This window comes from Macaca fascicularis, chromosome 5 (assembly GCF_037993035.2).
Source record: "Macaca fascicularis isolate 582-1 chromosome 5, T2T-MFA8v1.1".
NCBI lineage: Eukaryota > Metazoa > Chordata > Mammalia > Primates > Cercopithecidae > Macaca > Macaca fascicularis.
Window position 1 is genome coordinate 63,866,785 of NC_088379.1, and position 60,948 is coordinate 63,927,732.

At 35.0% G+C, this 60,948-nt stretch overlaps 1 protein-coding gene and 1 pseudogene across 1 annotated transcript; one reads left to right on the forward strand and one right to left on the reverse strand.

Moving 5' to 3' along the window:
• Positions 1-32,084: 32,084 nt before the first annotated feature.
• On the reverse strand, positions 32,085-34,895 carry HTN1 (histatin 1). Its single transcript, XM_005595983.5, is given in 4 exon segments — positions 32,085-32,156; positions 33,174-33,203; positions 33,281-33,301; positions 34,830-34,895. Coding segments are annotated over 4 exon segments (174 nt in total). The 5' UTR covers positions 34,881-34,895.
• Positions 34,896-43,491: 8,596 nt separating this feature from the next.
• Positions 43,492-44,211, forward strand: LOC102119485 (large ribosomal subunit protein mL43 pseudogene; annotated as a pseudogene).
• Positions 44,212-60,948: the final 16,737 nt, after the last annotated feature.

The following is a 60,948-nucleotide window of genomic DNA, read 5'->3' on the forward strand; positions in this document are numbered from 1 at the left end:
ATACAAGCAGTGGTAAACCGGAATGTGAGAACAATGAGAGGAGGATTTTGCCTGCTGTATTCAGAGTATGCCTTGAGTCTAAGATAGTCTTCTCCAATACATGTTTGTCTAATAAATGAATAAACACACTATTATAATAATTTAGGCATTGCATTGATAAACTTCATTTTACTCATCATGATTCATTAGAAAAAATATATCTCCAGGCCAACTACTATGTTTTTGGTAATGCATATATAACATTTCTGTTATGAAAATATTGATTTAAATTTAAATGAGTCAATTTTAAGAAAAAAATTGCATATCAATCTAAATAGGAGATTAATTTTTTAAGAACAATAATGAAAATTGGGGAATTTTTTGGAATGAAGACCACTAAGTGACAAGTTCTTCACTCCTCATGAGATCTTAGAATTAAGTATATTAGTTGATTTATGCAAAAAAAATATATTTTTCAGCTGAATTATTCACAGAATTTTAAAAAGAGAAGATAACTTTGGTCTCATTCTTTATAAATAGCTTTGGTTTTCAAATATGATTCCTTGGGAAATCCAGGTTAATTTCAATTTGGGTTAAAGTATCACAATATTTTTTGTTTCCTATTTTGCTATAGATGTGCTATCAATATATACCTTACAGGAAGAAGAACAAATGTCCTCCTGAAAAGAAAGGAAAACGAAGAGGGAATATATAATTCGCTGAAATGAGTATAACATAATTTCACATAAATGGATAGCAAAGGAAACACAACATTGTGAGCAAAAGAATGCAGATAACCATTAAGAATAAATTATTTCAAAGATATCTGTTTTAATAATATAACAACTAAATCTTTTACTAAGACCTTTTTCATATTGCTCCACTGCATTTTGGCAAATCAATGAAAACATCACCATTTTAACAATCATAGCTAAAAGCCTCATTTTTGGTGAGAAAATGACCTATGTTTGATGGAAAAAGAGATGTTATCAAAGATTAATACATTAAAATAATTACATTTTACCTCATTGGGGAAAATGGCCATATTCTTGATCTGCTTACATTTCTACAAACTAAATAAATTTCTTTTATAACCTTCATCAAATAAAAAAGTTAAAATATATTTAATTTAAGGAGTTAGGACTTACTTCCTGGGAGATGATGACAGATTACTTAGAAAAGGAAAAAACAATAATCACTTGCCTAAATTATATTTGTACTAGCTATAAGGTATCAGTTTACACTCAACATCCAGTGGTAAATAACATATTTATATTTTTCTGAAGTATAGGATGAAGTTGACAAAAGTTTTACTCCCCACACAACTAATTTATCATATTTTAAATAACTAACTTATTTTGATATTGTGTTTTGAGTTATTAATAACTGTAACAAAATTTTCCAAAATATGAACCACAAAGAAGAAAAGAAGTTTTTCTATTTCTTCTACATAATTTTAAATTTTCTTCTGTTTTTTAAAGGGGTTAAGCACATTGCAGGAAAAAAAAAGGAAAACCCTCAGGCAACACTAAAAATGTCTTTTATGCACCCCTGCCCAGAAAAATCATTTGGGAATTAACATTTAATATGGACCCAGAAAAATCATTTGGGAATTAACATTTAATATGGACCCAGATGAATATGATTCCTTATTTCAGAAATGTAGAATGATTTTCTGTCACTCTTCTCCCAAGATGCAGAATTTTCACCATAGTTTCTGAGCTAATATCTTTATCATTGGGAACTATTTAAAGGAAAAAATGCACAAATTTAATCTGGATAATTTGAACGCGTAGATTTTTGGTCTTATCACATATAAAGACTTAGTTTAGGGCATATCATGTGTTTACTAAGTGGAAGAATTAAAATGTCTTACCTCTCTGGAGGAGTGATGCTCCATATGCTATATAAAAAACAAAAAGTCATACAAGTTTCACTTTTATCACTTATTTGAAATGTAAATCTGTCTTTCCATTTTGTTTCTTTTGTTTCTTGGTGGCAAGGGAATTTTAGTCACCTGATTCTAGGAACCTTTAGCTGTATAAATTTTCTTTGCAAAATTCTCTTGGTTTCCTATAATGTTAATGAACAAATCATTGTATACCTCAAGTGAATTCTTGTCATGGTTTAATATATTTCTTTTAGGAAGTAGGTAGGTTCTTAGTTTTTGAGTATTAACTGTTACACAGTTTGAAATATAATTCTATTCGTAAATGTGCCACCAAATCTTAAAGTGTTAAGCCTCTGGTGTAATATTTTATTTTACTTCACTTATAGTGTTAGAATTAAAAATATTGGGCGAGTGCTTCTGTCAAGTGGCATAAATAGTTGAAGATTAATTTTTAAAGTATGAAAACCTGTCATACAAGCTCAATTTTGTACTTATGTTCTCAACAGATTGTGACAAAGTTAGCTTTTAATATCTGTGGTCTGTCACTTGCTAGTGAAGCCACCATATTAGTTGAACAAAATTGTTTTATTTAAATAAAAGATCGAAGGCAGTTATTGACTAGAGAGAACAGGTGCAAAGTCAGAGTAGATCATAAGAACAATCAAGCTTGGTGGGTGTGAGATTGCCAAAGTATTACTATTATTTTTTTATTTACCTAACTAGAATTTTTATCTAGCTTTGCCCATGAATTGGCTCTAAATTTAAGAAATAGCAAAAACTTGTCAAGATTTATGTGAGAGATATGAAGACATAGATGAAGCAAAGAACTCTGATCACCCTAAATAAATGGTGTGCTTATGAGGAGTAAGATGCTGAGTATGGGAAAGGTATGGATGGTGCCAGCTGCAGGGTAAGGAAAAAAAACTGAGTTACTTCTCAGGAAGTGAATAGAGTAAATGTGTGTGTGCGTGCTTGCGTGCGTGCGTGTGTGTGTGTTTTCAAAGTACTTCACTCAGAGTAATATTGCCATCCTTATCATTTTTTGATGTGAATATTAGTATATATTCTCTCAAGAAAAATATAATGCTTTGAGAAGTTGAGGAATTGTTTTGCATTAGGTTATTTTGCAAGTAATTTACAAAGTCACCCTGGTTTCCTGTCTAATCTTCCTAGATTCTGAACTAATGTAATCAAGAATGGAGAAACTCTATGACTCATTTGAGAGATGGTTTTGGAGTCTACATTTTATCTGTGGCTTTTCTGCACTTTCAAAGAGATTTGCCACGGGAATGAAAACAGCTGCCTGGTGAATGCAAACAGACGGAGACGGAAGTAAAGGCCGTTTAACCTGTAAGTAAAAAATCTCCACAGAACTATAAGAATACATCAAAGTGTGTCCACTTTCATATCTTATATAAGGGAGGTCCAATGCTGTTTTTGATTATAGGTTTAAAAGTTCACACACTTAATTTTCTTGTTGCCTACCTCTGCCTTCATTTGTATAAAATATTTACCCTTATATTTAAATTAGAATAGATACTTATAAATGTTTCATTATACTTACATGCTTTGCAAGAGCAATGGCCAAAAGGCAAGTAAAGATAAAGAACTTCATGTTTATTGAGTCCTATGAAACAGGTATGTAGCAAATCAATAATAATTCAACTCTCTAAAATCACACATTTCCTCATTAACTCTGTTTTAATTTATCATCACAGATAACTGGGAAATAGAAATGATTGATAAAAGTAGATTCATTTGAGAAACATGGGTATGAATATGACAAGCTTTTTACTTTGATACATTTTTAAGATAACATTTATTAATAGAACATAATATAAAATAATGGTTTCTAAAATATAAAACATATTTTCAGGAATAGAAAATTAGTAGGAATATTGGTCCTATGTAGAATTGGTTAATTTATTTATTAATTTGCTCATTCAATAAATAATTGCTACCACATGCCAGGCACTATTCTAGACATGAAGATATGTTGATACACACAGCAGGGGTAATCTACCAGGCCATATTATTTACAATTCTTCAAACTTGTGGAGAACAATCACTAGAAATGCAAAATAGAACAGAGACTCATTTGCAGCTTTTTTCTAGGTGTGCCGAAAATACAGTATGGCAAGAAGTAGCAGGTAGAAATAATACTGTGGGTGCATCTGACTTCCTACTTGTCCTAGCTTGACCTGGGACTGGCTACTGAAGCTTAGCAAGTCACTGAACATCTCTGCCCCTCCTTTCAGACATTTTAAGTAGTGAAAGACTTTACATGATTGCTTTGACATAAATCAATTTCTAATAGTATGATACATATAAATCCATGGATTTTCCAACCACATATCAACTCAACTTTTCCTGTGATTAAACAAAGAACTGAAAAATAAAGTTACGTTACTCAGTATCTTGCTCATTATATCTTACAAATATTGAATTAATTATTTTTAAAAACAATTTTTTCACACAGTTTTAAATATGCCAGTGAGCCGTAAATATGCAAATCTAAAGAATGTGCACACATAGGTATTATTTTATGTCATATACAGAGATTTGCATTATCTGCTTGTTATTAATTTCCTTTTTTTTTTTAAATTTATTTATTATTATTATACTTTAAGTTGTAGGGTACATGTGCATAACGTGCAGGTTTGTTACATATGTATACTTGTGCCATGTTGCTGTGCTGCACCCATCAACTCGTCATTTACATCAGGTATAACTCCCAATGCAATCCCTCCCCCCTCCCCCCTCCCCATGATAGGCCCCGGTGTGTGATATTCCCCTTCCTGAGTCCAAGTGATCTCATTGTTCAGTTCCCACCTATGAGTGAGAACATGCGGTGTTTGGTTTTCTGTTCTTGTGATAGTTTGCTAAGAATGATGGTTTCCAGCTGCATCCATGTCCCTACAAAGGACACAAACTCATCCTTTTTTATGGCTGCATAGTATTCCATGGTGTATATGTGCCACATTTTCTTAATCCAATCTGTCACTGATGGACATTTGGGTTGATTCCAAGTCTTTGCTATTGTGAATAGTGCCGCAATGAACATATGTGTGCATGTGTCTTTATAGCAGCATGATTTATAATCCTTTGGGTATATACCCAGTAATGGGATGGCTGGGTCATATGGCATTTCTAGTTCTAGATCCTTGAGGAATCGCCATACTGTTTTCCATAATGGTTGAACTAGTTTACAATCCCACCAACAGTGTAAAAGTGTTCCTATTTCTCCACATCCTCTCCAGTACCTGTTGTTTCCTGACTTTTTAATGATCGCCATTCTAACTGGTGTGAGATGGTATCTCATTGTGGTTTTGATTTGCATTTCTCTGATGGCCAGTGATGATGAGCATTTTTTCATGTGTCTGTTGGCTGTATGAATGTCTTCTTTTGAGAAATGTCTGTTCATATCCTTTGCCCACTTTTTGATGGGGTTGTTTGTTTTTTTCTTGTAAATTTGTTTGAGTTCTTTGTAGGTTCTGGATATTAGCCCTTTGTCAGATGAGTAGATTGCAAAAATGTTCTCCCATTCTGTAGGTTGCCTGTTCACTCTGATGGTAGTTTCTTTTGCTGTGCAGAAGCTCTTTAGTTTAATGAGATCCCATTTGTCAATTTTGGCTTTTGCTCCCGTTGCTTTTGGTGTTTTAGACATGAAGTCTTTGCCCATGCCTATGTCCTGAATGGTACTACCTAGGTTTTCCTCTAGGATTTTTATGGTATTAGGTCTAACATTTAAGTCTCTAATCCATCTTGAATTAATTTTCGTATAAGGAGTAAGGAAAGGATCCAGTTTCAGCTTTCTACTTATGGCTAGCCAATTTTCCCAGCACCATTTATTAAATAGGGAATCCTTTCCCCATTACTTGTTTCTCTCAGGTTTGTCAAAGATCAGATGGCTGTAGATGTGTGGTATTATTTCTGATGACTCTGTTCTGTTCCATTGGTCTATATCTCTGTTTTGGTACCAGTACCATGCTGTTTTGGTTACTGTAGCCTTGTAGTATAGTTTGAAGTCAGGTAGCGTGATGCCTCCAGCTTTGTTCTTTTGACTTAGGATTGTCTTGGAGATGCGGGCTCTTTTTTGGTTCCATATGAACTTTAAAGCAGTTTTTTCCAATTCTGTGAAGAAAGTCATTGGTAGCTTGATGGGGATGGCATTGAATCTATAAATTACCTTGGGCAGTATGGCCATTTTCACGATATTGATTCTTCCTATCCATGAGCATGGTATGTTCTTCCATTTGTTTGTGTCCTCTTTTATTTCACTGAGCAGTGGTTTGTAGTTCTGCTTGAAGAGGTCCTTTACATCCCTTGTAAGTTGGATTCCTAGGTATTTGATTCTCTTTGAAGCAATTGTGAATGGAAGTTCATTCCTGATTTGGCTCTCTGTTTGTCTCAAATTGACGCAATTAAAAATGATAAAGGGGATATCACCACCGACCCCACAGAAATACAAACTACCATCAGAGAATACTATAAACACCTCTACGCAAATAAACTGGAAAATCTAGAAGAAATGGATAATTTCCAGGACACTTACACTCTTCCAAGACTAAACCAGGAAGAAGTTGAATCCCTGAATAGACCAATAGCAGGCTCTGAAATTGAGGCAACAATTAATAGCCTACCAACCAAAAAAAGTCCAGGACCAGATGGATTCACAGCTGAATTCTACCAGAGGTACAAGGAGGAGTTGGTACCATTCCTTCTGAAACTATTCCAATCAATAGAAAAAGAGGGAATCCTCCCTAACTCATTTTATGAGGCCAACATCATCCTGATACCAAAGCCTGGCAGAGACACAACAAAAAAAGAGAATTTTAGACCAATATCCCTGATGAACATCGATGCAAAAATCCTCAATAAAATACTGGCAAACCGGATTCAGCAACACATCAAAAAGCTTATCCACCATGATCAAGTGGGCTTCATCCCTGGGATGCAAAGCTGGTTCAACATTCGCAAATCAATAAACATAATCCAGCATATAAACAGAACCAAAGACAAGAACCACATGATTATCTCAATAGATGCAGAAAAGGCTTTTGACAAAATTCAACGGCCCTTCATGCTAAAAGCGCTCAATAAATTCGGTATTGATGGAACGTACCTCAAAATAATAAGAGCTATTTATGACAAACCCACAGCCAATATCATACTGAATGGGCAAAAACTGGAAAAATTCCCTTTGAAAACTGGCACAAGACAGGGATGCCCTCTCTCACCACTCCTATTCAACATAGTGTTGGAAGTTCTGGCTAGGGCAATCAGGCAAGAGAAAGAAATCAAGGGTATTCAGTTAGGAAAAGAAGAAGTCAAATTGTCCCTGTTTGCAGATGACATGATTGTATATTTAGAAAACCCCATTGTCTCAGCCCAAAATCTCCTTAAGCTGATAAGCAACTTCAGCAAAGTCTCAGGATACAAAATTAATGTGTAAAAATCACAAGCATTTTTATACACCAGTAAAAAATAACTTTTTAAAAATTTATGTAATAAAAGATAACGTTAAATTTTTATTTAATTTTAGTAGTTATGACTTACTTCTTGGGAGATGCTGGTAGATTCCTTAGGAAAAGAAAAGATAAGACATCTTAATTATATATCAATTCAAATACTACTTTCCACCATGCAATTTCCCACTTTTTCACAAAAGAACAAAACTAGGCAAATCATTAGGTGATATTCAGGGTATCTCTAGGCATATGTTATGCACCATTAGTAGAAATATATTTGAAGGCTGGCGCGGTGGCTCACGTCTGTAATCCCAGCACTTTGGGAGGCCGAGACGGGCGGATCACGAGGTCAGGAGATGGAGACCATCCTGGCTAACACGGTGAAACCCCGTCTCTATTAAAAAATACAAAAAAACTAGCCGGGCGAGGTGGGGGCGCCTCTAGTCCCAGCTACTCGGAAGGCTGAGGCAGGAGAATGGCGGGAACCCGGGAGGTGGAGCTTGCAGTGAGCTGAGATCCGGCCGCTGCACTCCAGCACGGGCGGCAGAGCGAGACTCCGTCTCAAAAAAAAAAAAAAGAAAAAGAAAACATATAATAAATTCCTCTTATCCAGTTTACAAATTTGAGAATGGACACCATGAATCCTGAAGGAATATTGTTATTCAGTGACCGCTAGCAAAAGAAATGGTATTGAACATTTTTTTCTAGAGCCTGGTCCTGTAGAAATCTAATCTTGCTAACTTTGAATGTTACAGTTGTAGTCATCATCCACAAATTATTCTTATCATTGCTGCACTTTTTATTTCCTCTCATTCTGTAACTCTAATTTTATGCATAAAGAATAATAATTTGGAATAAAGGCAGTCTTGTATAGAATTTAATATCTGGAACTGGATGCCAAGACGTTGTCTACATGAGAAACTGCCTTGTCTCACTAGATAAATGATGCTCTTTTTTCTGTATAATAACAAATATTAAAAAATTCAATTTTATGACCTAATTAAATAATCAAGTGAAATATCTGTCCCTTTCTGGAAAAAGTTTAGTTAAAATCAGTCTTTTTCTATTAAATTCTTGTAGTTTCCTACAGTAGCAACACACAAATAATTCTGTACCTATAAAAAATTACTAACTTAATTATTATATTTAAGAGTTGGCACAACTATTGGATTGTAGTTATTAAAGATGCCACATTTTAAGATGTAGAATACTATATGTGGAAATGCGCTAAAGAATACTGCAGTGTTTCCATATAGCTATATATTCCTCAGATAAGGAAACGTGTATTTAGTTTTATGATAAATGCTGAAAATTATAGTGTTGAGCAGATGTCCTCTATCAAAGAGAAGTTTTGAACATTAAAGCATTTTCTTTACATAAAAAATCGACTTTAAAATCAAAATGTGGCAAAATGTTAGTGTATTAGCCATCCACTGGTAACTATAATTTACTTTTAGCTAAGCAAAAATATTTTAGTAAGAGGAATGACTGAGGCCAATTAAAAAACAAAAAGATAAGAGACAGATGGTTAAGTCCAGTGGAGTCTAAGGGAGAATAAACTATTGTTTCCATGTGAAAAATGGATCAAGGAAGTATCTTTCTTCTTTTTCCCTAAGTTAGATATATATAGTGTATGCAATTCAGCACCTTACCTTTACTATCTAATTGACTTTAAAGTCAAGGAGACTGCAAAATCTACCATGGCATATACCTAAGATACAGAGATAAGTGAAGTAACAAAGACTTTGAGCACCATCGATAAATGGTGATCTTCTGAGGGCATGTACATTTGGGGAGTAAGGTGGATTGAAACTGGTAACTCTTGTTAGTAGTGCTTTTTAATAGTATTTTGGCTAATGATTTGTGGTTTATTTGTCTTCTAGAAAATATTATTTAAATTTATTTGAATTTCTACATTCAAAATGATTGGAACATTTTCCCTCTGGTTAATTTAATGTCTTCTTTCAAAAGAAAGTAAGAAAGAAGCAAACAATGCAAAGCTCACTGGAATAGGACTATTAGGATAGGTTATTGTCTTAATTTGATTCCCTGGGTTCATAACCATCTGAGATTGGTAAGAAGCCTGAAGATACTGGGGAAAGCTTAACTCTGGGTAATACTGGTTGATTTTGTTCTGTAAAGGAAGAAAATGATCAATATTTATATTAGTATTGAATCTTCTTCATGGCTCAGAGCATATCTGAGCAAAATTAAAACTTTTTAACATAATATATAAATTATGTCAGATTGACCAAGGAAAAACATTTTCAGTATAAAATTCAATATCTAGTGCTTACATTCAGAAAGTGAACTTTAGAATTAAAGAAATCATGTGGCTATTTTAGTATTTCTGTTGAAGTGAAGCTTTTTGCTGAGTGTAAAAAGCAAAAGAATGTGTGTGAAGGGAAGTGGAGGCTTATCAAGAAATTTGTCTGAGTTTTTCATTCATTTTTCCACATCCAGTTGAAGAAGCTTTGCAGTTGAAGTAGGGACATCTCAGTTTACATTCCCTTTCCCCTGGGCTGGTTGCTTTACTTCTCATAAGCATCACGTACCTTGAAGTTTTATATCGATTGAAATATGAAGAGTGGTTTTTATAGTACCTGTCACATATGTGCATCTGAAAAATTTTCTATTATGTTTCTACTTTGATTTTGCTGTGAATACTTAACCAAAAATTCCTGTAGAAATTAAAGGTGGAATCACTTAAAATGGTATCTTCACTCTTGGAGAATTTCCAGTTCATGCAGACGATAATTAAATAGGTATGTAAAACGTGTTTTTTGTATTGCTTGGGGATAAGTGTTAAATGGACACATGATTACAACAAACAAGGGAAGAATACAATTAAATTTATTTAGGCAAAGTATAAAAAAGATTATTAGGGCAATTAGAATTTTCTAAAAATAAAATAGTTTTATTTTAGAGATCTTGCTTTAACATGCCCAAGATTTAAAATGGATTTTTTGTCTGTGTATACATTTAATAAAAATTGCTACTTTTGGTACATCTTAGAAAATTTTCAAGCAATTGATTATATAACTTACCTGTATTATCTAGCATCATCCTCATAAAAACCTGTAGGATTAGTATTACTAAATTCATTTTCAGTTGAGAAAAATATAAGGTCAAGAGGTTAAATAATAACTTGGAGAGCTGAAGTTGGAAGGGAAATCACTTGACTCTGAAGCCTATCCTCTTTCTTTGCACTGCACATTTCTCTAGTCCACAGAGGATGAGTTATGTGATTTCCTATGGCTTAGAATGAGAGTAGAGAAAAGCTTATAAATTCCTGTTGCTACTTCATAGAGATGAGTGATGAATTTTGTGTTTGTTAAACTATGGTGATATCTGCATTAGATCACTTTAATTCCTTTCTTTTCTTTCTTGTTTGAGAGTTGAGGTCTTGCTGTGTTGCTTAGGCTGGTCTTGAATTCCTGGCCTAAAATAATCCTCCTTCTTCAGCCTCCCAAAGTGCTAAGATTACAGGTATGAACCACCATGAATAGCCTAATAATTTATTATTATGTTTGCAATTCTTCCAAATTTAGTTGGATTGCTCATTTTTCTTAAAGGATAACTCCAGATATATTTGTTAACATAGTATTTATGTATCACAGTAACTACAACAGGAAAAAGTAACTTTATCATAAACGTGGTGTTAAACATTTCAATGTGGTGCTAAATATTTCATTGAGAAGAAATGATGTGATCATTTGGAAGAAGAAATAATTGTAAAATATATTCCTTTACTTGAAATAATACATTGTGTGAAAAATTTACCAGCTGCTTTAAGTCGATCTTTTCTTCCTTAGTCAGTTCATTGTTCTATTAAAACCCAAAGGACATATTAGAGAAATACAAAATGAAAATGTTACTAATTATATTAATTTTTTTGCAGATTCCTAAAGGAGCAAAATGATAAATAGCTTTACTTCAATGACATAGTAATAATTGTCTCTACATAATTTTAGGAGAAAGTTAGGGGTGAGTAATTATTCAGGGTCCAACCCACTAGCACTAAGATACTCTCATTTATTAAGAATTACATATGTTACATTATTTATCACCAGGACTTTTTCTGTCAACATAATAAAAGGACTAAAATATGTTTTATTTTGAATGCTTTATTAATTTAACATTTTTCAGTCAATTTCATATGACTACAGAGTACAGGCAGGTGACAAAAAATATGCAAAATAGACCTGGTGAGGTGTAGTAAACTAAACCCTACATGCTCGTTGTTGAAATGACAGACATGGCTTAAGGCTCTCAGATTGAGATCAACACTTAAAATTAAGGAAAGACTAAGGCAAGCTTCCTAAGGCACTGATTATAAAGAACTTAGGCTTTGTCCAAGGTCATGGGGCACTGGACAGTAATCCACGATGACACTGCCTGCTCTTCTAGGGTACTCTTACAACCAGGGTCTCCACCACAGAATGTTTCACGGGTTGGTGACCTACACAAACCCTAACCCAAATCTTCATTCACTCTTTTTTAAATTTATTTATTTATTTATTTATTTTTTATTATTATTATACTTTAAGTTGTAGGGTACATGTGCATAACGTGCAGGTTTGTTACATATGTATATTTGTGCCATGTGGGTGTGCTGCACCCATCAAATCGTCAGCACCCATCAACTCGTCATTTACATCAGGTATAACTCCCAATGCAATCCTTCCCCCCTCCCCCCTCCCCATGATAGGCCCTGGTGTGTGATGTTCCCCTTCCCGAGTCCAGGTGATCTCATTGATCAGTTCCCACCTATGAGTGAGAACATGCAGTGTTTGGTTTTCTTTTCTTGTGATAGTTTGCTAAGAATGATGGTTTCCAGCTGCATCCATGTCCCTACAAAGGACACAAACTCATCCTTTTTTATGGCTGCATAGTATTCCATGGTGTATTATGTGCCACATTTTCTTAATCCAGTCTGTCACTGATGGACATTTGGGTTGATTCCAAGTCTTTGCTATTGTGAATAGTGCCGCAATAAACATACGTGTGCATGTGTCTTTATAGCAGCATGATTTATAATCCTTTGGATATATACCCAGTAATGAGATGGCTGGGTCATATGGTACATCTGGTTCTAGATCCTTGAGGAATCGCCATACTGTTTTCCATAATGGTTGAACTAGTTTACAATCCCACCAACAGTGTAAAAGTGTTCCTATTTCTCCACATCCTCTCCAGCACCTGTTGTTTCCTGACTTTTTAATGATCGCCATTCTAACTGGTGTGAGATGGTATCTCATTGTGGTTTTGATTTGCATTTCTCTGATGGCCAGTGATGATGAGCATTTTTTCATGTGTCTGTTGGCTGTATGAATGTCTTCTTTTGAGAAATGTCTGTTCATATTCTTTGCCCACTTTTTGATGGGGTTGTTCGTTTTTTTCTTGTAAATTTGTTTGAGTTCTTTGTAGGTTCTGGATATTAGCCCTTTGTCAGATGAGTAGATTGCAAAAATTTTCTCCCATTCTGTAGGTTGCCTGTTCACTCTGATGGCAGTTTCTTTTGCTGTTCAGAAGCTCTTTAGTTTAATTAGATCCCATTTGTCAATTTTGGCTTTTGCTGCCGTTGCTTTTGGTGTTTTAGACATGAAGTCTTTGCCCATGCCTATGTCCTGAATGGTACTACCTAGGTTTTCCTCTAGGGTTTTTATGGTATTAGGTCTAACATTTAAGTCTCTAATCCATCTTGAATTAATTTTTGTATAAGGAGTAAGGAAAGGATCCAGTTTCAGCTTTCTACTTATGGTTAGCCAATTTTCCCAGCACCATTTATTAAATAGGGAATCCCTTCCCCATTTCTTGTTTCTCTCAGGTTTGTCAAAGATCAGATGGCTGTAGATGTGTGGTATTATTTCTGAGGGCTCTGTTCTGTTCCATTGGTCTAGATCTCTGTTTTGGTACCAGTACCATGCTGTTTTGGTTACTGTAGCCTTGTAGTATAGTTTGAAGTCAGGTAGCATGATGCCTCCAGCTTTGTTCTTTTGACTTAGGATTGTCTTGGAGATGCGGGCTCTTTTTTGGTTCCATATGAACTTTAAAGCAGTTTTTTCCAATTCTGTGAAGAAACTCATTGGTAGCTCGATCAATCTTTTTTAAAGTGGTTCTCAAAGTATACGTGTATCAATATCCCCTAGAGGCCCTGCTAAAATACAGATTGCTTAGCTCCAAACCAGAATTTTTGATTTAGTACGTCAGCTGTGAGGCCTATGATTTTGTGTTTCTGTTTTCCAGGTGTGATAGTGCTACTTATCTGGGAGCTACCGTTTGAGAGCTGCTGTGCTAGACAATATTGAGAGGGTTTCCAAAGAGAAATGATGGTGAAGGAAACTGGCAAGCTCTTAATTTGCACAGGAATGCAATTTCCTGTAGAGCCATGTATGCATTTGCAGAGAGAATAGGGCAGAATAAATAATTCTTCTTCTCAAGATAGTCAATTTCAGCCACTCAAAATAATTTTGAGTCATGTATGTGATTTTTCCATTTCTCCCTTTGAGTGTTTAGATGTAAATTATCAAACTATTGTATGATACTATTAGAAAGCTGCTATTTCTTTGATTTTAAAAGAAACCATATCTTATCTCAGTAGATGAACTGCTAGAAGTTTGCTTGATAAATTGAAATGAAAATATAAATAAAATATTTTGGTAATAAGAATAAATTGAATGCTTGAATAGCAGTAGTTACCTTAGATATATTCCACATTAATTACCTAATCATTGTACTAAACACCAAAAGAAGGATCGAAATAGGTTTCATAAGTTCTTTATTTATTTTTATTTTTTATTTTTTTTTTTTGAGACGGAGTCTCGCTCTGCCGTTCAGGCTGGAGTGCAGTGGCCGGATCTCAGCTCACTGCAAGCTCCGCCTCCCGGGTTGACGCCATTCTCCTGCCTCAGCCTCCTGAGTAGCTGGGACTACAGGCGCCCGCCACCACGCCCGGCTAGTTTTTTGTATTTTTTAGTAGAGATGGGGTTTCACCGTGTTAGTCAGGATGGTCTCGATTTCCTGACCTCGTGATCCGCCCGTCTCGGCCTCCCAAAGTGCTGGGATTACAGGCTTGAGCCACCGCGCCCGGCCAGGTTTCATAAGTTCTTATTATGAATCACCTTTGGAAAACAAATGGGAGGGATTCACATTATCTGTTATTTAAATGGAAGTATCTCCATTATGAGAATAAGGGCAAATTTAAGGGAATAAAAAGAATGGATGCAGGCTGAAATTATAATTTTTAAAAATTATGAAATTAATTTCTGGATTATTAAAAGAGAAATATTCCAGATGTTTTACAGACTATTATTAGTATTTAACATTAGGTATACATATTGTCAAATATAATTTAGATGAATAAAAATATCTCACCATTGTATCTATTTTATTTGCAGTTTCCTAGTTAAAAAAGAATTAGACATATTATTCCTGTAGCATTGTTTACAAGGTATATTCTACTGAGTGTAAAGAGAAAACCCACCTACCACAAAGAGAAGCATTCGTTTTCATTTTATGGATTTGAATGAATTATATCGAAAGTGTTCATTTCATAATAAACGTGCTAACAGTGGTAAATTCAAATGTAAGCACCATGAAGGAGGGATTTTGCTTGTTGTATTTACTTACTGTGGTGTTTCAGAGCCTTGAATATTGTTTTGGATACATTTCTTCCTCAATAATATTTGTTAAATGAATGATTGAATACACAAAATTAATTTAGTCCATAGTTGGATAATTATTTTTAACTTTAAGTAACTGTAAACATTTTAATGTATATTTGAAATACATAATTAGGACTTAAACCTGTGATTTGCAGAGAGATTATAAAAGTTTTCATTAAAAATAAATGTATTTAATTTTAAAAGAGAAAATTTTGAGGTAAATATTAAAAATTAACTGAAGGAATTAAAAATCACAAAATTACTGGGTCTCTATTCTTTGTTGGAAATAACTCTGGAAGTGTTTAGTGGATTCCTTGATTCTTGCACAAATTAATATGCTTCAATCGAATTATTTATTGAATTAGGACAAGTGCATGCTTTTGTCCTATTTTTCAAATTTCTCTTATAACAAGTATACTTTTAATGTATGCTAATTTCAACTTTACTAAAGATTAGATTTGAAATCAAGGTCTTATACTTGCTAGAATTTGGAGCAAATGTCCTTCCAAAAACAAAATTGGAATTGATTGAAATCCTGATTCAAGAGAGACCTAATTTTCCATAATTCTTATATAGATTTTTTAGCATAAAATAATCCTTTAGAAATACATTAAATGGTCATCCAAAAAGTCAAGAATTAGTGAGGTGAAGAGTAGATGATTGATCATAAATAACTCCATTCAAAGAGATGACACTTTGAAAAGTTGGTTCACAAATGGGCCACAAATACGTTTTCATGTGATCCTTTCACCTAATTTCATAGCAGTTAAGACAATAAAAACATCACTCACTTTACACTTGGAGATGAAAAAATAATACTCACACGGAAAATAATTTACAATTGATAAAAATACACCCCGTTAATCAAACACAACATTAACAAATGAATTTTACCTGACTGATTTGGAAGACCATATTATTGTTTGGCTTAAACTTCTGAAAAAAATAAATAATATTCATTTTATAGCTATATAAAAATGATAAATTATTTTAAAATATTTAATGTAAGGAGTTATGACTTACTTCTTGGTAGATGCTGGCAGATTCCTTAGAAAAATAAATTAATATATTTGATTACTTATTTTTGAAATATTTTATTCATACTACCCAAATTAGTATCAATCTGTACCCATTACACAGTAGCTCAAGATAAAATACTTGGTATTTTCCTGAATTACAGAGTGAATTTGACCAAAAATTTTACTCTCCTCAGATAATTAACTTATTATTATATGCTAGTTAAATAATTTAATTTGAACTCTTAATATAGTTGTGGGATAAGCTGGATATAATATTTTTGCAAATGCTAACAGCAAACAGCAAAGGAATAATTTTATTTGTCTGCTGCACGGTTTTCTTTCCTTTGTTTTTCTCTCTTTGATTTCTAAATGAAATATATAGTAGCATAACAGGGCAATTATTTGGCCAACCTTAAAGAGCTTTGGACATCTTGTATGCAGCCATGAGCAAGAAGGCATTTAGAAATAAGCACTTAATATAGATGTAGGTGTACCTGAGCCCCTTTCTCCCTAATAATATGTAATGGACTCCTGTCAGTATGTTCACAAGATTTTGAGTCCTCACTATTACTTCCATACTAATATCACCATTATTGGATAATTACCAGAGAATCAAGTGGAAAAGTGCACAGATCTAATCTTGTTACATTTGGATGCATGCATTTTGGTTTATTCTCCCCATACGTTCAAGCAAAAATTACACTTCAAATTTTCCATAATTCTATAACTCTGCTGTTACTGATCACAAAAATGAAACTAACCAGGACATTTATGCTATTATGTGGCAGGAATTGTTTTCATAATAAAGTGCCTTGTCTCCCTGGAAGAGGAGGAGTGCCTTATCTCCTATATAAGTCACAAAAAACAAACACAAATTTAATTTAAAATACCAATGTGAATCTTTGTTTCTACTGTTTAATGGCAATAAAATATTATAACACTGCTTCTTGGAAATTTAATGAAATGAGGCCTCCTTTAACAAATTATCTCTGTTTCTAATATTGTCAATAAACAATGAAAACATTACTCTCAATTTCCCTGGAAAGCTCTGAAACAAATGTCCCTTGATTTTTAGCTGAGTATCTTTGTCTATTAAATGGAACAATTGAGGCCAACTATCTAATTTTTAAAAGTGGAGGAAAGAGAGTGGTTACATCTGGTAACCGCCAGTAGAGCATAAGATAGAAGAAATTATTGATCCTGCATATTATTGATTATTAAAGCATTGTGTTTTTTTTCCCCTTTTTAAACCAACTTGTTCATATTTAAAATGAAATTCTCACTTTAGATTTACTCAGTTGGCTACACATTTAAGAAGGCACAAATGCCTGCGTGTATATATCTCTTACATATGGGGATGTGTATTATAAAAGAGTACACTGAACTCTGTAAAAGTAAATGGTGACTTTATGGGAAGAGTGACATGTTGGAGCGGGAATGAGATGGGCATGTGAGTATTTTTTTCCTGAGAATGAGGGTGCTAATAATGTTAAAAGATTAAAATTACCGGTAGTACAAAGTGTATATATATATGTATATATATGTATCTATATCCATGTATGCAAAGCACTTTTATATGTATTGTCTATTACATACTTACAGTCTTGTGACATGAATATCATTATTATATCCTCACTGGGTTATTTGGCAAATAATTTACAAAGTTGCCACTGAAAGTCTAGAGCTACCTACTCCATCCTCTGTAACATGTCCTTGTGTATATTTTATCATCATGGCTTCTTAATTACTTTTATCAAGAGAGTTGAAATTCTGTTACTTCATTGCAGCTACTTTTGGAATCCCCAATTATAGTAGTGAGGCTTTCTTACACTTCTAGAAATGTGCTGCAGAGTGGAAATAATCCCTCCAGGAATTTTCAACATATTATAGAGGAAAATTCCTGCTTTTTTTCCTGTACATATAGACTATCCAATACTATAGTGAAGTCACTTTGTAGAAAGATTATTTGCCTGAACACTCTGTTTAAGGTAGAGTCAATAATGCCATTGATCATGGATTAAAAGGTCACATATTTAGTCTCTGTTTATTACTATTAATGACTGAATCTTCTGCATATAGTAAAAAGTTCATTCTTCTTATATATTTAAATAAGAATGGATATCACTATATGTCCCAGTATGCTTACATGCTGTGCCAGAGCAACAGCCAAAAGGCAGGTAAAGATGAAGAACTTCATAGTTGTTTGGTCCTGCAAAAACATGTATCGAAAATTAATCACATAATTTATAATTCCAAAACTTATACATTCTTTTATTTATTTATCTATGATTATTTTTATACCACATGATTGAGAAAAGATCATGAAGACTGAAAGCATTTGCTTTTGAGAAGCTCACAAATATAAATATGAATATAATAGTTTATTTTGAAAGAGACTTTTTTTTTCAACAGGACTAATTTAAAGGCATGTTTGGTAAAATGTGGAAGATTCATTCAAATATCATTGGTTCTTGGGGTTAATCTCCAATGATAGGCATTTTGTGAAGAATGATTATCAGAAAAAAAAAAAAAAAAAAACCAGGAACTCCTTTTTTTTTTTTTTTTTTTTTTTTTTTTTTTTGAGACGGAGCCTTGCTCTGTCGCCCAGGCTGGAGTGCAGTGGCCGGATCTCAGCTCACTGCAAGCTCCACCTCCCGGGTTTACGCCATTCTCCTGCCTCAGCCTCCGGAGTAGCTGGGACTACAGGCGCCCGCCACCTCGTCCGGCTAGTTTTTTGTGGTATTTTTTAGTAGAGACGGGGTTTCACCGTATTAGCCAGGCTGGTCTCGATCTCCTGACCTCGTGATCCGCCCATCTCGGCCTCCCAAAGTGCTGGGATTACAGGCTTGAGCCACCGCGCCCGGCCGGAACTCCTTTTAAAATCAGATTTCAGGGAGTCAACATGCAGCCTGACTCCCCAGTAGGAAATAGCAGGTGGAATTAACACTGGATTGGGAATAAGGAATCCGGCAGGTCCCAGTTTAACCCTGGACTGGCCACTAAAGCTTCAGTAAGCCACTGAACATCACTGTACCTTATTTAATGCATTTAATAAATGTGAGTTGACTACGCGATCTCTAAGCTCTCTTCCAGCTAGATTGATGTCTCATACTATTGATATAAACAAATCCACAAGGTTTTCTGAATACCGTAAGTCAATTTCTCTTCCTTATGTTTAAATGAATAAGTAAATATTAAAGTTGTTCTAAAGTATTTTTGATATATGTAACTCTTTATAGAGTACATATTTACAATTTATTTTTAAAGGATAATTTAAAGCTTACTCAATGATAACAAAATGTGCTTATGATCTACACCTTTGTGAATACAGAGAGTGTGTTTATACAGGCACTAAGTTATGTCTTCATGTTTTTATTGCATAGTTTTTGAATAATTTCTCAATTATATAGTATAAAATATCTCACCCTTGAAGTGAATAATACCATACAGTTGATGAAATAATCATTAACAATAATACCATATAGTTGATGAAATATTTATTCTTCTAAGATGCAAATAATAAATACGTATAGAGCATATTTCTTATAGACAAAGCTTTGTTCACAATTGTAAGGCATATTTCATTATCTTTATATCAAATATCGAAATAATATATTTTATATGGCTGTTTTCCTATCAATTTTACTTCTCAATAGTGTTTTACATAGATGAAAGAATTAAAACATGGAAAACTGTTAGTTCTTAATTAGACATATTCTTAATATTTTGGGAAAGGAAATTAAAAATAGCTGTAACTACTAAGCAACAACTATGGCAAATATTGTGCTAGACATTTTACTATTATCTGTAATCTTCAGAATAACTATGTAATGTCAGAATTTTTGCCTCTCATTTCCAGATGGAGAAAGTGGTTCAGGGGCCATATACAAACTAATTATCTTGGTCATGACTTCAGAACATAGCCTTAGTACTTATAAGACTGTGTCATAATAAGCAATTTTCAGTGTCTACGTATTAATTGTATTATTAAAAAATAACATAGAAGTTTGTAATAAATAAAAATATTTCTTAAGCAATTTATGGTATGTTGGTATTGACACCTTAAAAAATTGCATTTTTATTGTACAGAAGAATAATAAGCTTTAAAATATTTTTTATAAACACATAATATAAGAAAAATAATATACGAAGACACTACCTTGTTTCCCAAATGGAAGACCAGTGGACTACACAGTGGATAATCTGCAGCGGGTTATTTTAATACTATTTAAATGTTGTTCCTCCATAATATGGTAATTCTGTGGTTTAAAATACCTAAAAAGGCACTTGAATTCTGAGAAGTCAGAATGGTTAGAAATTTTTTTCTTGATTTTTGTTCCACAAATTCCAAGGAGTGCTTTAGGACAGTATGATTTAGAACATGATAACACGAAATGAGGGTGCTATAAGACATAATAACTGGCTGTATTTTGTATGTAGGCTCATCCATGAAATAGTTTTTTGATTTAAGGTAAGTATTTTTTTATTTCCTTCTCTCCTGTTACCCAGTTTTCCATAGCAAATATTTGTGCCCCATTTCTTGCTACTCTTTATGCCTCATTCAGACCCTTTCCTGAGCATACCATGAATTCTTGTGTCTTGTGACTCCTCGTTTTCTGTGACCAAGAATTTCCCTCTCTCAAATTCTCACTGAAAATGCATGATAAACTTTTGTTTTAAAACATCAGGTTAAAATTTGTACACAGCTGTGAAAATATCCTGCGATTCTCATACAAACACAATTCCTTATACAGTTGGTGTCTGGCTTTTTACATTTAATTAAAATAAAATATAAAAATTATATGTGGATAGGTGCTAATATTTAACTATATTTGACTTAAAAAGAATTACTGAGAACCTACTATGTGCCATGAACTCTTTTGAACACATAAAATAGAGCCATGAACAAAAGAAAAGTTCCAGGCTTTATGGACTTTAACTGAAAGGGAGACCAATAAACATGATACTTAAGTAATCTATAGTTGGTTTGATAGTGATAAATACTAAGGGAAAAACGGAATTGAAAAAAGAAATGAGAAGTTTCGGTAGGGACAGGGTTTTCAATATCAGATAGCAAAGCCAGGAAAACCTTCCTGAGCAAAAGAGTAAAAATGTAAAGAAATAAGTGGATAAACCAGGAAGAATGCTGTGAGAAGAGCAACCTAGTGCAGGCCTTAAAATAGGATAATGCATGGCATGTTTAAAAATAACAAGTAGAACAGTGTGGCTGCAGTTAAGTAAATCTTGTGAACCTGAGATTGGAGGAAAAAAGGGGCCAAATAATGCAGGACTTTTAGGGCCTTGTGAAAACCTCAGAACACTTTTACTCTGGAATTCAGCTTTTACCCGGAATTGCATATCAGGGACTTAACTCCTGTTTTCAGTAACTAGACAAATAACACAATATATGATACAGTAATTTTCCTGTATTATAGAATAAGAAATGCAGTATGGTGATTCCTGAGAGACGGGAAAAGAGTGAGATGAACCCTATAATTATCTCACCTTATGATGAGGAACAAATGTACAAACTGCAGCAGAGAAAGGAAGCGTTTAAAGAGAATAAGCAACTCCCTTGAGTTGAAGAGATATAGCTGAGATTGGTGGATGGAAGCCTGTAAAATTAACACCTAATACTAAAGAGGAGAAGGTTTCAGATATACGAAAGAACTGCGCAAGGAAGGAATTCTGGAGATCTAGAGGGTTGTCTTCAATTAGCTGCTGAGTTTTGATTAGCAGTAATGAATGCAAGAAAACTCTATGAGTCTGGGGAAAGAACATCAGAAAGAAGCAGATGGTATAATGCCTGGAGTACCAACCAGGACTGGGAATAGACCATGTTACCATCAGCCAGAGTGGAAATATACATGGCACGGTTAGAATACTTAGAAAGGTATTGCTTGAGTAATGTGTTTTTACCTATAAATGAATGAATTCTCTGCTCTGCATTTCCTAGTAAAGCTTTAAAGTAAGTATCTAAAGTGAAAATTGTTTAAAAACAGCTTTACTATGACCTAGAACATAGCTCAATGATATTTAAAGGAATAAAATAATTCAGGGCTCAAACAAAGTAATCACAAGGTCTGTCAGCCAATAAAGAATTACCAGGCATGTAACAAAGAAAGAAAACATGACTTGCAATGAAGAAAAAAAAAATCAATCAATATAAATACTCCTAGAAGTGATACAAATGATAGAATTAGTAAACAAGAATATAAATATGTGTTGTAACTATATTCTATATGTTAAAATAGAGGGAAGCACGAGTATATTTAAAAATACAATATCTGAGATAAAAAGTACACAATTAACAGCACACCAGATAATAAAGAAAAAAGTTAAGAAAATTGAAAATATAGGAATAAAGCTATCCAAAATTATAGAGAAAAACTAAAAACACAACACAGGATTTCAAAGAACTGTAAAACAACCTAGATGTGTTAACACCTACAGATATAAATCAAAACTAAAATTGTAAGGAAGAAAATTGAAAATATAGGAATAAAAATGTCAAAAATAATAGAGAAAAACTAAGAACACAACGCAGGACTTAAATGAACTGTAAAACAACCTTGAGTGTGTTAATACCTACAGGTGTAAACCAAAACTAAAATTGTAAGGCCCCTGACCATCTGAATGGACTTGTTCTCTCAGCAAGAACATTCCAAAGCTAACCTGAAAAAGTAGCTCAGGCCATGATGGGAAGCAGAGGGTTAAACATGCCTCATTATACCCTCGTCCCTTTTGGAATTACTGATAGAACAGACTCTTTAAGTCTGATATGAAACATTTACAATCTATTTTCTCCAAAGCCTGCTACATGGAAGCTTCACCTGCATGATAGAACCTTGGTCTCCACATCCCCTTATCTTAACCCAGTCTTTCCTAAGTCTTTAGACAATAACCTAACTCTTTGACTCAACTGGCAATCAGACAATTGTTGAATCTATCTATGACTTGGAAACCCCTGCTTCCAGTTGTCCCACCTTTCTGGACAAAACAAATGTGTAACATATCTTACATGTATTTTATTAATGTCTCATGTCTCTCTAGAAGGTATAAAATTAAGCTGTACCCTGACCCCCTTGGGTACACGTTCTCGGGGTCTGCTATGGTCTGCGTCAAAGGCCATTGGTCACTCATTTTTGACTCAGAATAAATCTCTTCAAATATTTTACAGAGTTTGATTCTTTTTGTAAACAATAATTTATTGCCTGAACATGTGGGGCCTCAGAGAAGACTCAGGACCCTGAAGGAGTGGCCCAAACTTAGAGCCAGGGTACAAATAGGGGTCCATTGAAAGCCTCCCTGACTCTGAGCTTCTCCTCTAATGAAACTGGCAAGTCCTCCTGAGCCCTGAACGTCCCTTTGGTTGAGGGTCCTTGATTTATTCTGAGCTTCATTTTTTTTTCCTCCTAGGAAGTTGTTTCGGATCCTAATTCTATCTGAAAGGTGCATTTTTTTTTTCTCTCCGTTTCTTTCCTTTTTTTTTTTTTTTTTTTTGAGGCGGAGTTTCACTCTTTTTGCCCAGGCTGGAGTGCAATGGCACCATCTTGGCTCACGGCAACCTCCGCCTCCTGGTTCAAGAGATTCTCCTAGAGAGGTGCATGCTAAAGGATCTTTTCCATTGCCTTTTTCTAAAGACAAGGAGAATGAGCCCCTTTTGGGCAGCCTGTTTGGTTTCTAGTTCAGAGAGGTACATTCTAAAGGATCTTCTCCATTCCTTTTTCTCGCAAATGAGCACAGTTGTCTTGTCTGCAAATTCGTGTGGGGAACCGAACGGTTGTTTTCCTGGATGAGAGGCTGAGTTTTCTCAATTCCGAAGAGAAAGGGCATTTTGCTCCTCCCAGCCAAAAGGTGCGCCTGGGTGACCAGAAGCCAAGTGAGAGTGTCTGGCGGGTTGACCTCCTGTGATGTGCAGCAGCCCTACAGGGAACCCCCAACAACTTCAGTTTAAAAAGACTAATTAAGGAAATGTATATGGGAGCTGGTCACACCATGTTTTGAGCCTTCTTGGTGGTAGGAGACCTCTGAGGAGAGAAACCAAGGCATGTAAGAGGGCGGAAATGACTCAGTGGTGAAACACTATAGAGCCCCAAGACAGGTCAATCCACTATACTAAACTTGTCATATAATTTAGAACCTAAGGGTATATTACATAATATATATTAGTTAAATGTCTGGGTAATTTCCAATTTTAAAAATACTGAAAAACATTTTAAAAGGTATTTTTTAATTAAGAGGTAAATACTTTTTGTCTAATTCAAAGGTTATTTAGAGGTATATAAAATGAAGTAAAAAGAGCCAGAAAATAAGAGAAATGTAAGGAAAGTTATATATATAAAAAGATACTTTTGGTAAGAAGGAAAAGGTTAATAGACATTTAATTTTATATGAGAAATGATCTTATGAATTTTTTCTTCTAAAATAATATGACAGGTTGTTCAAGAAACGTTTCTTTTTGCCATTCTTCAGATGGATATCCCAGAAGTTTGGTGCTTTCTCTCTTTTGAAAAGGCCTGAGATGGCAGACAACTCTCCTTCACCTTTTGTTGGCTCCTGTAACGTTTCTTTATTAATAATCTAAAGTAAGAGAATGTTTTCAAAACAGCCAAATGAAGAATCTTTTCGAATGGGCTTTGTATGTCTATTACATTTATATATTTGTATGTGTCACATGGAAGTGATATTTCACTACCAAATTATTTGAAAAAGCTCTAATCTACTGGCTTAAAGAAAAGTCAATGCTTATCAGGCTAATAGAGGCTAACTCAGATACCTTTCATTTCACATGACTTTGGTAATCTTTGGTAAGATTACTTTGGTAAATTTAATATCAAAATTCTCTCCAGAAATTTAAAATCTTAAAGTCATTGTTTGTTAAATTAAGTAACCTCAGTTTTTTCACTGGGAATTGGGTTACTAAGACCTAAAATAGTAGGAGAGTAAAAGGTGTTTCTGGTGAAGTTTATAAAAACACAAAGATGTTTTTTTTTTTTTGCTAAAGTGTTTTTTTTTTTTTTCTTGTTTAAAGACTATTTAAGAATCATTTTTAAATGAAGAAAAATTATACAGAAAAAAACTAAATGGATTAAGAGAAAAATGAAAAGATGGGGAAAGGGAAACCTTGACTCTTGGGTGGCCATGTGGTTGCCCATCTTCAGGAGCTGCAGCTGGGCTACATTCAGTTACTAAAGATAAAAGTTACCAGTGGAAGTTAGAGATGGATCATACCCATACCCTCGGGGAATTAGTTCATCCAATGCATGAGGAAACAAAAACTAATAAGAAAAACGTAAAGTATTCAATCAGTTGCTTATTGTTATCTATAAATAGCTAAAATGAAAGTAAAAGAGTGCTGGGTTGGGTCTTCAGGCTAGACTAAGCTCAGATGTGGGAATGTCTCAGCTCAGGCCACTAACCTCAAAGCTATCCAAAAGAAAACTGCTAACTCAGGGCAAGAAAAAGTCACCTCTGAGACCTGTGGTTACCAAAAGGATAGTCAATGTGGGGGAAAGGCAAAATCAAGTAAGTCCAAAAATCAGAGGGTATAATAAAAAGGAATTGTTGCATTTTGTAAATTGGTAACATCTCCTTCATGAGAAATCTTTATGATAATGGATTGTAAAAATAACTACTTTAAGGCCAGTATCCTTAATTTTAAATGCTACAGAAAGAAAAAGTATGTTTGGGTTAATGCAGACTCCACAGCTCACTATTAAAGAATTGTTGATGAGTATATGTGATCCAAATGCATAGGAGTTAATTCCAGAAAGAATGACCAGTCTAGTGGACTGGATAAATGCCATCGTAAGATCTGTTTTTCCTGAGAAGGGGACTGCCCAACTCTCCCTATAAAATGCCAAGTGCAACACCCAGGTGAAGGAGCTGATACGCTTCATATGCAAGCCATGTGGGACTGGCTTTATGATAGCTGGCATATTCACCCACTGAATATCCAGTTATGGTAAATGCTGCGATTAAGAGGGTTTGTTTTACATGGGCACTCAAGGTGACATTACTCCTGTAGAATCATACAACCGTTTGAGAAGTCTTATCATGAAGGACTTTGCTGTCCCTTATTAAGAATCTGAGTCTAACAGATTCTTAATAAAACATCAGGATATGGCTGGGCACAGTGGCTCACGCCTGTAATCCCATCACTTTGGGAGTCTGAGGTAGGCAGATCACCTGAGGTTAGGAGTTTGAGACCAACCTGGCCAACATGGTGAAACCCTGTCTCCCTGTCAAATAAAAAAAAAAAAATTAGCCAGGCGTGGTGGTGGGCACCTGTAATCCCAGCCACGCAGGAGGCTGAGGCAGGAGAATTGCCTGAACTCGGGAAGTGGAGGTTGCAGTGAGCCGAGGTCGTGGCATTGCACTCTAGCCTGAGTGACAAGAGCGAAACTCTGTCTCAAACAACAACAACAACAACAACAACAAGCAAGCAAACAAACAAAAAGCATTAGGATAAGAAGTAAATGCAGTAAATGGAACTTGGAACTAAAAGCCATACAAGAAATCAATGAAACCAAAAGTTAGTTTTTTCAAACGATAAATGAGATCAATAAACTGCCAGCTAGATTAATAAGAAAAAATAAAAGACAAGATTCAAATAAGAACCAACAGAAATGACAAAGATGACTTTACAACTGAGCCCACAGAATTGCAAAGATCCTCAGAGACAATTGTGAACACCTCCATGCACACAACTAGTAAACCAAGCAGAAATGAATAAGTTCTTAGACAATCTCTCAAGATTGAACCAGGAAGAAATGGATACCTGGAACAGACAAATATTGAGTTTAATTTTTGAGTCAGTAATTAAAAACCTACTAATCAAAAAAAAAAAAAAAAAAAAAGCCCCAGATCACGTGGATTCACAGCTTAATTCTACCAGACATACTGAGAGCTGGTACCAATTATACTAAAGCTTTTCCAAAAAACTGAAGAGAAGAGATTCCTCCCTAACTCATCTGTTAAGCCAGAATCACTGGAATACCAGAACCTGGCAAAGACACACACACACACACACACACACACACACACACACACACACACGAAAACTGCAGGCCAATATACTTGATGCACATAGATGCAAAATCCTCACCAAAATACTAGCAAACCAATACCAACAGCACATCGAAAAGTTAATTCACCATTGTCAAGTAGGCTTCATTCCAGAGATGCAAGATTGGTTCACCATACACAAATCAATAAATGTGATTTGTCACATCAACAGAATTAAAAGCAAAAACCATGTAATCTTAACAGATGCAGAAAGAGCTTTTGATAAAACTCAACGTTCCTTCATGATAAAAACCTTTAAAGAACTAGACATCGAAGGAACGTATCTTGAAATAAGAACTAGCTGTGACAAACCCACAGCCATCATCATACTGAATGGGCAAAAACTAGAAGCATTCACCTTCAGTACTGAAGCAAGACAAGGATGTCCAATCACACCACTCCTATTCAACATAATGTTGAAAGAAATAGAAAGAGCTGTCAACAAGTTACAGTAATAAAAAACAAAAAAAGTGGAAGTCAAATTCTCTCTCTTCATGAAAATTTGATTCAATACCTATAAAACCCTAAAGGCTCCACCAAAAGACTCCTGGAACTGATAAACCACTTCAGTACAGTTTCATGATACAAAATTAATGGATACAGATCAGTAGCATCTCTATTCATGAATCATATGCAAGGTGCCAAATCAAGAACACAATCGCATTTACAATAGCCACACGCACAAAAAAATGAAAACCTATAAATACATCTAACCAAGGAGATGAAAGATTTCTACAGGGAGAACTACAAAACGTTGTTGAAAGAAATCACAGAAGACACAAACAAATGGAAAACATTCCATGCTCATGGACTAGAAGAATCAATATCACTAAAATGGCTACACTGTCCAAAACAATGTTCAGATTCAATGCCACTCCTATGAATTTATCATCCTTTTACACAAGAGTGGAAAAGCTATTCTACAACTCATATGTAACCAAACATTCACAATGGATTTGTACTTGTTATTTCTTCTGCTTGAAAATGTCTTTCTTCATGCTCACTCCCATTTTTAAATTATGTCTCTTCTAAAAGGTCACCTATACCAGAGAGGTTATTCTTGACTATCCTACTTGAGACTGCCTCTATATCCTAGTCCTGCTTTATACTTCTTTAGCACACTTATTATTACCTAAGTCATGTGTTATTTGTTTCCTTTTTGTCTGCATCTCCCAACTGCAATGTAAAAGCTCTGAAAAAAGGGCTCTGTCTCTTTTTCTGTGACTGCAGCATCTAGAACAGTATCTGACAGCTGGTATCACTCAATAAATTTTTGTTCAATGGCTATATTGACAAACTAATAGAGATGGTTTGTGTTCTGAGTGCCTGCCTACTGCTGTGGAGTCACATAGGGGTTATCTTCTGGACTGTAGGGCCTGAGATAAGAAATGTGGGAATGTGCAAGGCTAAGAAATGTGCTGTGACAAAGGACACCAGAGACAAATCAAATGTTCGTATCAGTAGGTCTAGTAATCTGGATGTGATTGAGGACCATATGTTTGTAAGATAAAATGAATATAACATGCTAAATTAAAAATAATCATTTCAAAAGAGCTATGGTATAAAGTACTACAGTCAGTGCTACTCAAACTGGGAAAATGAAGTGAAGAAATAAATCTTTATATATATAAATATAAAAAAGAGAAATAAAGAGCATACACATAATAACGTGCTTGAAATTTGTTGCTTTTGGAGAGGAATGAATTTCTATTACTCAGAAACAGCAGTGAAAATGGCTTAACAGTTTAAATTGCAAGTATCTAATCAAATGATAATTAGCAAGGTAAGTATCATGAAACACATAATTCAGTAAATCATTGTCTTTCTTTTATTCTACATTGCCTTATGATAATTCTTCAAAAAGCAATGGTAGTTTGATGCAGTATGAGGAATAAGAATAAACCAGTAAAAAGTGAATTTGCCAGTCAAACCTGTGAAGAAAAAGAAAATAACACTTTATCTTCCAAACTGATACTCCTGTAAATACATTTATACTCTTCCTGGCAGAAAGTATGTATTTATAGATAGTTTTATTTACTATAATGCAGGGACCAAAATAATATTTGAGATAGAGTAGACAATTAAATGCTCATAAAGTGGGTATTGGGATAAGTAAAAATTATCATTGAGCATCTGCAACTTAAATTTAAATTTTTCTTAAGGTTTTCCACAATCATCTTATTTTATTCTCCCACCTAAATATAGCCTACACATTTCATCTGTCTCCCCCAAATGATATTTTAACTATATCCTCCCCTGATTAAATGTCATCAGCAGTTATCTAACGTCTGGAGGATCAAGATCAGGCTTTTTCTAATATCACACAGAGCAGGAATTCAATAAGAATAAAATGTCCCAATACATTAAACAATATTTGAAATCTTTTGAACTATTTCAACTTTGAATTGTAGAAAAGTATTCTTTTATCTCCAAAATATTGCTTTATTTTGAAGTGTAATCTTTAGTATCTTATAGATTTTGGAACATTTTATGCTGTGAATATAGATAAAGAAAACTGACTTTATAAAAAGGAAATCATTACCATTTCCTATTTCCTTGAAAATTCCCATCTCCTTGTTGATGTTAGATTAGTAATTCCTATAGCAATTGCTCATTAGAGTTACTTAGGCATACAATGCAATTTTTTTATGAGTTCCCAGATGGTGGTTGTGCAGCTTCTCCAAAGATACAGTTTAGGACAGAAAACTTCAAATAACATCCATGTACAGAGTTAGTGGCAGAGAAGCCCATGGTCGCAACCATACACCTTCCAGATCAAGGGTTTCTATGTAATATCTCTCAGTAGTCTTTCCAATTCTATAAAAACTTAAGTATTATTATAATATGTATTTGTCGGTTAGAAAACTGAGGTTTGGAGAAGACTAGGAATATCTCAAGGTCATGAAACTAGTTGTCAGGGTCAGGATACAAATGTTAGGGGTTCCCCTACCCAGAACTCAGTGTGTTAACACTAGTAAAGAGAAGCTTTCCCTCAGAGGCATTTTTATTTTATTTCATTTTATTTTTTATTTTACTTTAAGTTCTAGAGTACATGTGCAGAACATGCAGGTTTGTTACATACGTATATGTGTGCCATGGTGGTTTGCTGCACCTATTGATTAGTCCTTTAAGTTACCTTCCCTTACTCACTACCCTCCATCCCTGGTTTGTGTTGTCCCCTCCCCGTCTCCATGTGTTCTCACTGTTCAGCTCGCACTTATGAGTGAGACCATGTGCCGTTTCATTTCTGTTCCTGTGTGAGCTTGCTGAGAATAATGGCTTCCAGTTTCATCCATGTCCCTGCAAAGGACAGGATCTCATTCCTTTGTATGGCTGCATAGTATTCCATGGTGTATATGTACCACATTTTCTTTATCCAGTCTATCATTAATGGTCATTTGGGTTGGTTCCATGTATTTGCTATTGTAAATAGTGCTGCAATAAACATATGTAGGCATATGTCTTTATAGTAGAATGATTTATGTACCTTTGGGTATATACCCACTCATGGGATTGCTACATCAAATGGTATTTCTGGTTCTAGATCCTTGAGGAATCACCGTACTGTCTTCCACAATGGTTGAACTAATTTACATTCTCACACACAGTGTAAAAATGTTCTTGTCTCTCCACAGCCTCATCTGCATCTATTGCTTCTTGAGACTTTTTAATAATTACTATTCTGACTGGTGTGAGATGATATCTCATTGTGGTTTTGATTTGCATTTCTCTAGTCATCAGTGATGATAAGCTTTTTTTCATGTTTGTTGACTACATGAATGTCTTCTTCTGAGAACTGTCTGTTCAGGTCCTTCGCCCACTGTTAGATGGGGTTGTTTGTTTTTGTCTTGTAAATTTGTTTAAGTTCCTTGTAGATTCTGAATATTAGAGCTTGACAGATGAGTGGATTGCAAAAATTTTCTCCCATTCTCTAGGTTGCCTTTTCACTCTGATAATAGTTTCTTTTGTTGTGCAGAAGCTCCTTAGCTTAATTAGATCCCATTTGTCAATTTTGGCTTTTGTTGCAATTGCTTTTGGCATTTTTTACGTGACGTCTTTGCCAATGCCTATGTCCCGAATGGTATCACCTAAGTTTTCTTCTCAGGTTTTTATGGTTTGGAGTATTACATTTAAGTCTTTAATCCATCTTGAGTTAATTTTTGTATAAGGTGTAAGAAAGGGGTCCAGTTTCGGTTTTCTGCATATATCTACCCAGTTTTCTCAGCATCATTTATTGAACAGGAGATCCTTTCCTGATTACTTGTTTTTGTCAGGTTTGTTGAATATCAGATGGCAAGCAGAGGCCCAAATCATGAATGAACTCCCATTCACAATTGCTACCAAGAGAATAAAATACCTAGAAATACAGGTAATAAAGGATGTGAAGGACCTCTTTAAGGAGAACTACAAACCGCTGCTCAAGGAAATAAGAAAGGACACAAACAAATGGAAAAATATTCCATTCTCATGGATAAGAAGAATCATTATCATGAAAACAGCCATACTGACCAAAGTAATTTATAGATTCAATGCTATTCCCATCAAATGACCATTGGCATTTTTCACAGACTTAGAAATAACTACTTTAAATTTCATATGGATCCAAAGAAGAGCTCATATACCCAAGACAATGGTAAGCAAAAGAACAAAGCTCAAGCCATCACGCTACCTGACTTCAAACTATACTACAAGGCTACAGTTACCAAAACAGCATGGTACTGGTACCAAAGCAGACATATAGACCAAAGGAACAGAACAGAGACCTCAGAAATAACACCACACATCTACAGCTTCAGAAGCATTTATATAAATCAATACACTTGAAGGAGCTAACCCATGCTATGTTTCTTAAACTGGAAGGGTTGTTGGCTTAATGGCTTTTTTTTGTTTTTTTTCTTGTTTTAACTGTCAGTGTTGATACTTCTAGAAAGAAAAGTAACTAGAGTCAGCTTACCTTTATAATCATGCCCCAAGATTACTGAGGATATCAATTGTAATACAGATAATTTGATCTGTAGCCTCCATATGATGGAAATTCTCAATGTGAATGATGCTTTTCCTGTATACACACAAAAGGAGATAGAGACAATGACAGTACAAGTGTTTCTCAAAAACTGTCATTAAAAGCTTAGATTGTTAAAGTTGTTAAGACCTTTTATTTTATCTACATAAATATTTTCAAACTTTTACATTTTTCTTTTTTGTCAGAAAAATGTTTAAAAGTAGGTAAAAATGATGAAGTATTTACTGTTTGTTGATATTTTTGTGACAGTAGTACAGGTGGAAACACTGATTATAGGTAACCTCTCTAACCAGGGTTTAAATCTTCTTTAAAATATCACCTCCGAGCTACTATTTTGCTAACTATTGAGTATTATGGAAAGGATTAAGTTACTGTTTCCAACTTAAGTGGCGCTTCTTAATCTCATTCTTTTAGTGATCTTACTTTGTTTTACAATGCCTACATTCTTTCATACCCAGTGCTGTTAACACAAACAGTCCTCATCCCTTTTTATGCATCTTTTTACTTGGTGCATTTTTAACGTGCATACTTGCTATGTCAGTAAGGAGAACTTTTGAACCCAGATTCGTATTGATATTATAGGTCAAAATAATATGAGACTTTATATACATACAGTGAGAAAAATGTTAGAGAAATACAACTTTCTGTCTAATTTAGCACAGTTTAATTTAAAGACTGTATCATCCTCAAAAATTAAGAAGGTAGAAACTTACCACATTACATGAGTAGCCTCTATGCTTCATTAAGCATATATTATACTTAATAGAATTAGGATTTCAACTATTCTTTAGGTCAGTGTGATTATTTACAGGACAAAGATAAGTTCTCAGAGAATAATTGACTTATTTCAGGTGGAACTGAGTTTCCATTGAAATACTGTTAGGACACAAGATATTTGTGACTTTTTGCCTTTGCATCATAAATAAATGAAATCAATGTGCACTTTAGCAATTAATGATTTACATATATTTGAGAGACAACTATTGATTCTTCTAGGAGAATATATAGAGAAGAAAACTTATTCAGAGTGCACATTATCGGAAGAACACTTACATGGAATTTTCTTCTGTGCCCATGATGTTTCTGTGCAATGAAAAGAAAAGATTAAAAATTGAATATAGGATCAGTTATCAAGTTTTCCAGTAAATGAAAAGTCTTACCCCTTTATGTGAATCAGCTCTCTTGGAAAAAAAAGAAAACGAGAAAATAATTAATATTTTAATTTTATAATTCAAGAGTAAGTATAAATATTGACTTAGTCACAATTATGATTAAACAGAATGGAGGCATTCTTTGGTTGATGACCCACTAAATTAGTTATTTTAGCTTTATGACATCTTTAAAATGAGTGAAGGGTAAACTCTATAATTATTGTGCTATATTCAAATATTAACTCATTTTGGTTGATATGTCTTTTTTATGTAAGGCAGGAAAAGTCTATCACTGATGAATAAGAGAGTGGAAACTGACAAATGAAACACTGGATTGTTTTTTATATGAATATGTTCTATGTAGCTCAAAAGCTACCAACATACGAATATTTTATTTGCTAATAGAGATAAGCATTATACTTTTCTCTGTTCTTCTTATATGTTTATTTTTCCACTTCTATCCTTTTATAATAAAATAATGTGATAAACTGTGATATCATAACCAATTCAGTTTTCAAAACATTCATTAGAATTTAGTGGATAGTTTGGAGTATTATTATTCTTTTGCGACCAATTTTCTATTAACTTTATAGAAAGAGGAGGAGGAGGAGGAAGAGAACGTGGAAGTAGAGAAGCAGAAAGAGTTCCAGAGAGGTCAAATGCTTTTCCTACTAATACACAGTAGTAAATGGCAGTACGATCTGGGAACCCATGACACTTAATAAATAACAGAGATTTGTTTTATGGTTGAAAATAGCAGCTTTATTTTAAGAAGAATTAAACAATTCTATGCTAACTTTAACAATTAGGTTGTGCAAGAAATGACTTGAAAATTCATATTTTGACACCCTGTAATACATGGGTTCCATTTAAGTGCACCTTGTTCTTTCCTCAGATCTCTAACTTCAGATGGCCTAGAGCTTTTCATATTTAAAGATACTTTCACAGTTCTCAATCCCACATATTTAAAAAGCTTGCTAAATTTTCTTTTACTTTTACATTAAAGTAATTGTGCTTGAGTGTTTGCAGGTATGAATGAATATCTATTCCAAGTCCTTAAAAAACTTATATAAGTTAATTCAAAGAAACTCTTTATATGGAAATATTAAAGCTTATAGAGCTGTTTTTTTTTTGTTGTTGTTTGTTTGTTTGTTTGTTTGTTTTGAGACAGAGTCTCGCTCTGTCGCCCAGGTTGGAGTGCAGTGACCCGATCTCAGCTCACTGCAAGCTCCGCCTCCCGGGTTTACGCCATTCTCCTGCCTCAGCCTCCCGAGGAGCTGGGACTACAGGCACCCGCCACCTCACCCGGCTAGTTTTTTGTATTTTTTAGTAGAAACGGGGTTTCACTGTGTAGGCCAGAATGGTCTCGATCTCCTGACCTCGTGATCCGCCTGTCTCGGCCTCCCAAAGTGCTGGGATTACAGACTTGAGCCACCATGCCCAGCCTATAGAGCTGTTTTGAGGTCAACATGAATATATGCAGAACACAAGGAATAAGAGACACTTGGGATTAGTACTGAGAATGAATGTATTCTTTAAAATTTCCAGATATACTTACAGTCATGGAAACCATGAGAGCCAAGATTAAAGCAAAGACAAGAAACTTCATAGTTGGCTGAGTCCTATAAAATCATACAAGAAAAATCAGTAATCATATTCTTTCTTGCATTCATTCATCAGACTTCTATTGATGACACTATGCTTCAAAGCACTGGGAGACATGCTCTGTTTTCCAGGCTGGAGTGCAGGGGCATGAACACAGATCACTGAAGCCTGGACCACTTGGGCTCAAACCATCCTCCCATCTTAGCCTCCCTAGTTCCACTTGTAGCTGGAACTACAAATGTGTGGCAACATGCCCAGTGAATTTTTTCTTTTTTAGGTAGAGAATGTTTTTAGTCTCACTATATTGCCCAGGCTGTTCTGAAACTCCTGGGCTCTAGGAATCTTCCTGCCTTGTCCTTTCAAAATGCTTGGATTACAGGTGTGAGCCCCAGGCATGGTCTCCTGAATTGATAAGTAAATGTGAGTGCTCTGATTCGGAAATATTAATATGCTAATGAAACACACAAATGAACATCTTAAACAAACCAAGAGGATGGGAGTAAGAAGGTAACGAAGAAAGGCAAACTTTAGTTGGATAATATGGAATGACTAAAGGGAGGTGTTGGGAGCCTATAAAGAAATAAAATGGAGAGGAAAGCATGTTAAAAAAAGAAAACAGTTCAGCATGTAGGGAGGACAAAACTGGAGGAAAGATGATCACTTAGGTTCTTGTGTCATTACAGGGGACTAATATAATGACATTAAGAATGGTAATTAAGGTACAGTGTAAAGAGATATTTGGAAAGTAGAATGACAAGCAGCGGGGACTTGCTTTATAATAAAGTCAGTGAATATGAGCCAGATTTCTATTAGAGAATAGCACAGATGGTATAACCCTGAAATTAGAACATTAATGATATTGATTAGAGAAAAATGAAATGAAGAGAATTGACAGGGAATATGTTTGTAGCAACTTTGAGAAGTTGAACTGGTGAAGATTATTTAACATTTCAAATAATATTATTCAACAAAGTTAGCCTCATCTGGGACTCTGATATTCTTTCCATATACGTAATTTTATAATTACGTATATGGAAGTGAATCCAGTTACTTTGCAGATGTAAAAAAGTATAGCAGATTACTTATTTCTAAATTATAAATAGGTAAACAAAAGCATTTCCATTGGAAAATACAATTACCACAAGACTTAGAATTACATGGCATTTTTACCTGTTAATTGCAGCTATAAAGTAATTCATTAATAGGTAATTTAAATATTTTTTTCTAATCTCTCTTACCTGTCACTCGTGATAGAACATTACAGTAACATTTTTCATCTAATTATAATAAAATGTCCTACTCTTAAAGAGCCCTACATCTCTATCATGGAAAGCAGAACCCATGATTTATGGCATTTACCATATTATTTATTCATTCATTTTGCTTCACTCATTTAGATGGAAACTTCTACTATAGCACTAACTATAAAAATTATGTATTTCTTGAAGTTTTTCTATTACCTAATATATAAATCCTACTACAACTCTTTTTATGAAACAAAAGGCATGAGAATTTTACTATTGTTTATGATTGTCAATTCTGTTGCAAGTACAAAATAAAAAGAAAAGTTCTAGGAAATTGGTCTTCTTTTACTAACACATAAATTAATAGATGAATGAACATCGATAATCAATATATAATTAATGGTTTTGAAAAATATATTTCCCAAGTAACACAATAATACAATAATAAAAATCTGGAACGGTAAACTCTTTCTTTTCTGCCATAACACAAATGAATGAAAATGAGTTAAATAAATTAGTAAGATTGAGATGACTAACTCTTACACAGTATATGCTTTGCATTATAAGAGAACTGTTTTAAATGATGGAAAGGTCAATAAAAAAGTAATAACATAGTTTCCTATTAAGAAGAAAGTAAATTTTTAAAAATAAATTTTTATGATAATACATTTGCCAAGAGAGAATTTATCAGTATCTTCTTGTAAAATTTGAAATTCTACTTTAAGTTAAATGTAGAATTAATAATTAAGAAAGTAGATACCTGGTATCTAGGCAAGGAAATAAAAAGAGTCCATTGAGGTCCCACCATCAGAGAAGATGTCATACATTGCCATATTCCATATTAGTTATTTTGCATGATGATTGCTGGTATTAATTCATAGGAATTGAGACCTGGAAGTCATCTTCAGATCCCAATAAATTGTCATTATTTCTTTATAATAAGTTATCAATAGATAATATACATTTTTCATAAGTGAGTTACAATTGATTTTAGCAAACAAAAGCTTATGCTAAGACATTCTATTGGATTGTACTTGAACATATTACCTTTTACTCAAGAGGAGAGTCAAGAAGTCAGTGAAGCCTCAATAGATGTCCTTTCCTAGATGGCTGATGTATTTAAACACGTTGAAATTTCCCTTTTGTTTTTCTAAATAACATGAATTATGAGATCATACGATCGAGATGGAAAGTAATGCCCAAAATCTGTCTCTACAAATTCTAAAAATAAACTTAACCAGTTTATTTTTACAATAGACCATTGTGAAGACAAAGCAACCAGAAAGCAAATGGACCCATCACATGCTAATCCCAGTGTTAGTCTAGCCATGAGTGAGTCAGACAATGGAAAAGCATGCTGAGGAAACCAGGCATGGAAATGATTGCAGTGATAAAGATGTTTCCGTAGAATACCATCTACTACTTTTCAACAAATATATGTCCAAGATGGAACAACGCTATGTCAAAATAATACTTACCATGTTATCAAAATTTTACACATTATCTAGTAAATAGTGATAATTGGCATAATAAAATTGGAGTCATTCTATACTTCAGAAGTTTTTCTACAAATCATTATTTATCTTGTATTTCTACCTTTATATTGACTTTGAATATTTTAAGTAATAAAGTGACTGTAAACATTTGGCAAAATTCAATCATCTTTTGGATACCATATGATTAAAAGATTCTCATATTTATTTTCGATAGATTCTAGGTCATATATCTCTCACATAAAACTGATCTCTTATGTTCAGAAATTTGAATTTACTTTCCTGGAGTTTTCAGGAGTTCATATGTCTTTATAGAGGCCATTTGTTGAAATAACTACATTAGATAGAAAGAGAAAAACAGAATTTTAATTTAATTAATAGGCAAACATATACAAACATTCACCTACTCGCTACTGGTTGGATAATTTGATGTGCTAAGAACTGAGTATTCAAAACTTATTTCTAAAGTTCAGTTAAGTTATACAGCCCAGTCCATTGTTCCTCAGAGGGTGCCACATGTGACCATCATTGTGTACTTTAAAGAGAGAAAAACTACATAACAGATTTATAAATGCATTGTCTTTAGCTTGATCCCACTAATAGAAATTATGTTTTTAATTTCTGTCTGATTCAGAGAAGGAAACAACACCCACCAGGTCCTGGTGGTGGGGGAGGGAGGGACAGCATCAGGGCAAATAGCTAATGCATGTGGGGCTTAAATCCTAGATGATGGGTTAATAGGTGCAGCAAACCACCGTGGCACATGTTTACCAATGCAACAAATCTGCATGTTCTGCATGTGTATTCCAGAACTTAAAGTAAAGTAATAAAATAAAATAAAATGAATTTATGTGTGAGTTTTGAAAGCAAATATTAGATAAATCTATGCTAATTTGAACAGTCCTATTGGAAATTATGGTGTTCGATAGGTAATATACAAAAATGTAAATTATTTATTTAGGCAAATGTGTAATTCAAGTAAATTAGATTTAAATTATTATTGTTCTTTTGGCGCGGAATTTCTAAGCATCATAGATACAAGGTCTCTTCTACGCACAAAACAAATCCATTCTCTGTACATTCTCAATGAAAAAGAGTTACATAGGATTCAGTGAGTATTTTTTTTTAATAGGTTCATGGGCTGCATTCATCACCCAGGCTGGAGTGCAGTGGCGCAATCATAGTAACTGCAGTCCGGAACTATAGGGCTCAAGCAAACCTCCCCTCATACTCCTAAGTAGCTAGAGATACAGGTATGCATGACTGCCGCTGCCTAATTTTTTAATTTTATTTTTTATAGAGATGGGGTTTCACAATTTTGTCAACACAGTTCTTGAACTTTTGATCTCAAGTGATCCTAATGCCTAGGCCTTCCAGAGTGCTGGGATTATAGGCATGAGCCACTGCACCATCTCATGGGTCAGTAACTACTGAGCTATGTCTGATTTAAAACATGTACCCTGGCTTAATTAATTGCAAATTGTCAAGTGATTTCCTCCTTTCTTCTTTTCTCTTCTGCCTCCTCTCATTTCTTCCCTGTGGTTTTCTTCCCTAGTTTGTTTTTCTAACAATATTAGGTACAGTTCCAGTGGATCTAAGATATTCATGTTCTTGTGCACAAAAAGCAAACTAATAGTCCAAAAGCACTACCAAACAGCAAACTAACAGGTCAGATATAATGGCAGATGTCAGTATACTCATTTAAAAACTACAATTAAACCTAAGGCATATGCATTTTATGTTGGAACACCAAAATGCAGGCATTATTTCACCCACGATTTCCTGCTTCTCCAAGTTAGGAAGTGCGGGGATTATGTATGACAGGTGAAACAAGCACGGTGGACTACAAATACAGTAATGACCTTCTCATGCTAGTTATGGCCTCACCCTCCAGGAACAGTAGGCCATTTTAGAAGACTGATGGACCAGAACATGGCTTCATATTTTATAATTAAGTAAAACAGATATCTTGTCTTCTATAAGCAAACACCATGTTCTTTGAAAAGGCCATGCCTTTCAATTACAAGTGAGGTATCAACAACAAGCTACTGACTTGTCACAGTTGTGTCAATACACTTGTTGCTTATGGATGCTACCCATGAATGGGTATTTACAGTGATATTTATGCTGGGTTTTTATCCTCCTTCTACACCTTCCTCTGCTTCTCCTCCTCCTCCTCTTTTTCCTCTTCTTCTCTGTTCTCCTCTTCCTCCATTTTCTGCTTCTCCTCCTCCTCTTCCTTATTCTCCAAATCTCCCGTGATGAAAATATGGAACAGTTTGCTACCCAAATCTATGGTGCTTATTTAACAACAACAAAAAAACCACTTATGTTGTATTCCTGTTTGAATTACTAAAATGAAAAATACTGCTGTTGACCTATATGGAACAACATGTGACTGTCTAGTAAATAAGACAGGATCTCCTTTATTCTGGAGATACCATGTGACTAGCTTTTCTCCTATTCTTAAGGAGTTTTTCATGTAATTTGAGAGTCAGACAAGAATAAAGACTCAGAGAAATTCAAGAGAGAACTAATTACATGAGACTAAAAGTGGGAGATGAAGAGAAAGTCACACTGGAGCTGCAGACTGGGGACTTAGAAGCCTATTGACTGTAATCAAGACTGTGAAATTAGAAGAGATTATACAGGAAAGGCGCATAGAATCAGAAGAAAATAGGCTGAAGAGAGATATCCTGGTTAGCACTGATGTAACATGTGGAAGAAAATAGAAAGCTCGTGAAAATATTCATGATAGAAAAGACAGAGAAGAGACGCATTTCTAAGCAGTTTGTATAGTGCAGAAGCCAAGAAGTTGAAACATTATGAAGGAAATATTCATTTCCATATTTCCATAAACAAATGTTGCTGTGAACTTGGCAGTTGCTTAATCTCTCTAACTAAATTTTTCTTATATTTAAGGTATTACAATAAGAGTTAAAATTTAACTAAATGAGAATATACAAAAATACATTGTAAATAAAAATGCCCCAAATGCAAACATTAGGTTATATCATTATACTTCTAACCATAAAAACCTTCATTGGAAAGAATATATTAATTTTAAAAATTCTTTAAGAATAGAGAGGAAGCGTAAAACAGATAATGGTAAGAAAATATTTTTGAAATACCTGATAATCCATGATTGATCTGGGAAATTGTGAGAAATTTATATTATATGGCCTAAGTAAATCCAAGAGCAATTACTGAAAGAATCACTAGTATACTACCAACAAGGAGATATAAAAATGTCATCAATTTCTTTTTTAGAATATCAGTTTTATCTAACTATACACAACATTAAATGTTCTGAAATCTGTGTAATATTAAATATTTATCTACAAAATAAAGCAAATTTTGGGAGATTAAAGATAACTTCTACATTCATCAAAGTTGAAATATTTCATGGAATTTTAAATATTTCTCAGGGCATTGTGAGATTTTATTCTAATTGAATATCCTGTTGACATTAATGATATGGGAAACAGCCTGAACTTGATCCTCTAGGCATTCGATAGGCTTGTACATCTTCTCCAAAGATTGTATTTTAGGAGGTATAGTTTTGAACAACATTCTGAAACAGAGTTAGTGGCAGGGAAATCTGCAGTCATAACTGTACACCTTTCTAATCAAGGGATTTTACGTAAAATATTTGTTAATAGTCTTCCCAATTCTATAATGAGGTTAAGTATTATTATAATACGTATTTTGTTGATAAGAAAACTGATGTTTAGAGAAGATTAAGAAACTACTAGTTTCAAGGTTGATATGATTTGGCTGTGTCCCCACTGGAATCTCACCTTGAATTGTAATAAACCCCATGTGTCAAAGGTGGGCCAGGTGGAGATAATTGAGTGGTGGGAGCATTTTCCTCCATACTCTTCTTGTGGTAGTGAATAAGTCTCAGGAGATCTATAAATGGGAGTCCTCATGCACATGCCCTTTTGTCCGTGGCCATGTAAGAAGTTCCTTTGCCCTTCCTTCGTCTCCTGTCATGATTGTGAGGCCTCCCCAGACACGTGAAACTGTGAGTCCATTAACCCTCTTTCCTTTACAAAATACCCAGTTTCGCGTATGTCTTATCAGCAGCATGAGAATGGACTAGTACAGTAAAGAAACGAGTAATTGTCAGGAACATGATACAAACTCAGGTTTCCACCCCTCCAGAGTCCAGCCTGTTAACCACGACAGGACAGAAACTTTCTCTCAGAGTTATTTGTATAAATAAATACATTTCAAGAAGGTAAATCATCCCACATCTCTTCCTGGGCCTATTGTTTGTTTGATGTCTTGTGTTTGATTTCCTCTTTTAACTATGAACATGGATATTTTTGGAAAGTAAAATATATCACTAGACCTAATCTACTTTTATACTTATGCCCTTTGGTTACTGAGGAATACTGTAAGGCTATGGATAGGGATATAGGTAATACGCTGGATATGCTGGATATGGCCAATAGTCTGGAAATGGTTGATATTGGTTAGACCTTTCCTGCATACAGACAAAAGAACTAGAGAAAGCTGTGGACCACTGGGACAGTGACAGTGCAAGTGTTTCACAATAATGTGTTTAAAAGCGTAGTTTGTTATATCAACTGCAACTCGTATACCAACTGCAATATCATTTTTAAACTACTAGTTAGATTTACCATTTTTATAAAACATATATGTAAAAATAGGTAAAAATCATAAAGCATTTACATTTTTACTCTTTGTTGACAGTTTTTGTTTTGTAGTACACATGTGAACACTGATTATAGGCAACCACTCCAAATGAGGATTGAACCTTTTTTTTTTTTTTTTAATATAACACTACCTTTAAGCTACTACTTTGCCCATCATTGAGTATTACGGGGAAGAAAAATCTAATACTTCCAACTTAAGTGGAGTTTTTCCATGTTACTACTACACTCTTTAACTCTGCCTTCTCTTAACCCAAATAACTATCCTCCCCCGATGTTTATGTTTTTATTTGGTGCCATTTTATCAATGTGTTTATTATATTACTAAGAAGAATTTTTTAAACTCCATCACTTTACGATGAGAGATCAAACAATAATGACATATCAAAGATACACATTAAGAAATATATTAAAGAAATACTATATTCTGTTTTATTTAGAATAGCCAGTTTAATTGAAAGACTTTATCACCATCAACAAATCAAAAGATGGGAACTTCCCATATTACCTGTGTGATTGCCAGCACATGTAATATGGCAGTATAAGCATACATTATAATTGGTAGAACTGGCTTTTAACTATTATTTATGTCAACATAATTATTTACCAAATTTATTTTAGTTCTCAGAGAATAATTGACTTCTTTAAATTGGCATTATGAATTTCCACCTAAATTCTCTAAGACATTTGGGATTTCTGCCAGTGTATCATGAATAAATGAAATTAGTATACACTTTAGCTGTTCATAATATACATATATTTCAAAAATTATCACAGATTATACCAGGAGATTAAATAATCAGAAAAGAACACTTATTTGGACTGAACAACATTATCAAGAGAATCCTTGAAAGGAATTTTCTTTTATACCCATGATATTTCTATGAAAATAAAGACAAGATTAAGAATTCAATACGTGTTTGATTATTAAGTTTTCCTGTGAATGGAGGTGACGTATTTCTTCAGATACATTAGCTCTCTTGGAAAAATGAAAAATGAGAGAATAGTGAGTATCTTAATTTTATAATTAAAGATTGAATATAAGAGTTTTCTCACTTCTATCCTTTTGTACAAAAACAATATTATAAATTCTGATCTCATACGTAGGTTGTTTTTTGAAACATCCCTTAGAACTTAGTGGACAAGTCCCGCTCCCCTCCTCGCCGCTTAGGCCCCGCGCCCTCCAAGTTGTAGCTATGACTGCGCGCGGGACTCCTAGCCGCTTCTTGGCCAGTGTTCTGCACAACTGACTGGGTCGCTACGTGCAGCAGCTGCAGCGTCTGAGCTTCAGCGTCAGCCGCGACGGCGCCTAGTCTCGCGGCGCCAGGAAGTTCGGGGAGCGGGAGGTGATCGACTTCGCCCGACGGAACCCAGGGGTCGTAATATATGTGAATTCGCATCCGTGCTGCGTGCCCAGAGTAGTGACCGAATACCTTAACGGGGTATGCGCGAGGAGAGCATCCACTGCAAGTCTGTCGAGGAGATCTCGACGCTGGTGCAGAAGCTGGCCAACCAGTCGGGTTTGGACGTGATCCGCATCCGCAAGCCCTTCCACACCGACAATCCTAGCATCCAAGGCCAGTGGCACCCCTTCACCAACAAGCCGACCACTTTCCGCGGGCTATGCCCCCGAGAGGTTCAGGATCCTGCCCCAGCCCAGGTGCAAGCACAGTGAAGAGTTGCTCCACCAACTCCAACCCCAGGCTTTGGACTGTTTCTCCAGTAAAGGTGGTTCTTCCCCTTTGGGATTCCAAGCCCAGGTGAATGGAACCCATCAATGGGCAAGTTGACAGAGGTTCTGCTTGGGATAAAGAAGAGCTGCCTGTTTCTTTCCAGTGCCTGCTTCTAGGGTAAGTGTGACCTTGTGAACCCCTAATTTTTATCAGTTAGCATCCCTAAAACCTGAGATGAGGAAGACTTAAAGGGTTTTACAGGGCCCTGGTTTTTTAAATCCAAATTGATAATAATGATCTCAAAACACAATGAGAGGTCTGAAGGCTGGCTTCTGAAGAATCCCTAATGTCTTATTGGTACAATCGCTGAGCTATGGAGAGCTCTGCTGTGATGGGCTAGGCACTTTATGTGAATGTGTGTGTGTACAGATTTATAAAACTGAGGTTAATAAACTTATCCAAAGTCACATTTCAGGTCTGTCTTCAAAATGTGTGCATATGTTCAGCACAAGCCTCAGTTTTCATTATTTTAAAACTAGACGCAGAACATATAACAACCGTCAGGTAATTAGTATTAAAGGCCAAGTGATTAATCTAGGCCTGACCCCTGAAAGGGAGAGGGGAGTTATTCCCTGGCTAACAAGCTTTCTGTGGTCTTAGCTATACATCTCCTTCCCCCCACGTCCCTCTTTGTGCAGAAATAAAATCCATGTCCCTTAAGCCAGCTGGTGGGGGATGCTGAGAACCTTGGGGAAGGGCAGGAAGGCTGATTAATATTTTCTAGTCTTAGTTTAAAAAGGGGGGATGGTGGGGAAATGAGAGCCAGAAAATAAAAATCTAGAAATCCTCGTAAGAAAAAACAAACAAACAAACAAACAAAAAAACTTAGTGGACAAATAGAAGTGTCTACCTGTCTGTATAAATCCAGTGTATAATATATCTTACATGTATTTGATTGATGCCTCATGTCTCCCTAAAAGGTATAAAACTAAGCTGTACCCTAGACATTTTTGGGGACATGTTCTCAGGGTCTCGTATGGTCTGTGCCAAAGGCCATTGGTCACTCACTTTTGACTCAGAATAAATCTCTTCAAATATTTTACAGAGTTTGATTCTTTTTGTGAACAATAATTTGTTGCCTGAACATGTGGGGCCTCAGAGAAGACTCAGGACTCTGAATAAGCTTCCCAAACTTAGAGCCAGGGTACAAGTAGGGGCCCGTGGAAAGCCTCCCTGACTCTGAGCTTCTCCTCTAGTGAAACTGGCAAGTCCTCCTGAGCCCTGAACGTCCCTTTGGTTGCGGGTTCCTGATTTATTCTGAGCTGCTTTTTTTTTTTCCTCCTAGGAAGTTGTTTAGGATCCTAATTCTATTTGAGAGGTGCATTAAAACGGATCTTTTCCATTGCCTATTTCTAAAGACAAGGAGAATGACCCCTTTTTGGGCAACCTGTTTGGTTTCTAGTTCTGAGAGGCATATTCTAAAGGGACTTCTCCATTGCTTTTTCTCCCTAAATTAAGCACAATTGGCTTGTCTGCACATTTGTATGAAGAACTGAATTGTTGTTTCCGTAGATAAATGAGAGACTAAGTTTTCTCACTCTGAAGAGAAAGGACATTTTGCCTCTCCCAGGCAAACGGTGCTGCTGGGTAACCAGAAGCCAGGTGAAAATGTCTGGGGGCTTGACCCCCTGCGATGTACAGCAGCCCTACAGGGAACCCCCAACAAAAGTAGTTATTAAGTAAATGCATGTGGGAGCTGGTTACTCTATCTTTTGAGCCTTCTTGGAGGTGCCAGACCTCTGAAGGGAGAAACCAAGGCATGTAAGAGGGCGGAAATGACTCAGGGATGAAACACTGTGGAGACGCACCCACTACCAGGATGCTTCAATCCACTATACTAAACTTGTCATATAATTTATAATCTGAGGTTATATTAAATAATAGATATTAATTAAATGTCTGAGTAGTTTCCAATTTAAAAAATACAGAGAAACATGTTAAAAAGTATTTTTTAATTAAAAGGTAAATGTTTTCCATCTAATTCAAAGATTATTTAGAGGTATATAAAATGAAGTAAAAGGAAACAGAAAATAAGAAAAATGTAAGGAAAGTTATAGATATAAAAAGGTACCGTTGGTAAACAAAAAGGATAATAGAAATTTAATTTTATATGAGAAAGAATCTTATATTGTGATTTTTTTCATCTAAAATAATATGACTGCTTGTTCAAGAAACGTTTCTTTTTCTAATTATTCAGATTGATATCTCTGAAGTTTGGTGTGTTCCTCTTTTGAAAAGGCCAGAGATTGTAATTCTCTCCTTCACCTTTTGTTGGCTCCTGTAACGTTTATTAAGGTTCTAAAGTAAGGGAGCAAGTTTTTTCAAAACAGCCAAATGAAAAATCTTCTGGACCTGCCTTTTTATGTCTGTTATATTTATATAATTGTATGTGTCACATGGAAGTGGTATTTCACTACCAAGTTATTTGAAAGATCTCTAATCTATTGGCTTAAAGAAAAGTCAGTGCTTATCAGACTAATAGAGGCTAACTCAGATGCCTTTATGTCACATGAATTTGGTAATCTTTGGGAAGATTACTTTGGTGGTGGGCTGGCTTCCAAGATGGCCAAATAAGAACAGCTCCAGTCTGCAGCTCCCAGTGAGATGGATGCAGAAGACTGGTAATTTCTACATTTCGAACTGAGGTACCTGGGTCATCTCACTGGGACTGGTTGGACAGTGGGTGCAGCCCATGGAGGATGAACCGAAGCAGCACGTGGCATTGCCTCACCCAGGAAGCATAAGGGGTCAGGGGATTTCCCCTTCCTAGCCAAGGGAAGCCATGACATACCGTACCTGGAGAAATGATACACTCCTGAACAAATACTGTGCTTTCCCATAGTCTTAGCAAACAGCAGACCAGGAGATACCCTCATGTGCCTGGCTCGGTGTGTCCCACACCCATGGAGCCTTGCTCACTGCTAGTGCAGCAGTCTGAGTTCTACCTGCGAGGCTGCAGCCTGGCTGGAGGAGGGGTGTCTGCCATTGCTGAGGCTTGAGTAACTCAGGCTTAAGTAGCTCACAGTATAAACAAAGAGGCCAAGAAGCATGAACTGGGTGGAGCCCACCATAGCTCAGCAAGGCCTACTGCCTCTATAGATTCCACCTCAGGGGACAGGGCATATTAGAACAAAAGGTAGCAGACAGCTTCTGCAGACTTAAACTTCCCTGTGTGACAGATCTGAAGAGAGCAGCGGTTCTTTGAGCACTGTGTTCGAGCTCTGAGAATGAACAGACTGCCTCCTCAAGCAGGTCCCTGACTCCTGTGTAGCCTGACTGGGTAACACCTCCCAATAGGGGCAGACAGACACCTCAAACAGGTGGGTGCCCCTCTTGGACGATGCTTCTAGAGGAAGGATCAGGCAGCAATATTTGCTGTTCTGCAGCCTCCGCTGGTGATACCCAGGAAAACAGTGTCTGGAATGACCTCCAGCAAACTCCAACAGACCTGCAGCTGAGAGGTCTGTTAGAAGGAAAACTAACAAACAGAAAGGAATACCATCAACATCAACAAAAACGACATCCACACCAAAACCCCATCTGTAGGTCATTAACATCAAAGACTAAAGGTAGATAAAACCACAAAGATGGGGAGAAACCAGAGCAGAAAAGCTGAAAATTCCAAAAAACAGAGCACCTCTTCTCCTCCAAATGAATCGTAGCTCCTTGCCAGCAAGGGAACAAAACTGGATGGAGAATGAGCTTGACGAGTTGACAAGTAGTCTTCAGAAGGTTGGTAATAACAAACTTCTCGAAGCAAAAGGTTCATGTTCTAACTCATTGCAAGGAAGCTAAAAACCTTGAAAAAAAGATTAGACAAATGGCTAACTAGAATAAACAGTGTAGAGGAGACCTTAAATTACCAGATGGAGCTGAAAACCATGGCACAAGAACTTCGTGACACTTGCACAAGCTTCAATAGCCAATTTGATCAAGTGGAAGAAAGGATATTAGTGATTGAAGATTGAATTAATGAAATAAAGTGAGAAGACAAGATTAGAGAAAAAAGAGTGAAAAGAAATGAACAAAGCCTCCAAGAAATTTGAGACTATGTGAAAAGACCAAATATACCTTTGATTGGTGTGCCAGAAAGTGACAGGGAGAATGGAACCAAGTTAGAAAACACTCTTCAGGATATTATCCAGGAGAACTTCCCTAACCTAGCAAGGCAGGCCAACATTCAAATTCAGGAAATACAGAGAACACCACATAGATAAATTAGTAATTAATAAGTTAGTTTGACCATTGTGGAAAACAGTGTGGCAATTCCTCAAGGATCAACAGTCCCATCTGACCCAGCAATCCCATTACTGGGCATATACCCAAAGGATTATCAATCATTCTACTATATAGACATGTGCACATGTATGTTTACTACAGCACCATTCACAATAGCAAAGACTTGGAACCAACCCATATGCCCATCAATGATAGACTGGATAAAGAAAATGTGACAGATATACACCATGGAATACTATGCAGCCATGAAAAAGGATGAGTTCATGTCCATTGCAGGGACATGGATGAAGCTGGAAACCATCATTCTCAGCAAACTAACAGAGGAACAGAAAACCAAGCACTGCATGTTCTCACTCATAAGTGGGAGTTGAACACTGAGAACACACGGACACAGCAGGGGGAACATCACACATCGGGGCCTGTTGTGGGGTGGAGGCTAAGGGGAGGAATAGCATTAGGAGAAATGCCTAATGTAGATGATGGGTTGATGCGTGCAGCAAACTACCATGGTACTTATGTAACAAACCTGCATGTTCTGCAAATGTATCCCAGAACTTAAACAATAACAAACAAAACAAACAAACACAAAATAAAAAGAGAAAATAAAGCAAGTTGTGTTTTTTTCTTTTTCTTTTTATTTCAGGATGCATAGTAGAGACTTTTGACATGCTTCTGACACTTGAAGATAGTAAGATAGTTCATAAAGATGGTGTCTCTGAGTTTTAATTCAAGGAGGAAAGTGAGATTGTACTGGAATCACAAAGGACACCTCAGGTCCTACAGAGGAGAACAAGTGCAAACATACCCCATGATAACATTTAGCTGACCAAAGTGGGTAAAGCCCCAGTATGTGAGAGATGCAGAGGGCCTCCCTCTCTGACTCATCTTTCTACTGAGGATCTGAGCAACCTAGCCCAAAGGAGAGGATTTTGTTTCTTCCAAGCCTTGAAACTAACTTTGGGAGAGGTTATGAGACACTATGAAGGGAAAATCTGCAGACATTTTCACAGACCCAGGACTGACGGCAGGATGCCACTTTTAATACAGGTGCTTTACATAGAGGACTTTAATACAAAGTCAGCCATTCTTTGGTGACTTGAGAACATGGCTGTGCAGGCTTTTGAGTCTCAGGCCAGAGTTTAAAGTGCCTGCTCTGGAGTGGGTTAAGAACCTTCATAGCCAGAATTATGGAAAGCACTGGAAAACTAGGCACCAGAATTGTGCTTTTGCCACCTCACAATCGTGGTGCAGAGGAGAGCTGCTAGAGCTGTTATTTCTCTTTTGTGATGAGACATGCTGCAAGTGCAAGACTGCTGACCTAGAACCAGTCTGCATGCGTCATTACTAGGTGCCTTCTCCTGCTACCCCAAGATTGTGGTGTGTAGGGCCCTCTCTGCTCTACCTCCAGGCAGAAATTCAGGCATTTAGAGCCACTCCTTGCCTGGAACATTAGTCTGAGCCACCACACCCTTTATGGACATAGACGGGGGTGTAGTGGGTTCATTTCCTCTCCACACTCAGGCAGATCTCCAGGTATTGAGAACATAGTCTTGCCTGGATCAACAGCCTAAGCCACCCCACCATTCCTGTGCATAGGTCGTGGCACAGTGAGGCCCTGTCTACTCCACATGTAGGTAGATCTCCAGGAAGAAGTAAATGAAACTTGGAAGCAAAAACCATACAAGAAATCAATGAAATCAAAAGTTAGTTTTTTGAAGTACAAATGAGATCAGTAAACTGCCAGCTAGATTAATAAAGAAAAAATAAAGGACAAGATTCAACTAAGAACAAACGGAAATGACAAAGGTGACTTTACAACTAAGCCCACAAAATTGCAAAGATCCTCAGAGACAATTATAAACACCTCTAAGAGCACAATTAGTAAATCGAGCAGAAATGAATAAGTTCCTGGAAAGAGAAAATCTTTCAAGATTGAGCCAGGGAGAAATTTATACCCAAAACAAATATTTAGTTTCACTGTTGAGTCAGTAATTAAAAACCTCAAAAAAAACAAAAAACAAAAAACAAAAAACAAACAAACAAAAAAAACAAAAACCAAATAAAACCCCAGACCACATGGATTCACAGCTTAATTTTACCAGACATGTTAAGAAGAGTTTGCACCAATCATACTGAAGCTTTTACAAAAATTTGAGGAAGAGGGGCTCCTTTCTAACTCATTCTATGAAGCCAGAATCACCAAACCTGGCAAAGAAACACACACACACACGAAAATTACAGGACAATGTACTTGGTGAACATAGATGCAAAATCCTAAACAACAAAACACTAGCAAAGCGATAGCAAAGCACTTCAAAAAGTTCATTCACCATGGTCAAGCAGGCTTCATTCCAGAGATGCAAGATTGGTTCGCCATACATAAACCAATAAATGTGATTTGCCACATAAACAGAATTAAAAGCAAAAACCATGTAATCTTAACAGATGCAGAAAGAGCTTTTGATAAAACTCAACATTTCTTCATGATAAAAATCTTTAACAAACTAGACATCGAAGGATCGTATCTCGAAATAAGAAGAACGAGCTGTGTCAAACCCACAGCCATCACCATACTGAATGGGCAAAAACTGGAAGCAATCACCTTGAGAATTGGAGCAAGACAAGGATGTCCAATCACACTACTCCTATTCAACATAATACTGAAAGAGACAGTAAGAGCAATCTACAAGTTACAGTAATAAAAAAAATCCATAGAGGAAAAGAAGTCAAATCCTCTCTCTTCATGGACAATACAATTCAATACTACAAAACCCTAAGGTTTTGGAAAGACTCCTGGAACTGATAAACTACTTCTGTACGGCTTCAGGATACAAAATCAATGCACAAAAATCAGTAGCATTTCTGTTCATGAGTAATGTGCAAGATGAGCACCAAATCAAGAACACAATCTCATTTACAATAGCCACAAAAAATAAAAACCTATAAATATATCTAACTAAGGAGGTGAAATGTTTCTACAGGGAGAAGTACGAAACACTGCTGAAAGAAATCACAGAAGACACAAAGAAATGGAAAACATTCCATGCTCATGGATTAGAATAATTAATATCATTAAAATGGCTATATTATCCAAAACAATGTACAGATTCAATGCCACTCCTATGAACTTACCAACATTAATTTACACAGAAGTGGAAAAACCTATTCTACAACTCGTAAAATTCACAATGGATTTGTACTTGTTATTTCTTCTGCTTGAAAATGTCTTTCTTCATGCTTGCTCCCATACTTAATTGGCAGCTTTTCTAAAAGGTCACCATACCAGAAAGGCTATCCTTGACTATCCTACTTGAGGCTGCCTCTATATCCTAGTCCTGCCTTACACTTCTGTAACACATTTATTACCTGAGTCATGTGCTATTTGTTTACTTGTTGTCTGCATCCCCCAAATGCAATGTAACAGCTCTGACAACAGGGCTCTGACTGTCTTTCTCTAACTACAGCATCTGAAAGAGTGACCGTTGGTATCACTCAATGAACTTGTGTTTGATGGATATATTGACAAACCGATAGAGAGCATTAGATGGTTTGTGTTCTAAGTGCCTGCCTACTGCTGTGGAGTGACATAGGGGTTATCTGCTGGCGTGTAGGGCCTGAGATAAGTTAATGTGAGAATGTTCAATGCTAAGAAATGTGCTGTGGCAAAGGACACCAGGGACAAATCAAGGTTTCGCATCAATAGGTCTAGTAATCTAGATGTGATTGAGGACCATATGTTTGTAAGATAAAATGAATATAACATGCTAAATTAAAAATATCATTTCAAAAGAGCTATGGTATAAAGTACTACAGTCAGTGCTACTCGAACTGGGAAAATAAAGTGAAGAAGTAAATCTTTATATATATAAATATAAAAAAGAGAAATAAAGAGCATAAACATAATAATGTGCTTGAAATTTATTGCTTTTGGAGAAAAATGAATTTCTATTACTCAGAAAGAGCAGTGAAAACAGCTTAACAGTTTAAATTACAAGTATCTAATCAAATGATAATTAGGAAGGTAAGTATCATGAAACATGGAATTCAGTGAATCATGGTCAATTCTGCATTGCCTTGTGATAATTCTTCAAAAAGCAGCGGTAGTGTGATGCAGTATGACGAATGACAATAAACCAGTAAAAAGTGAATTTGCCAGTCAAACCTGTGAAGAAAAAGAAAATAGCACTTTATCTCCCAAACTGATACTCCTGTAAATACATTTTTACTTTTCCTGGTACAAATTATTTATTTTTAGATAGTTTTACTTATTATAATGCAGGGACCAAAATAATATTTGAGACAGAATAGACACATACTCATGAAGTGGGAATCAGAATAAATAAAAATTATCATTCAGCATCTGCAATTTAAATTTTTCTTGATGTTTTCCATTACCTTATTTTATTCTAGCACTTAAATATAGCCTCCACATTTCATCTATCTCCCACAAATAGTATTTTAACTATATTCTCCCCTGATTAAATGTCATTAGCAATTATCTAACATCTGGAGGATCAAGATCAGGCCTTTGTAATATCACACAGAGCAGGAATTCAATAAGAGTAAATTTTCCCAATACATTTAAAAATATTTGAAAAATATTTGAAATCTTTTGAACTATTTCAATTTTGAATTGTAGAACAGTATTGTAGAATATTGCTTTATTTTGAAGTATAATATTAATATCTCATAGACTTTGGAACATTTTATGCTGTAAATATAGATAAATAAAAATGACTTTCTAAAAAGGACATTGTTACCATTTCCTATTTCTCTGAAAATTCCCATCTCCTTGTTGATATTTTATTAGTGATTCCTATAGCCATTGCTCATTAGAGTTACTTAGGCATAAAATGTTAATTTCTCATGAGTTCCCCGATGGCGGTTGTGCATCTTCTCCAAAGATTACATTTTAGGACAGAAAACTTCAAATAACAACGAGGAACAGATGTAGTGGCAGAGAAGCCCATGGCCATAACCATATGCCTTCCAGATCAAGGGCTTTTCTAAAATGTCTCTTAATAGCCTTACAAATTCTATAAAGAGTGTAAGTATTATTATAATATGTGTTTGTTGCTTATGAAACTGAGGTTTGGAGAAGATTAGGAATACTTCAAGGTCATGAAACTAGTTGTCAGAGTCAGGATACCAACGTAGGGGTTCCCCTACTCAGAACTCTGTCTCCTAACAGTAGTGAACAGAAACTTTCCCTCAGAGGCATTTTTATTTAATTTTATTTTTTATTTTACTTTAAGTTCAGGGATCCATGTGCAGAATGTGTAGGACTGTTTCATAGGTATACATGTGCCATGGTGGTTTGCAGCACTATTGATCAGTTCTGTATGTTACCTTCTGTCACCTCCTACCCTCCATCCCTGGTGTGTGCTGTTCCCCTCCCTGTGCCCATGTGTTCTCATTGTTCAGCTCCCACTTATGAGTGAGACCATGTGCTGTTTGATTTTCTGTTCCTGTGTTAGTTTGCTGAGGATGATAGCTTCCAGCTTCATCCATGTCCCTACAAAGGACAGGATCTCATTCCTTTTTATGACCACATAGTGTTCCATGGTGTATACATACCATATTTTCTTTATTCAGTCTGTCATTGATGGACATTTGGGTTTGTTTCATGTCTTTGCTATTGTAAATAGTGCTGCAATAAACATATGTAGACATATGGCTTTATAGTAGAATGCTTTATATTCTTTTGGGTATATACCCAGTAATGGGATTGCTAGGTCAAATGGTATTTCTGGTTCTAGATCCTTGAGGAATCACCATACAGTTTTCCACAATGGTTAAACTAATTTACATTCTCACCACCTATCTCTTCACAGCCTAGCCATCATCTATCGTTTCTTGACATTTTAATAATCACCATTCTGACTGGTGTGAGATGGTATCTTACTGTGATTTTGATTTTGATTTGCATTTCTCTAATGATCAGTGATGTTGAGCTATTTTCACATTTTGGCCACATAAATGTCTTCTTCTGAAAAGTGTCTGTTCATATCTTTTGCTCACTTTTAGATGGGATTGTTTTTGTCTTGTAAATTTGTGTAAGTTCCTTGTAGACTCTGGATACTAGACCTTTGTCAGATGCGTAGATTGCAAAAATTTCCTCCCACTCTCTAGGCTACCTGTTCACTCTGATGATGGTTTCTTTTGTTGTGCAGAAGCTGTTTAGTTTAATTAGATCCCATTTATAAATTTTGGCTTTTGTTGCCATTGCTTTTGGCATTTCCTTCATGAAGTCTTTGTCCATGCCTATGTCCTGAATGGTATCACCTAGGTTTTCTTCTAGGGTCTTTTTTTGGTTTTGGGTTTTTCATGTAATTTTCAATCCATCTTAAGTTAATTTTTGTATAAGGTGTAAGGAAGGGGTCCAGTTTCACTTTTCTGCATATGGCTAGCCACTTTTCCTAGTACCCATTTATTGACTAGGAGATCTTTTTCCCATTGCTTGTTTTTTTCAGGATTGTTGAAGATCAGATAGCAAGCAGAGACCCGAATCATGAATGAAATCCCATTCACAATTGCTACAAAGATAATAAAATACCTAGAAATAGAGCTAACAAAGCATGTGAAAGACCTCTTCAAGGAGAACCACAAATCACTGCTCAAGGAAATGAGAGAGGACAGAAACAAATGGAAAAACGTTTCACTCTCATGGATAAGAAGAATCAATTTCATGAAAATGGCCATACTGACCAAAGTAATTTATAGATTCAATGCTATTCTCATCAAACTACCATTGACATTTTTCACAGAATTAGAAATAACTACTTTAAATTTCATACGTATCTACAGAAGAGCTCATATACACAAGATAATTGTAAGAAAAAGGAACAAAGCTGAAGACATCACACTATTTGACTTCAAACTATACTACAAGGCTACAGTTACCAAAACAGCATGGTACTGGTACCAAAGCAGACATATAGACCAATGGAACAGAACAGAGACCTCAGAAATAACACCACACATCTACAGCTTCAGAAGCATTTATACAAATCAGCACACTTCAAGGAGCTAACCCATGCTACATTTCTTAAACTAGAATGGTTGTTGGCTTAATGGCTTTTTTCCTGTTTTTTCTTGTTTTAACTGTCAGTGTTGATACTTCTGGAAAGAAAAGTAACTAGAGTCAGCTTACCTTTATAATCATGCCCCAAGATTACTGAGGAGATCAGTTGCCATACAGATAATTTGATCTATAGCCTCGGTGTGAATGATGCTTTTCCTGCATACACACAAAAGGAGAGAGCAAATTGCAGAGAATAGAGACAATGACAGTACAAATGTTTCACAAAAACTGTCACTGAAAGCTTAGATTGTTTAAGTTTTTATGACCTTGTGTGTTATCTACATAAATGTTTTCAAATTTTTACATTTTTCTTTTTTATCAGAAAAGTGTTTAAAAGCAAGTAAAAATGATAAAGTATTTACTGTGTGTTGACGTTTTTGTGGCAATAATAATGCCCAACATGGAGTATAATGGGTAGGAGAAAGTTACCGTTTCCAACTTAGGTGGTGTTTCTTCATCTCATTCTTTTAATGAGCTTACTTTCTCTTACAACTCCTACATTCCTTCATACCCACTGCTGTTAACACAAACAGTCCTCATCCCTTTCTATGCATCTTTTTACTTGGTGCTTTTTAAATATGTATACTTGTTATATTAGTAAGGAGAACTTTTGAACCCCTATTCATACTGATATTAGAGGTAAAAATAATACGAGATTTTTATACACACATTTAGGAAAACATTAAAGAAATAAAATTTTCTGTTTAATTTAGCACAGTAAGTTTAATTTAAAAACTTTATCATCCTCAAACATTTAGAAGATAGAAACTTACCACATTACCTGGGTAGCCTCTATGCTTCATTAGGCATATGTTATACTTCATAGAATTAGGAATTATTCATAGAATTAGGAACTATTCTTTAGGTCAATGTAATTATTTATAAGAGAAAGATACTTAAGCTCTCAGGGAAAAATTGAAAATTGACTTATTCAGAGTGGAATTGAGTTTCCGTTGAGAGGCTGTTAGAACACAAGATATTTGTGACTTTAACCTCTGTAATATAAATACATGAAATCAATGTACACTTTAGCAATTAACGATATACATATATTTGAGATATAAGTATCAATTATTCTAGGAGAATAGATAGTCAGAGAAGAAAACTTATTCAGAGTGCACATTATCAGAAGAACACTTACATGGAATTTTCTTCCATACTTATGGTGCCCATGACGCCCATGATGTCTCTATGAAATAAAAAGAAAAGAAAAGATGAAAGATTCAATATATGATTAATTATCAAGTTTTCCAGTAAAGGAAAATGTCTTACCTCTTCATGTGAATCAGCTCTCTTGAAAAAGAAGAAAATGAGAAAGTAATTAATATCTTAATTTTATAATTCAAGAGTATGTATAAAAATTGACTTAGCCACATTTATGATTAAACAGAATGGAGGCATTCTTTGGTTGATGACACACTAAATTAGTTATTTTAGCTTTATGACATCTTTAAAATGAGTGAAGGTAAACTTCTCTATAATTAATGTGCTATATTCAAGTATCAACTCATTTTGGTTTATATATCTTTTTTATGAAAGGCAAGAAAAGTCTATCATTTGTGAATAAGAGAGTAGAAACTGAAAAATGAAACATTGGATTGCTTTATATATGAATATGTTCTATGTAGCTCAAAAGTTTATTTGCTGATAGAGACAGGCATTACGCTTTTCTCTGTTCTTCTAATATATTTATTTTTCTACTTTTATCCTTTTATAATAAAATCATGTGATAAACTGTGATATCATAACCAATTTGTTTTTGAAACATTCATTAGAATTTAGTGGATAAGTTGAAGTATTAGTATTCTTTTGTGACCAATTTTCTATTAACTTCATAGAAAGAAGAGGAGGAGTGGGAAGAGGACGAGGAAGTAGAGAATGAGAAAGAGCTCCAGAGAGGTCATGTGCTTTTCCTAATACACAGTAGTAAATGACAACACAAGCTGGGAACTCATGATACTTAATGAATACAGGCATTGGTTTTATGGCTTAAAATAGGCAGCTTTATTTTAGAAAGAGTAAAATAAATTATATGCGAACTTTAACAGTTGGGTTGTGCAATAAATGAATTGAAAATTCCTATTTTGACACCATCTAAGACTTGGGCTCCATTTAAGTGTACCTTGTCCTTTCCTCAGGTTTCTAACTTCAGATGGTCTGGAGCTTTTCATATTTAAAGATACTTTCAAAGTTCTCAGTCCCACATATTTATGAAGTTTGTTTAATTTACTTTTATTTTTACATTAAAGTTATTGTACTTGAGTGTTTGCAGGTATGTAATAAATAAGTCCTTAAAGAAATTATATAGGTTAATTCAAAGAAAATATATAGAAATACTAAAGCTATATTGAAGTGAACATGAATATATGGCAGAACATAAGGAATAAGAAAGACCCTTGGGATAAGTACCGAGAATGTATCCTTTAAAATTTCCGGATATACTTACAGTCATGGAAACCATGAGAGCCAAGATTAAAGCAAAGACAAGAAACTTCATAGTTGGCTGAGTCCTATAAAATCATACAAGAAAAATCAGTAATCATATTCTTTCTTGCATTCATTCATCAGACTTCTATTGATGACATTATGCTTCAAAGCACTGGGAGACATGCTCTGTTTTCCAGGCTGAAGTGCAGGGGCATGAGCACAGACCACGGAAGCCTGGACCACCTGGGCTCAAGCCACTCTCCCACGTTAGCCTCTCTAGTTCCACTTGTAGCTGAAACTACAATGATATGCCAACCTGCCCAGTGAATTTTTCTTTTTTAGGTAGAGAATGTTATTAGTCTCACAATATTGCCCAGGCTGTTCTGAAACTCCTGGGCTCTAGGAATCTTCCTGCCTCGTCCTTTCAAAATGCTTGGATTACAGGTGTGAGCCCCAGGCATGGTCTCCTGAATTGATAAGTTAATGTGAGTGCTCTAATTTGGAAATATTAATATGCTAATGAAACACACAAATGGACATCTTAAACAAACCAAGAGGATGGGAGTAAGAAGGTAACGAAGAAAGGCAAGCTTGAGTTGGATAATATGGAATGAGTAAAGTGAGGTGTTGGGAGCCTATAAAGAAATAAAATAGGGAAGAAAGCATGTTAAAAAAAGAAAACAGTCCAGCATGTAGGGAGGACAAAACTGGAGAAAAGATGACCACTTTGGTTGTTGTGACATTACAAGAGACTTAGATAATGACATTAAGAATGCTAATTAAAGTACAGTGTAAAGACATATTTAGAAAGTAGAATGACAAGCAATGGGGACTTGCTCTCTAATAAAGTTAGTGAATATGATCCAGATTTCTATTAAAGAATAGCACGGATGGTGTGACCTTGAGATTAGAACATTAATGATATTGATTAGAGAAAATTAAATGAAGAGAAGTCGTAGGGAAAATGTGTGTAGCTACTTTGAGAAGTTGAATTGGTGAAGATTATTTAATATTTCAAATAATATTATTCAACAAAGTTAGCCTCCTCTGGGACTCTGATATGTTTTTATAATTATGCATATGCAAGTGAATCCAGTTCTTTGGCTGATATAAAAAAGTAAAGCAGATTGCTTATTTCTAAATTACAAACATGTAAATAAAAGCATTTCCACTGGAAAATATAATTACCACAAGACTTACAATTACATGGCATTTTTATTTGTTAATTGCAAGCTATAAAGTAATTCGTTAATAGATAATATTTTAAAATTTTTTTCTAATCTCTCTTACCTGTCACTTGTGATAGAACATCACAGTAACATTTTTCATCTAATTATAATAAAAAGGTCCTACTCTTAAACAGCCCTACATCTCTATCACAGAAAGAAGAACTCATTTGCATTATTATTTCTTCATTCATTTTGCTTTACTCATTTAAATGGAAACTTCTTGTATAGGACTAAGTATAAAAATTATATATTTCTTGAAGTTTTTCTATTACCTAATAGATAAATCTAATTTTGAATCTTTTTATGATATAGAAAGACAATTTCACTGTTGTTTGTGACTGTGAATTGTGTTGCAAATAGAATATCAAAGAAAGGTTGTAAGAAAGTGCTCTTCTTTTACTAACAGATAAATGATAAATAAGCATAGATAATCAAGATATAATTAATAGTTTTGAAAAACGTATTTCCCAAGTAAAACAATAATAAAAAATTGGAATAATAAACTTTCTTTTCTGCCATAACACAAATGAATGAAAATGAGTTAAATAAATTAGTAAGATTGAGATGACTAACTCTTATACAGTATATGCTTTGCATTATAACAGAACTGTTTTTAATGATGGAAAGGCCAATGAAAAAGTGATAAAATAGTTTACTACTAAGAGGAAATTAAATTAAAAAAATTAATTTTTATAAAAATGAATTTGCAAGAGAGAATTTATCAGTATCTTCTTTTAAAATTTGAAATTCTACTTTAAGTTTAATATAAAAGTCAAGGAAATAAAAATAGTTCATTGAGGTCCCACCATCAGAGAGGATGTCATACATTGCCATATTCCACATTAGTTACTTTGCAAGATGATTGCTGGTGTTAATTCATAGGAATTGAGATCTGGAAGTCATCTTCAGATCCCAATAAATGGTCATTATTGCTTTATAATAAGTTATCAATAGATAATATACATTTTCATAAGTGAGTTACAATAGATTTTAGTAATCAAAAGCTTATGTTAAGACATTGTATTAGATGGTACTTGAACATATTACCTTTTACTCAAGAGGAGAGTCAAGAAGTCAGTGAAGTCGAAGTGAAGCCTCAATAGATGTCCTTTCCTAGATGGCTGATGTATTTAAATATGTTGAAACCTCCCTTTTGTTTTTCAAAATAACATCAATTATGAGATCATATGATCGAGATAGGAAGTAATGCCCAAAATCTGTCTCTACAAATTCTAAAAATAAACTTAACTGGGTGATTTTGCAATAGCTCATCCTGAAGACAAGGCAAACAGAAAGCAAATGGACCCATCACATGCTAATCCCAGTGTTAGTCTAGCCCTGAGTGAGTCAGACAATGGAAAAGCATGCTGGAGGAAACCAGGCATAGCAAAGATTGCAGTGATAAAGATGTTTCTGTAGAATACCATCTACTACTTTTCAACAAATATATGTCCAAGATGGAGCAATGCTATGTCAAAAATAATACTTACCGTGTTATGAAAAAATTTACACGTTCTCTAGTAAATAGTGATAATTGGCATAATAAAATTGGAGTTATTCTACACTTCCAAAGTTCTTCTACAAATCATTATTTGTCTTGTATTTTTACCTGCTTACATTGACTTAGAATATTTTAAGTAATAAAGTGAATGTAAACATTGGCCAAAATTCAGTCACTTTTGGATGCCATATGATAAAAGGATTGTCATATTTAATGTCAAAAGTTTCTAGGTGCTTGGTCACATATCTCTCACATAAAACTGATTTCTTATGTTTAGAAATTTGAATTTACCTCCTTGGAGTTTTCAGGGGCCCATATATCTTTACAGAGGTCATTTATTGAAATAACTACACTAGACAGAAAGAGAAAAACAGAATTTTAATTAAATTAATAGACAAACATATATAAAAGATCACCTACTTGCTACTGGTTGTATAATA